The sequence below is a fragment of the Symphalangus syndactylus genome, chromosome 19 (genome assembly GCF_028878055.3).
Source record: "Symphalangus syndactylus isolate Jambi chromosome 19, NHGRI_mSymSyn1-v2.1_pri, whole genome shotgun sequence".
NCBI classification, from domain to species: Eukaryota; Metazoa; Chordata; class Mammalia; order Primates; family Hylobatidae; genus Symphalangus; species Symphalangus syndactylus.
The window spans coordinates 79,128,177-79,200,265 of NC_072434.2; the positions used below are offsets into that span (position 1 = coordinate 79,128,177).

The 72,089-nt window shown below is 44.8% G+C and overlaps 1 long non-coding RNA gene across 8 annotated transcripts; it reads right to left on the reverse strand.

Moving 5' to 3' along the window:
* Window positions 1–393: 393 nt before the first annotated feature.
* LOC129458353 (uncharacterized) lies at window positions 394–27,536 on the reverse strand. Of its 8 annotated transcripts, XR_008649595.2 has the most exons (8): window positions 27,441–27,529; window positions 26,775–26,946; window positions 20,212–20,538; window positions 15,280–15,977; window positions 13,864–13,993; window positions 12,576–12,739; window positions 7,275–7,432; window positions 394–3,873 (listed from the first exon to the last, which is right to left on the reverse strand). It is a non-coding gene; the product is annotated as an uncharacterized lncRNA (long non-coding RNA). The 8 variants fall into 8 exon arrangements; XR_008649589.2 differs by having other exon boundaries at window positions 7,275–7,429; window positions 26,775–27,529; XR_008649588.2 differs by having other exon boundaries at window positions 26,775–27,529.
* Window positions 27,537–72,089: the final 44,553 nt, after the last annotated feature.

Consider the following 72,089-nt stretch of genomic DNA (forward strand, 5'->3'; position numbering starts at 1 on the left):
CATAAATTTTGAATATTAAATTAGACATAATAAGAACAGTTTATGAACTGTAAAGCTTTTGAAAGTGCCCAGATAGTCTCTTCAGGATGACCACAAAATTATTTATCAACCTCTTAATCCATAATTAAATGTGCTATACCTCTATTTTTTGAAAAATTACTTCTTCAATATTTTTTGTTTTTTTATTACTGTGACTATGAAAAGATTACTCAACTCTATTGATTGCCAATACAGAATATTTCAGCTACATGATGATTTAATAAGGGTTTTATAGACTGGGAACTCAATTCTCATCTATTTATGATATTGTGTCCATGAGAAAAATGGATTCCAAGGTCTAAAACATAGACTTTATCTAATGCCTTCTGAAAATACAATTCATTTAATAATATAGACACTTAACTGGATTTTGTTTATTCTCAAATACATGGCATAACCTCAAATCTCAAAAAAGGTCATGGGGTGTCAGACTTCAGTATGATTTTCTGTCATATTTAAGTCAAGTGGGTTTTTTTCTTCCAAATTGCTTACCCCTACAACCATTCTTTTATACTTGTTGAATATAGATTTAATTATTGTCATATGCAGTGAGTCTCTGCTTTTTATCAAGTTTCCCTTTCCTGGAAAGTTTATGACACAGTGAATTGACTCAAAGTAGATTATATTTCACCTTAGGAACAACAATAGAATTGAAGAGTTTTGTTCTTGATTTAACATCAAATAAATTTTAGATATGGCCATAATATGTCACAAAGGCAAAAACACAACAGTTTTAAATCTCTATAATCAATTACAAGAGTAAAATTAATGTCCAAGCCACTTAAAATGGGGTTAAGTCGATTATATGTTTTATAATAAAAAGGGCTCTGTGTCTATGTGTGTGTGTGTGTCTATAAAATATAAATTTTCCTTGTTTTTCCACCTCTTCCTTGATGGTCCATTCTATACACTGGCACCAGATTAATCTTAACAGGTGAGACTCTAAGTTCACAAACCTTCCCTAGCTCACCTTCACTCACAGGGCCAAGTCGGAACCCTTAGCATAAAAGTTCCCCTCACAAGAGCCTCAGCTCCCTCCGCGCTTCTCCAACTCCTTCTAAATCCTAGCCTGCTGCTTAGCAAACTAGTTAACAGCTCCTGGCCCTTCACATGCACCGCCTCTCTTTCCCTGCCTTGATTCCTTGGTTCTCCTATCTGCTCAACCCTTGAGCACCTCTCCACCACAGCAAATCCTGCTCCTCCTTCAAGACTCTGCCCAAGTCCTCTTAGGCCTCGCACACCGTCCCTCTAGGCAAAAGGACTCCCCCTGTCCAACCCTAGAACACAGATTCAGCAGGGCGTCATGGCTTGTGCTACCCAGGCTGGCTGGCTGAATCCATCTGCCACCGTCCTTCGGAAGAAAGGGAGAGAAAACAAATTTACTGAGGACCTCCTATGTGTCAGGTACCCAGCTGAGCATTTTTATAAATGTTTTCTCACTCCTTACCAGGTAGGTATTGGCATTTTCATTCTGACAGCTGAGAACACAGAGGATAAATAACTTGTTGAAGTAACTCAGCTGAGAAGTGATAGGACCGGAATATAAGACTGGAAAGGACACGGGAAGGATATAAAACTAAAAATCAGGAGATCTCCAATTTAATTAACCTTTCTGAATCTCATTTTTTTTTTTCTCATTAATGGAAATGGCTAACAACACCTACCTCACGGAAATGTGCAAATGAACTGAGGACATTATTTTGAAAGGCTTTATCAGCTGTGGAGGTTTCTTTTCTTTTGGTGCCTAGCACACTCCAATGCTTAATAAATATTTGTTACTAGATTGATTTCTACATCTTCTCTTAAAAGCTGCACTATCTGTTAGTCTCCCATGCCACGTCAAAGTAGATTAAGAGCACGTCTCCCTGCTCTTAGCTGGTTACGATAATATTCATGTACCCAACTTTGAAAAAGAAATCATGCCATGATTTGCTGAGAACCATTTCCCGGTCCAGCATGATGAGAGAGTCAACACTTACTGCACACATTTACAAATATTACTTAATGTGCTCAGGAGAGAGAATTCCTCCCAGTATTTTTGTAACCTGTGTTCGGTGGTGCTAATGAATTCTAATGTGTAACATCAGTTTGCTTCTCCCCCTTGAAAGACAGCAACTGTCAATAATCATCACCGTGTCTCCCACTTGCAGAGCTCACTTAAACGGTCTAAAAACCCTTGATAGGGAGTGATATCAGCCTTTTCCCTCTGGACCAAGCTACCTAAGGAAAGCAGTATTGGTCTCATGCTAAGTCATTTGTTTTTGCTAAGAGTTCTATTGTTCCTTCACACAATAGTGATAACTGAGTTTTGGCTTCTAACTTCTCTTTCCATGCCTTCTGAGTATTTGCACACTATATTTGGCATATTTCACGGTCTGTGCTTCTGTTCTTTATTTCGATTTTCAGTTTCCTCCCTCGCTCCTCCTTTTCATGATTACCCAGCTGAGCTTCGTGCAAACATGTCTTCTCTATTTATTCTCATCACAATATCATTTTGACCCTCAGCTTTCCTATTTCATCTTTCAGAAATTTCCCCAAACAGTCCTCCCTTGCCCTGGGGTAATTAGAGCGCCTATCTCTGAACCTCTAGAGTTACAACTTGCCCTGATCTACAGTTTCTTTCTTGCTTGTAAATTTCCTTTCCTCTAAGTAGTAAAATTAGTAACTCTTTGCATTTCTTAATTGTAGTTTCAACAGCTTGGATTCTTTTTGTAGGAAACTTGCTTACTCTTTGGAGCTCCTTTTCCACCACAACTAGGCCGTACAAAACCAAAGTTATTTTTAAGATGGAGTGGTCCTCAAAAATAGGCACCAACCAGTGCTTTTGTACATAAAGTCAATAACTTCTAGATATAGATTTTCTTTCTCTACCATACGCCCCTGCTCTATACAATTACCCAGTGATCAAAACAGAAACCTTAGCCAAACAAACGCATCCTATGGTGTGCAATGCTTTTCCTTTCTTATCCAATACACAAGGCTCTTTCACTCTGCCTAGTTCAACTCTTCATAAATATTAATCGGTCCCATTGATTCATCTTTCCATTTTACAGCCATTAATAGACACCTCTCTGGATGGACATCAGATAGTTTATCCACTTTAACCAGGCTGATCGATTCTCTTTTCTGAAGAACGCTTGCTTTAGAGAAGTCAGGGAAACCAATTTCTCTTCCTGCTTTCTTTTACCAGTCTTCTGAAGAAGAGCCAAAGGCGAGAGGCACTGTAACCCATGAGGCTTTTTTTTTCCTTCCTTTCTGTCCTCACTCACAGCACCTCTTTCTTTGCCCCAAAGCGCTCCCGCCACATCTGTGCCCCAACACCACTTGTTACTTAGCATCCATGCCGGCTGGCTGCCATGGCCACACTTACAGGTGGTGTGGGTGGGCACTGTTCTGGGTCCACGCATCCTCCCCAAGAGCCCTGTTGAGTGGAGATGTGACAGGGCCAGGGGTTACTTAAAGATTGTTCACGGGCTGCTAACAGGCTGGGGGAACAGTGGGTCCGAGTCAGAGCTGCTCTTGCCGTGGGTGATGGCTGGTCTTCTTTGGTTAAGCTGACCCAGCACTGCTCAGCCAAGTCTCTCAGGGTCAAGTGTTCATTCTTCCAGGAAGTGGCCCAAACAAAAATTCCTGGAAGGCCACCTTCCTTTGTCAACTTTATTAACAGATAAGTCTCTAGTACGAAAGAGTCCTGGGGCCACCTGAGGCATAGGGACAGTTTCTGTGCTGCTTGAGAATAATCCCTTTGGGAGATCGTTTGCTTAGTGGCCAGAGCCTTGTATGAGCCTGAGAGGTAATTAGGTTATAGGTGCCGAGCAGATCCACTTGTACCAGCTGTTCTGGAAGAGAAAGCAGATGTGTGAATGGAAGAAAGAGATGCATTCGAGGTTACAGAACGAAGGTCAGCAGGAAAGATGAGAATTCAGGATTCTCACCGATAGTTAGAGGTTTGTTTGTTTTTAATTCCCAGAAGAATCATGAATAATGGATAGTAATAATAATAGTTGACCCATGTACACTCTTTTATATACTAGACACTGTTCTAGTGGTTTAAATGTATTCACTTATTTGATCTTCATATCACCCATAAAAGTCCCCATTTAATAGATGAGGGAAAAGGACATGCACAAGTTCAGTAAGGTGGCCAGGGTCACACAGGGAGAAGGATACAGGACCAGGACTCAAACCCTGGCAGTCGGGACCCATAGCCGTAACTGTGTGTGTGTGCACACATGTGTGTGAGAGAAAGAGAGAGACAGTGGGGTATGTTTCAAAGACAGACATGGAGGTGGTGACGAGCATATGGTTCCTGTGAGTCCCCTCCAAAGACTATTTCCAGACTAAATAATGGCTCCAAAAGCTAACATTTACTGAGCGCCTATTAAATCTTCACGAATTCTTACCATAATTTAGCAAGAATTTTCAGTTTTGAGGTGAGAAAACAGAGATTCAGAGAAGCGAAGTGAATTGGCCAAGATTACCCAGATAGTAAGGCAGATGGCGGACCAAGACTTGAGTCCAGAGGCCAAGCTCTTTGTGGCCCACCTTGTCTGGAGAGGGCCTCCTCACCTTGTCAAGTGCATGAGTCAATCAGACTATGAAGTAGCTCACAGAACTCTTTCATAAATTTGTTTGCATTTTCATTACACATATTATCCAAAAGAATCTTGTATCCTGTCATCTGGCTGATACATTTCTGATCTCACTCTATGGATCACTGGAAGAACAGAATGGACTCCTCCTTGCTGATCATTTTTATGTGGAATATCAAACCAATATTGTGGATTCACTGACATGCATATACTTCAGAACTAAAGAGATAGCACACTAATAGTCCCTGAATGCTTGCCCCAAGGAAGGAGCTGCCCCAAAATACAAGCCAAGTAGACACTATACGGGTCTTTCCACTCCACAATTTAACTTAGGATCTGATTGTTTTTGCATTTTCCCTTTTGAAGAATTTTGTAACTAGCCAGAAGGTAAGAATGTCACCTGCGTCCTAATCTGGACATGAACTAGGATCTAAACTTAACGGGCAAACTCACGCATGGCTTCGGGCAGCATCATTTTGCATGGGGTTTTGTCTGAAGGGGGATGAAGATGCAGGTAGCTGAGGGGGACACTGACATGGGGCGGCCAGTGTGAAGTCTGTTAGATACTGGTCTATAGCCCAGCATGGTCCCCAGGCCAGAGGATCTGCAGGCAAGACTGTAGGTGCTGATTTATGAGGGGCTCTGGGAGAAGGCGCCAGGAGCAGTTCTGCTTTGGAGGAGTTGCACAGGGTGGAAGAGAGGTCTATTACCCCAAATCAGGGAGGACCTAGATGTTCTCACTGAGGAGTGGGGGCCAACTGTAGCCATCAGCTGGGTGGGGACCGGGCAGCTGAGCAGAACAAAGGAAGAACTGTTTGTGAGTACCTGTGAGACACCCTTCAGGGTCTACAGGAAATCTTGGAGAGGGGTCCCTCCTGTACTGGGAGCGCTGCAGAGATCAGAGCCTGTGAAATCTGGATCGTTGCTATTAGTGTGACTCATTAGTATCCATAGATCCCCAGCCCTGGGGAAATATGGTTTATAACAGCAATACCCATAAGAGTGGGGAGTGGGGTGGTCCGCGAATACAGGTGTGATGGGCTCTCTACTACCAGGCAGCCTGTGAAAAGGAGGTAGGGTCGTATTTGTGCTTGGGGTATAAGCATGTGATAAGTGAATAGATAAATAGTTCTCTTAAAAAGATCTCTCAGGTAGAGCCTTGAGTTTCAGGGTCACAGATATGATCCAAGTTGCAGGATCTCTGAGTATGGAATTCTGAGACTCTTGGACTTAGAAACAAAAGCACATAAACAGAAAGCTCTGGAAGCAGTGGAAGAACCTGGAAAAGCCCATCTGTCCAGAGGCTGTCAACAGTGGGCACAGCGAAGGGCACGTTCACCTTGGCAGGTGCACAGCATGGACTGAGCCCAGGGAGTTTCCGGAGGTGGGGGGTGCCTGGATATCCAGGCATGTTCACAGGCAACCACATACAGACCCATTTCGAGGGCAGGTGGGGCTCAGTCTCCAGGATTTGCAACTTACCTGACACTATCCCCCAATTCCAAGCAGGTGTTTGAGCCAGACCCCCATGCAAGCAGGGACAGGACCCCCGCTGTGCCTTCACTAGTTTTGGGAGACCACCAGCCGTGCTGGGTGCAGTCCACATATCTGCTGAGTCTTTCATCTTCATATTGTGTCTCGGTACTTTTAATTAAAGGATCCCAGAAAGCCGACTCCTAAAGGAGACTGGTGTTGAGCCAGGCCCTTATATAACACAACTACTTGCTATAAACAAGAGCACCAGAGAAAAGTTTCCAACTGGATTGAAAGTGTTCCCCCTTTTGTCTGCAGTTTGGACAACTTCAAGGCTGTAAAGATGAGACTATCCCACATGTATTATTGTCCTTACATATTCCTCCCTTCTTGTTCTGTCCCTTCTAACTCAACCTTCAACTCCCTATCGTGGAAGGAAATATAGTTGTTGTGTGTGTGCATGTGTGTGTGTGCCTGCGTGCATGCATGTATGTGTGAATGTGTGCATGTGCGTGTGTGTTTCTCAGCGTAATCCGCTTTAGCAGGCTGCTAGATCTGACCAGTAACAGCAGCTGTGGCAGCTGCAGCAGCGGCTGATTGCTCTGGAAGGGCATGGATAAGCCTGTTTGATGGGACCAAGAAGGCAGGCATTTAAAACCTTCATGTCTTTCTACTGCTCTTTCCAAGCCCTCATTAGCTTCACTAGAGGGAAAACTTATCTTGTAGGATTCAGTCGCTGTCTTGCTCTGGGCACACAGCACAATCAGGAGGGATTTCCATTCAAAATAAAGGAGGTGGAGTTGGATTTTTAAAAAGAGAGAAAGAGAGGAGAGCATACTCTCTCATCTGCTGAAACTCACTGAGCCAGGTGACCTCCTGAAAAGGTAGGAAGACATTGGTTTTGTTTCCTACTCCCTCTTGGCCCTCTGACTCTGAGACCCACAGGCGGTCCCAGTCAGTAAACGGGGTTTCTGGTCCTGTATGAGTGCGCTTTGTTTTCTGAGGGAGTCTGAATACTACCCATCTAACCTTCTATACCATCTTTTTCCCTGACGTGGAAAGATTACAGTTCCCAGATAGATGGCTGGAAATTGCTTCGGGGAGAGGGTAGAGTGGCGACTGGTGGGAATAAAGGATTCTGGACGGGAAGCCCGAGAGGAAGCCACTGACCGCAGTGCATGCTGGGGGTTGTAGTTCTCTTGTACTCGACGGGTCAACAGCTCAGAGAAGCAGGCAGAGGAACCAGCTCAGTAAAACCCGAGCTATGTGAGATGAATGCTTGCTGGATCCCTGGATTTAGGCTAAAGTGGGCCAGCCGAGCCTGCCTGCTGAAGACACAAAAAAGGTATTCAGTCTCCTTATCCACATTTATATTTTGCCACTTGATCTGTTAAGAAATGAGTTAAATGTTTTAAAGTTTCCCATCCCTTTTTTTTTTTCCTGTCAATTAATCCCTTACACTTTGAACAAGTTTTCCTGTATATATGACCCGGCTACATTATTCAGGGCTTAATATGTATGATGGAAGATCATATCCTTTGTCAACAAAATATTACCTTCTGTACCCATGAATTCTTCCAGTTTTGAATTTTAATTGGACTGACAATTATTTCGTGATTTTTTTTTTTTTTTTTTTTTTGCTGTGTTTTCTGGGTCAGTCTTTTAATTTTTGTGAGTTAGTATGCCTCTTGTAGATAGCATAAAGTTGAATTTTCTAGGAAAACATAAATTAACTCAATAAGTAGATTCCCTGATAAATCAATAAGTATAGAAGATATTAAATAAGTTGTCAAAGGCTGCATTCAATAAAGTCAAGCGGCTCAGATGGGTGTGTAGTTTGTTTATGGGTGAGTTTTTTCAAACCTTCAACAAAAAATTAATTCCCATTCTAAACAAATTATTGCAGAACACAGCAATATACGTAAATCTTTCCAAATCTACTTATAAATTCCAAATTAACTTATAAACATGTAATCTTGTTGTTAACAAGCCTGATGAACCTAGGACAAAGGAGGCAACTGACACCAATATAGCTTACAAGTATAGAGAAAAAGCTTTAAAATGTTTTAGCAAATCAAATCCAGCAATATATTAGAAGAAGAATATATCATACCAAGGATATTTGATTCCTGAAACGCAAGGATGGATCAATGTGAGAAAACTAATAATACGATTTATCACACAGAAAGGTTTGAGAAAACAAAAATGATCATCGCAATAAATACTAAAAAGGCATTTGGTAAAATTCAGCATTCATTCCCAATAAGACCTATTAATTAACAAATACCCACCATCATAGTTAACAATGAAATAATAAAGATGTTCTCATTAAAATCAGGAAACAGTTGAGGATGTTAATTACCACAAATATTGGTAAACATTTTCCTAGAAATTCCCGTTATAAGACATACAGAAAAACAGTAAAAACATCAAAAAAGATAAAATTATTACTTGTAAGTTATATGATTAGTCTGTCCAAAGAAACTTGAGTATAACCTAATCACTTTATATGCATCCTATGAAGTAAGTATTGTATCGCCCCCATTGTACAAATGAGGACACCAAGGCCCAATATCATACACCTAGTAATAGAAGTGGCATTTGAATCTGGGTAATCTGACTCCAAAACCCTTTCTCCTAACCACCTGTGTTACACTGTCTTTCCTTGTTTCACTCTATAAAGTTTAGCTATCATTATTATAGCAATGTAAGAAATACTATACACCGCTAATAACCAACTAACAATACATTTAAAAGAATATTTAAATTTAAAATAACAAAACAATATAAAATTCATACAAATAAACCTAACAAGAAAAGTGCACCTGAAGAAAAGTTAAAAATTTAATGAGGGGCATAAAAGAATATTTGAACAAATAAAAAGATGTATAATTTCCTGGATAGGAGGACAAATAATGGGAAGATGTAAACTTTTTTGAGATAATTTACACATTTAATGCAATTCCAATTCAAAATCTGAAGAGATTTTATTTTTTTGGAATTCAGTGAAATGATACATATATTTTATTTGCAAGAAAAAATGAGAACAACCAAAATTGTTTGGAAAAGCAGAATAAGGAAAAATGACTCACATTGAAAAAAATCAAAATGCTTTATAGAGCTATAATAATTTAAATTGTACAATTCTATACCTAGCCATATCAATGAAATAAAATATAAAGTCCAGAAATAGATACAAATATATATAGTATACAATAGAGACATTACCTCAAAAAAAAGGAAGGGAAGATAAGTCATTTAATAAAAAGTATTCTAAAAATAAATGCAAAGAAGGTATCACAAAATAAACAAATGATAGATTTGCCTCTGCACATGTTTTAAATATACATCAAAAAATATCAACAAGTTAAGAAAAAAGATAAACTGGGAAAATACTTCTACAACATATTCCAAAGATATCCTTAAAATATAAAGAATTGGCCGGGCGCGGTGGCTCACGCCTGTAATCCCAGCACTTTGGGAGGCCAAGGCGGGCGGATCACAAGGTCAGGAGATGGAGACCATCCTGGGGAACACAGTGAAACCCCGTCTCTACTAAAAATACAAAAAAATTAGCCAGGCGTGGTGGCGAGCGCCTGTAGTCCCAGCTACACAGGAGGCTGAGGCAGAAGAATGGCGTGAACCTGGGAGGCAAAGCTTGCAGTGAGCTGAGATCATGCCACTGCACTCCAGCCTGGGCAAGAGCAAGACTCTGTCTAAAAAAAAATATATATATATATATATTTTTTATATATATATATATTTTATATATATATATATTTTATATATATATATTATATATATATTTTATATATATATATTATATATATATTTTATATATATATATTATATATATATTAAATATATATATATTTCATATATATATAAAATTGTTAAAATTAACAAGAATAATTAGGAAGAACAAGAAGAAGAAGCAGAAGCAGCAGTAGCAGCAATTAAAAGGTAAAAATTAATGTGGTCAATAAACACATGGAACTGTGATCACTTTACCAGTAATCAAAGACAAGCTGATCAAAATATTTTATAGGTAAAATGACAACTATATACATATATTTTAACCACTGGGTATTTTATCAGCAAGAACCAGCTTAAAAATATGCTGGAAAATTTACTCTCAATAGCAACTAAAACCATAAATTACCGTTACAATACTATAAAAATACATTCTTTAAATTTTCTAACACATGCACAGATTTGATTAAATGAAGATCTATATCACGATTCTGAATGGGAATGTTGAACATTGTAAAGATGTAAATTCTACAAATTATTGCAAGAAATGCGTCTTAACATTGTGGATGCATCTTACAAGCATAAGGCCAGCAAAAGAATCCAGTAACTAAAGTTTCCACTTTTTGCAAGTTGCCATTTATATAAAGTTTAAGAGCAAGCAAAATGAATCTATGGCGATTGGCGCCATGAGATTGTGACCTCTGGAGCAGAATCAATGTCCAAGATAGGGACACAGGGTAGATGCTGGGTGGGGTCACCTTCGTTGCTTCCCTTGGGTGGTGGATACCTGGGTGTGCTCAGTAAATCCAAGGAGATGTTTGCTCATGATTTGGGCACTTTTCTGTATAAATGTTACATTTCAATAAAAGCTTACTTTAAAAAAAGGAAAAAGCATAAACCTAGGTTCTTACGCCATACTTTATAATTATAAAACTTCCAGCGAAAGGTAAGTGTTAAACATAAACATTAAGTAATAAAATATGAGAGTATGTGCTCTGTGAGAGCAAGCTCTTTTTTAAAACGGTTTTGCTCACTGTTTTATTCCCAGCCCGTGGAATAAAACCTGGTTCCAACAGTGCTTAATATTTATCGAGTGAATGAATTAGAAGAAAATGCCAGTGAAAAGTTAACTGGCATTGGGTTGAGAAAGGGCATTCTAAATATAAACATAATGGGAAATAAAGCATATATTAAAACACTGGCATACTTAGCTGCCAAACATTTAAAACTTCTGTAAGTAAAATACATAAAGAGCATAAACAAAATTAAGGTCAAAAAACAAACTGGCAAAATATTTTTAATAAATATGACACTAAAAATTAATATTTTAACAGGTTAAGCACTTAACGGTTAATAAGGAAAACACTAACCTTCCTGGGGAAAATGGGTAAAAGCAAATGGACAATTTGCAAAAGAAATACAAATGGCCAACAAACACATGAAAAGATGTTTGAGATGATTATAACCAAAGAAATGCAAATTAAAACAGCAAAATGCAAAGTTTTTGGTTTGCCTATCACAGTTTTCCTTCACTTACTCAACAAATACATTTTTGAGTGGTTATTACATCAGGCATGCCTGGGGATTCCATAGAAAAAGAAATCAGCTATGCCCCCACCCCTCAGGGAGCTTACATTCTGGAGAGGAACATAACAGACAATAAACAAATTATTGGATACATATTTAGTGCGTCAGGTGGTGATAATTACTATGGGGTTGGAAGGGGGAGTGTAAGTTCATGGACTGTAACAAATATACCACTCTGGAGTGTGGGATGTTGACAGTGGGGGAGGCTGTGCGTGTGTGGGGGCATATGGGAATTCTATACTTTCCCCTCAGTTTTACCATAAACCTAAAACTGTTCTAAAAACAGTCTATTAAGGAAAGAAGCAAGAAAGAAAAAGGAAGAGAGCGAGAGAGAGAGAAAAGAAAGAGAAAGAAAGAGAGGGAGAGGAAGGAAAGATGGAAGGAGAAAGAAAGAGAAGAAAGGAAAAAGGAAAGGAAGGAAAACGGGAGGGAAGGAAGGAGAAAAAAAGAAGGAAAGATAGGAAGAAAGAAAAAACGAAGGAAAGAGGAAGACAAAAGAGAGAAAAGAAAGGGAAGGAGGGAGAGAAGGAAGGAAGAAGAAAAAGGAAAGACAGAAAGAAGGAAAGAAACGAAAGACAGAAAAAAAAGAAAGGAAACAGGCAAGCAGAGTAAGGGAGATAGGGATGGGGGGCTGGCGGCTGGGAGATAGGGATGCGGGGCTGGCGGCTGGGAGATAGGGATGCGGGGCTGGTGATTGGGAGATAGGGATGCGGGGCTGGTGGTGGTGGTTGCTACTTTTTATGGAGGGTTTTTGAAGGCGTCTCTCATAAGATGGCATTTGAGCAGAGACCTGAGGAAGTGAAAGATGGACGGCTGAAGATTCCAGGTAGAGGAACAAGCAAAGACCCTGAGCAGCATCAGGTTTGATGTCTTCAAGGAATATCCAGGATGGGATGAGGCTGCAGGCGAGTGAGCAAGGTGTAGACAGGTAGAAGGTGAGGTTGGAGGAGTGGATGGACAGGGAGGAATCGTCCCACAGGGCCTTGTACGCACTGCAAAAACTTTAGTCTTCTGCTCTAAGAAATAAAGTCCGTTAATTAAAAACAAACGAACAGAAACAACTTTGGCTTTTACTGTGAATGAGAATCCACTTAAGGGTTTTGAGCAGAGGTGAGACATGATCTAACTTACATTGCAAGATGGTCTCTCTGGCCGCTGTGTTGGGAACAGACTGTAGGGGCAAGCGTGGGCACTTGGAGGGCAGGGAGGGGGCCACCACTGTAGTCATCCAGGCAGAGAGGTGGTGACAAAGACGAGGTGTCAATCGTGGAGGTGCTAAGAAGTGGTCAGTTCATCTATATATACAAAGGAGATCCAAATAGATTTATAGAGCATGGCAGGGAAGAATCAAGAGTGACTCCAAGGTCTGGGGCAGGGGCATAGGGTAGAACCAATGGATTGTTGGGGATCATCCTACTGGAGACAAAGAATGGTTGGAGTACTCGGGAGTGAGTTAAAAAGAGAAGAGGTAGTGGCTGGAGAATGGGAGGCTTGACGTTGAGATTATGGAGGAGATGCAACTACTGGGAATGATAACACCAAGGGTGGAACCCTGTGAGTAGGTAGCTGTGTGGGGTGGAGTCAGTGGTGGGGTGGAGAGCAACAGCATTGGAGAACAGGGCAAGGAACTGGGAGTCCAGAGAGGGAACAAGTGAAGACTCTATGTGGGTATTGATGTCACCAAGAATTATGACATGAGTTGTGTTAAAGACAGGGAACATGAGCCACACACTGAAATCCTTAATAAATGAAGAGAGGTGTCACAGGGAGAAGTAGATGATTGAAGCCAGGAGGGGTAGCCCATGTTCTGCAACAGGAGTTTCAAAGTTAGGGGCATTTAGAGAGGGTGGAGGGAGAATGGTTTGGAAGCATCGATGGGGAAGAGGAAGCATACATCCACCATTCCAGATCAAGTCATTCAAGATATGTGAAGAAAAATGAGCTATGATGTTAAAACGCTGCAGGGAACATGGTGTCATCAGGGGAGAGCCAAGTTCTAATTAGAGCAAGAAGTTGACAGGAGCGACCAAGTAGGAGGTTGAGGATATAGGGGATTTAGCTGATGACTGACTGGAAGTCTTCAAAAGTGGGGAGGAGTAGACGGTGCATCCAGGTCGGATGAGTTGTGTGGGAATGTGTCTGGGTGAGGTGAGATAACCTGGGAATTTGTGGTGAAGGGTGAGATGGGAGTGGTTCTGTGGGTCAATAAGGCAGATTGCAGTGATGGATCGTTGGCCAGAGGTTTGGGGTGCTGGGAAGGGGGAGTTATCAGGGTCTTTCCAGAAGCACTCAGATCTCTGCCATTTCTCCTTGCTCCTGCTCATGGACGTGTGGAAGAAACACATGGAGAAACACACAGAGCACTGCCCTGCATCAACCCTGTGGGAGAGGGGTGGACGCCGGGGACAGGCGACCTTACCTGGAGCCTACAGAGCTCTGGGGCTCCCCTTCTCCAGCGGAGGAGGCAAGGGTTAAACCAAGAAACTCGAGCAACGCTGGGAAGGGTTCAGGAAATCCAGCCCTCCCATCCACAACTTGTGGGAGTGTAACTTGGGAGTTTGTTTTTGGAAAATAAAATTAAAATATTTAATGAGAACCTTAAAATTGTGCTGATCCTTTGTTTCCATAATTTCTCTCCTAGGAAAGTATGGTAAAGACATAATCAAAGATTCAGACAAAGATGTAACTACAGGATGCACACCATGGTTTTGTTAATACACCAAAATGAAAAAAATTAAATAATGATGGACTCGCCCAATAAATTGTGACCATCTATACTTTGGAATAACATGAAGATTGTTAAAAACTATGTTTACAAGAATGACAATAACAGAGAAACACTTGCTATATAATTTTCACAAAAACAAGGTGTAGAAATACTATATATAATAAAATTCAAATTCTTAAGAGAAATTAAAATGTATAGAAAACATTGGAAAAGGATATACTTAATAATCTTTATTTCAGCATGGTAGAATTGTGGGTGATTTTTGTTCTCTTTATATTTTTTAATACTTTGTACTTTTTTAATGACAAATGTATATACTACCATTTAATGATAAAAATATATTTTTTAAATACTGGATAAGAATTATTCAAATAAATGCCTTATTTAAAAGTTAAATTGCAGACCAAGTGCAGTGGCTCACGCCTGTAATCCCGACACTCTGAGAGGCCAAGGTAGGAGGATTGTTTGAAGCCAGGAGTTTGAGACCACCTTGGGCAACAGAGCGAGACCCTGTCTTAGCTGGACATGGTAGTATGAGCTTCCGGTCCTGGCTACTCAGGAGGTTGAGGCAGGGGGACTGACTGAGCCCAGGAGGTCAAGGCTGCAGTGAGCTATGATTGTGCCACTTGCACCCCAGCCTGGGCAACAGAACAAGACTGTCTCTACAAATACATAAGTAAATAAATAAAATACAATAAAAATTAAATTGCAAATGAAAAGTTACACTCTATCTCATGATATTGTATACTAGAAATTATAATTTTCCTCCAATTTATTACTTTGATTATTCCACAAAATCAAGACTAAACTGGAATTTAAATCAGAAAGGCTAAGAAGCAAAGAATAACGATGGTGAACTTCAAGATAAATATCCCACACTATTTTCAAGGCAGAGGCTAGTGTTCCCTTCTGCATCTGTTTTGGGAAGAGTGCCCAAAGCCTTCGGAGGAGACAATCTTTTGTGCTGTGTCCCTACTCCCCCTCATTCTTACCCTGAATAGCATTCTTTCCAAAAAAGAATAAAGAATACTCAAGGAAAAGTATTAAAATGCTTGGCAAAACTACACAGACAGACACAGAGGCCAATTAAGTATAAATATTTCATACCAGAACTGTCTTTTTGACCCAGCCACTAATATCTACCCAGCCACAGATCTAAATGTTTGTATGAAAACGACAGAGCAGAGGAGGGCTGGTCAGCCAGCTGCAGAGGGGCGCCCCTTTGGAGCATTCACATCTGCCTGAAGAATATGTGTAGTACATTTTCCTAGAAGCATGGAGGGGCATGCGGGTTTGACCGTCTTCCTAAAACCTGGAGAAGGTCACTGTTTTCCTTCAGGGATTATGCTGTCTCACCACTTTTCGTTTTTGTTTTTTGGTTTCCCTTGATCTAAAACAAAAGTGTCTACTTTCTTCTTTGGATTTTGAAGCTGTGGGTGCCTTTCTTCTCAGTTAATTTTTTTGTTTGTTTTCATCTTTCGAGACTTAGCTAGTTTAGGTTTTGAAAATGAACACACTGACAGCCATTGTGAGAAGATAGCCCGGCCTTTTGGAGGACAAATGCTGTGGGGTGGCGTAACCTTGAGGCTCAAGTCCTGGCACTGGCATTTAGTGTGTGAGTCATGCTGTATTGCTTCACCTCCTGGGCTTCAGTCTCTCCATCTGTGAATGTAGAATGACAATACCTGCTGTGCCGTAAGGTCACTGTGAAGATTAAATGAGATAATGCTTTGTAACCTGTTGGCCTCTGTGCAGTTTAAGATGATGTTTTTCATTGCTTGGCCAAGTGCTGTACACTCACTGCTCTGTAGGCAAAATTGAAACAAAAAGCTTTGTAATGCTCCCGCCCATTGAAAACATTACTATGTTATGTTAGCCTCTATATTCACAAATTATTATGACAACACATGGAAGGTAGGATACACATTTTGAATTATGTTGTTTCTAAGAGTGAGGATAAGGATTGCTTTCATTCATTTATACTTTTTGGGCACCAATAATATGTATTTGTAAGATGATATTTGATAAAGAGATGGCTACTTTATAGATTGTATCTTGTGTATTAAGAAACAATTAAATCTATTTTAAACGCACAGCTAAAAACCTCCATTTCCCAAAATAGTGTGGATTAGATTACCTAAAATCTTTCCTACTACAAAACAGCTAAAATGTTAAAAACCTGTAATATTCTTTTAAATTCATTATTTGAATTCCAAGAAAGTAAGAAATATCCCTAGGGTAAAAAATGAAGATGGATCTGAACGCCAAAATGTAAGCACAAGCCAATGTTGCAACAGCCTGGGTGGGGAAAGGGGAGTGAGAAAGTATGAGGTTGCCAATCTTATTAGGCAAGAGGATCTGCCTCTCTCAACCTCGCTCTATCTCTCTTTTTAAAAAATTAAATTAAAAAATTTCAAGCACTCACATAGAATACTATATGACACCTCCAAATACCTGTCACCTAGATTCATTACCAAAATCTTGCAACATTTTATCTGTTTTGTTTGTATTTTTATCTTTGCTGAAGTTTTTACACTGAATCCTAGACATCATGCTATTTCACTCCACATATTCTTATAGGCATATCTATTTGAACAGCACAGGAAAAGAGGTATGAGTATAAAATCAAAGAATTCAAACAGAGACCTTATAATGTTAAACTTGAATTGGAAATATTACCATGAACTCTCTCTTAAGAGAGAGTTTTATCTCTTAAGAGAAAAGGCCTGGCAAAAATGAAAACTCAGTAACAAGAGGTCTTTGATGACTTCCTTTTTTCTGACACTGAAAGATGCCCCGGGATCATCTTGGACATTTCTTGCCCCAAATCTGTAATTATTCATTTTTCCAAGGAGGCCTGGTCTTCTTAGTAAGAAATGACACTTAATGACCAACCCAAGACTGACACAGATCCTAGAATATGCAAACAAGGACCTTGAAGTAATTATCATAACTGTATTCAATATGTTCAAAAAGTTAAGAAAGGCATGGAACATATTTTTCTAAAATTAGACTTCTAGAGATGAAAACTACAATGTGTGAGATGAAGAATACACTGAATGGGATGAGGGGATTAACAGTAGCTTTGACATTTTTTAAAAAGATTAATGAACTTGAAGACATAAGCAATAAAAAACATTCAAAATAAAAAAGATAGAAGAAATAATTTTAAAACATGAAAAAAGCATCAGTGAGCTGTGGCACAACTTCAAGTTTTTAATATAATAGGTGATCCTAAAGGAGGGGGGACATAGAAAAATATCTGATGAATAATGGTCAAAACTTCCCCCCAATTTGATGAAAACTGTAAAACTACAATCCAAAAAGTTCAATGAATCTCAAGCACAAAAATTATGAAGAAAACTACACCAAGATACATCATAATAAAAATACTCAAAGCCAGTGATAAGAGAACATTTTCAAAGCAGTACATTTATCTGTAGAGGACACATGTAAAGGTGATAGCAGACTTCTCACAGGAAACAATGTAAGTGAAAAGACAATGGGGCAACATCTAAAAGAAAGCACTACAGCACTGAGTGAAAGAAAAACTCTGTAAACCTAGTATTCTATACCTAGTAAAATATCTTTCAAAAATAAGGTAGAAATAAAAACTACTTTCAAACATATGAAAGCTGAAAGAATTAATCACCAGCAGACATGCACTATTAAACATTTAAGGAAGAAATACCAATTTTACAAAACTCTTAGAAAATTGAAGAGGAAGAAATGTTTTTCAACTTTTCTTATCTTTTTTTTTTTTTGAGACAGTGTCACTCTGTCATCCAGGCTGGAGTCCAGCAGCAAGATCTCGGCTCACTGCAACCTCTGCCTCCCAGGTTTAAATGATTCTCCTGCCTCAGACTCCCCAGTAGCTGGGATTACGGGCATGTGCCACCACACCCGGCTAATTTTTGTATTTTTATTAGAGACAGGGTTTCACCATGTTGGTCAGGCTGATCTCAAACTCCTGACCTCAAGTGATCTGCCCGCGTTGACCTCCCAAAGTGCTGGGATTACAAGTGTGAGCCAAAGTGCCGGTCCTTTTGTTTTTCAACTTCTTACGAGACAAGCATTACTGATACCAAAACCAGCAAAAGATGAAAAAGAAAATCTACATATTAATATCCTTCATGAGCAAAGATGCAAAATTTCTAACCAAATTTTAGCAAATCAAATCTAACAGTAGGTAAAAAAGATAATACATGAGTTTCATGTGGAGTTTATTCCAGGAAAAGAGGGTTGGTTTCATATTGGAAAATTTATGTCATTTATCATATTAATTAAAAATGAAAACCATATTATCATCTTGATACAAACGGGAAAAAATACAATAAAATCAAACATCTGTTCCTGATTATTCCAACATCTCAACAAACTATAAATAGAGGAAAATGTTCCCAATCTGACAAAAATCATCTAAGAAAAATCTGCAACTAACATCATACTTAACAGGAACAAGTCAGGAATGTTTGCTCTTACCATTTCTATTAAACATTTTACTAGAAATCCTTGCCAGTGCAACCAGGGGAGAAGAAGAAATAAAAGGAATCCAGATTTTAAGGGAAGAAATAAAACTGTCTTTATTCTTCATGACATGATTATCTATGTGGAAAATAGGATGGATTCTACAAAAAGGCTACTGCAATGATATAAGATCAATATACAATAATCAATTGTACTTCCATACACTATCAACAAACAGAAATTTAAGTTTCAGAAAATACCACTTACAGTTGCATCAACAATATGAAGTCCTTGTCTGACAAAAGATGTGCAAGCTCTAAACACTGAAAACTATAAAACATCGTGAGAGAATTTTTTAAAGACCTGAATAATGGAGAGTTGTATTATGCTCATGGGTCACAAGATTCAGTATTGTGACGTCAGTTTTCCTCAAATTGATCTATAGATTCAATATCCTTCCAATCAAAACCTGAGGGGGTTCTTTTGTGGAAATTGACAGGTTCATTCTAGGCTCTATACGGAAATGCAAAGAACCTAGAATAGCCAAAACAACTTTGAGTGAGAAAAACAAAATGGTAAGACTAATGCTACCTAATTTCAAGACTTATTATAAAGCTACAATAATCAACACAGTGTATTTGTGACATAAAGATAGATGAACGGTCCTGAAATAGACACACACATACTTAGACTACTGATTGTCAACTAAGATTGATCCACTTTAAGTTAATTTTTCATATATTTTAAAAATTGCAAACATTTTTTGCAAGGCAATTTGGTAGTGAAAGGATAGTGTTTTCAACAAATGGTGCTGGAACAATTGGATATATATATATATATGCAAATAAAAGGAGATTTGATTCCTATTTTATGCTATATAAAAAATTAAAGTGGATCATATACCTAAATGTAAAACCTAAAACTATAAATGTTCTAGAAGAAAATATAGGAAAAGAAATCTCTGTAACTTTGGTTTAGGCAAAGATTTCTTAGATACAGCACCAAAAACACAATTTATAAAAGAAAAATAAATTGATAAACAACTTCCTCAAAATTAGAAATTCTCTGCTCTTCATAAGAGACTGTTAAGGAAGTAAAAAGGTAAGCCTCAGATTGGAAGAAAATATTTGCAAAGCATATACTGGATAAAGAACTCTCAAAACTCAATAATTTTTAAAAACCCACACAATGTAAAAATAGACAAAAGATTGGGACACTTTTCCAAAGAAGACATACAGATGGGAAATAAGCACATGAAAAAATGTCTAGTAACATTGGTTATTAGGGAAATACAAATTACATTGGCCCTCCTTTATCTAGGGGGGAATATGTTCTGAGACCTCCAATGGATGCCTGCAACAGCAGCTAGTACCAAACCCTATGTATACTGTGATTTCCCTATACATACACACCTATGATAAAGTTTAATTTATAAATTAGGCACAGTAAGAGATTACCAACAACCAATAATAAAATATTATTATAATAAAAATAATTACAACAATATACTATAATAAAAGTTACGTGAATGTGGTCTTTCTTTCTCAACATATCTTTTTGTACTGTACTCACCTATTTTTTGGCCCATGGTTGACTGTGGGTAACTGAAACTGCAGAAAGTGAATCAGCATGCTGGGCGCAGTGGCTCACGCCTGTAATCCCAGCACTTTGGGAGGCCAAGGCGGGCGGATCACCTGAGGTTAGGAGTTCAAGACCAGCCTGCCTAATGGCCTGTCTACTAAAAATACAAAAATTGGCAGGGTGTGGTGGCACGTGTCTGTAAGCCCAGCTACTTAGGAGGCTGAGGCAGAAGAATTGCTTGAACCCAGGAGGACAGGTTGCGGTGAGCCGGGATCACGCCATTGCACTCCAGACTGGGCGACAAGAACGAGACTCCGTCTCAAAGCAAACAAACAACAAAAAAGTGAAACAGCAGAGAAAGGGAGACTACTGTAAAACCACGATTAAGTACATGTACACAGTGTCACAGTTCTTTTTGTGCTGCCATAACAAAATACAGAAGACTGGGTAATTTATCAAAGAACAGAAATGTATTTCTCATAGTTTCTGGAGGGTGCAAGGTCCAAGATCAAGATGCTGGCAGGTTCCTTTGTCTATTGAGGACTGCCCTCTGCTTCCCAGATGGCGCCCAGTTGTGGCGTCCTCTGGAGGAGAGGAACACTGTGTCCTCACATGGTGAAAGGTGAAAGGGCAAGGGAGCCAAAAGCTGCACAAAATCTCTTAATCCTATTCACGAGTGAGGAGCCCTCAGGACCTAACCACCTCTTAAAGGTCCTATCTCTTGATACTATCACATTGGCCATTAAGTATCAACACCTGAATTTTGGAGGGGACACATTCAAACCATAATATACTCCTATTAAAATGGATAAAAATATAAGGTCTGACCATACTAAATATTGGAGAGAATGGGGAAGAATTGAAATTCTCATGCTCAGGAGAAATGTGCAATAGCATTTCTATGGAAAACACATTTGCAGTTTTTTTGAAAAGCTAAGTATATACCCTACTATCTGATGTAGCCTTTCCACTAGTAGGTATTTATCCGATAGAAATTAAATCTATGTCTGCACAAAGATTTATATAAAAATGTTCTTAGCAGCTTTATTTGTAGTAACCCCAAACTGGAAACGACCCAAATGTTCATCAATGGCTAAACAATTGTGACATAGTCATACAATAGCATACCGCTTGACAATTAAAAGTATTGATACAGACAACATGTTGAATCTCAAAATAATTATGCTGAGTAAAAGCAGTCAGACACAAAGAGTACATAGTAAATAATGCCATTTGTATAAATTGCTCGAAAATTCCAACCTCCCCAGAGGTCGCCTGGGGATATAGTATGCAGGAGGAGCAGGAGGTTACAAAAGGCACAAGGACATTTTAGACTACAATAGATATGTTTGCTACATCGATTATGCTTTTGTGACTGTATAGTATGCCCAAACTTTACGAAGTGTGCCATTTAAACATATGCAGTTTATTGAATATAAGCTGTTTAAAAGATCCTAAAGAGAGAGAGAAAAGAGAATAATGTGGCAATTAATTCAACCTCATCAAATATATAAAAATTTATGGGCCAGGCGCAGTGGCTCATGCCTGTAATCCTAGCACTTTGGGAGGCTGAGGTGGGCAGGTCACGAGGTCAAGAGATAAAGACCATCCTGGCCAATATGGTGAAACCCCATCTCTACTAAAAATACAAAAATTAGCTGGGCGTGGTGGTGTGCACCTGTAGTCCCAGCTACTTGGGAAGCTGAGGCAGGAGAATTGCTCTAACCCAGGAGGCGGAGGTTGCAGTGAGCAGAGATCACACCACTGCACTCCAGCCTGGATGACAGAGCAAGACTCTGTCTCAAAAAACAAAAAAGTATATAATGATGAGAAAAACATATTGGTCTCCACTAGAAATAATTATTGGTAACTTTTATCACTATTCTGAAAATTGATAAGGAAGAAGGAATATCAAGTCTTCATAGTGATTTTGTTTGTTTTGAAAGTTACATTTTGAAGAATCCCAGCTAATGTATATAGAAGGAACCAAAGAATTAGAAAATCATTTTGCAAACCTTGATAAATCCAGGCAGTGATTATCCAAAGATACTGAAACCACTAGGTAAAAAGTAGATGGTGACTTCTTTTATAATGATGGAATAACGTCAGACACCACCTGGACCCCCGACCAATCTCAGAATTACTAAAAGTGAGACAACCACACACGATGTGCCTCCCTCCTAAATGTGGTGCAGTAGGAAGTAGACAGAATGACCTATGAAGTATTCTTTCAAAAAAACTGAACCTAAATCTGTATTTCATCATTTGATTTAGGGACATAGAGGAATCAGTTAAGCAACTAAATCTTAGGACACTCGTCTGAACTCACAAGACACTGATGCTACTATATTAATTTATATTGCTTAGACCTGCCCAGATGTCTTTAAATAAATGGAATATTCACGTATTTTCTTTTGGGGAAACCTTCTTTGTGCCTTTTCTGGCAACTGCGTATCTATAAAAGTCTCAGGCTTCAGAATGTTATTCAGTGAGTATTAAACCAGGGAACAGAGAGTGGGTGTTCATGAGAGTATTTGACCTTGGATGCAACAGAGGTTTGTGAATTAATTTTACTTCACTCCAGGGAACTCCATTTGAACGTTGGACTATCCAGAAGAGCCGTGCCCTTAAATTATGTTTCGTATTTGTATATACCCTTAAAATATGTGTATGTCTATGTATTCTTAACTTACATAAATGTTAGAGATTTATTTAGTATATGTATTTTTATTGACAACAAGTAAAACAGTGTATTGAAGGCCTATCAAGCACTTTTGTAGCTACTAGAGACATGATCATCTTGTGCATGTGTTTTGAATTTATATAAATGACACTCTGCTATATATCTCAATCCATGTCTTACTGTCATCAGCCAACAGTATCTTACTCAGATCTCTCCATGCTGAGTGTACATCTGTTTTATTATTCTGACTACTGCATACTATTCATCAAACGCTCATGTCAACCCTCCTTGTGGTAGAAAGTTATATTGCCTCCAACTTATCACTACCACCAATAATACTGCAGTAAACATATCCTTGGGCCTAGTCTGTTATAATCAGAGTTTGTCCAAGTTATATGCCCAGGTGTGGGATTGCTAAATACTGCCAGATTGCTCTCTGGAGTGTCTACACTCATTTAGACTTCTAGAAACGTTTCATGGAAGGCTATTTCCTCAATCCTCAACAACAACTGACATTATTCAATTTAGTATTTTTCCCCCAATCTGACAGACACAAGATGCTGTCTCATGGTTGTCTTAATTGCTATTTCTTTGGTGATAAGTATTACCTTATATTTGGATTGCATCTTCATAGCCACTGCCCACTTTTCTGTTCTATCACCTATATTTTTTTCTTTTTTTTTTATTTTTTGAGACAGAGTCTCACTCTGTTACCCAGGCTGAAGTGCAGTGGTGTGATCTCAGCTCACTGCAGCCTCCATCTCCCAGGTTCAAGCGATTCTCCTGCCTCAGCCTCCCACGTAGCTGGGGTTACAGGCACCCACCACACCTGGCTAATTTTTGTATTTTTAGTAGAGACGGGGTCTCACCATGTTGGCCAGGCTGGTCTCAAACTCCTGACCTCAAATGATCCACCTGCCTCAGTCTCCCCAAGTGCTGGGATTACAGGCATGAGCCGCCATGCCCAGCTTATTTTTTTCTTTTAAATATATCAGGTCTCCCCTAAGTTAATACAATCAATGCAATTCCAGTTCGAAGCCTAGCAAGAGTCTGCTTTGTATGTTGGAGATGTTCCATGCATCACAATTCCCCACCTCAGAGGGGAAGCTCCTGGAGCTCAGGGCTGCTATTGCTCTTGAAGCTCCCACAGCACTCTCCCCAGAGCCTCACTCAGAGCAGGCCTCAGTGAATGGTTATTGATGGGATCTGTGTGAGTCAAGAGGCGGCAGGAAGAGGATGCTGCTGGTCAGCTGGTCCCTTTGAAAATGCAGAATCCAGGCACTGTGGCAGGGCTGGATGGCCAAGAATAGGGACCTGTAACACCTGAGGCATTGTTGATGGGAACACTTTAGAAAACGTTCTTTCCTGAGGCACCAGGACAAATGCCCTTTGAAATCCTATTTCTAAAAATAAAAATGAAAGGAACAGAAACAACAACAAAAAAACCTATACATTTTTTAGCTAGAAATATTCCGCCTAAGAGCTTCTTTTTTCCATAGTTCTGAGAGCTCATGCCAAGTGCAGTCCTGAAGCTTCCATGAACTGTAGCCAGTGACTGCCTTAGACAATCTTACATTGAGTCCTGTTCTAGATGCCAGGGATGATAATATCATTCCCTGGAAACAGCAGGCCGCATGGAGAGCATTGGGAAGAGGCTGTCCTTGCTCAGCACCTGTCACCCAGATTGCGTGCTAACTTTTCTGGAGCTCCATCTTTATTCTACATGTTGATTAGATGCACACAGCATAATAATTGCAGAAGGCTTCAAAGTTTCTGTAGCTAAGTGCTGCTCAGAGACAGTGACTCTGTCAGTACTGAATGAAGACACTGGATCTTGCTTAGCTACCATGCCATGCTGAATGTCTTGGACCTGGTTCCTTTTAGCAGAAGGCTGATTAAACCCACATAGCGCTGCGATCATAGGAATGACTGTAAATGGCATTTATCTGCTTGAGGGTATGTCTTGTTTTCTCAGATAGACTGCAAGCTGCCTGAGGACATAAACCACAGATTGTTCCTCCATTTTTCTAGAAGAGAGCTATGCTCATAATTCAGCACTTAATAATTATTTTTTACAATTACTAATGAGTGCATTAATTAGAATGAATAATCAAGGCTTGATGTTCAATGATCCCAGAATACATCAGTATGCCTGCTAGGCCAAGCGCCTGTATATAATACCAGAATTTAGGTATATAATGTATATAATACCTACCTAAACTCTGGTTTAGGTATTATAAACTCATTGAACATCAAGCCTTGATTATTCATTCTAATTAATTCACTCACTAACAATTGTATATTAGTAATTATACACATTATACTGATGTATTTTGGGATGATTGAACCAATAAGGAGCAATAAGATTTTGTTGATATAAAGAGAAAGGCAAGTGGAGGAAGAGAAAAGGAGTTAAAACTGCAAAGGTATGAATGACCCCAAATTAGTATGGACTGGTTGGGTGCACGTCCTGCTCGGTTACTCAGGACTCTTGGTTGTCCTTAGTATTGAAGGATTTGGTCAACGTTTCTGCCAAGCCCAATTTCTCTTTCTAGGTCAACTTGCTCTAGGTACAGCCCTGGATAATCAGGCCCTGAAGGCTAGGGTTTATTAGTCTGGGGATGGATAAGAGATCCAACCAGCTAGCCAGGTGCGGTGGCTCACGCCTGTAATCCCAGCAGTTTGGGAGGCCGAGGCAGGCAGATCACGAGGTCAAGAGATCGAGACCATCCTGGCCACATGGTGAAACCCCATCTCTACTAAAAATACAAAAATTAGCTGTGCATGGTGGCATGTGCCTGTAGTCCCAGCTATTTGGGAGGCTGAGACAGGAGAATCACTTGAACCTGGGAGGCAGAGGTTGCAGTGAGCCAAGATCGCGCCACTGCACTCCAACCTGGTGACAGAGTGAGACTCTGTCTCAAAAAAAAAAAAAAAAAGAGATCCAACCAGCCAATTTATCAACTAGCTAACAATCACAGTCCTCTCCTGGGTTTTTGAGTGAAGAGACACAAGGAGAGGGAATAAGCAGCCCTGAGGATAAGAGCTGAGTCACATGAATAGTAGCACGCTAGTAGAAAGATTGGTGAACTCTTGTGGCTTTAACTCCTGTTCCCCCTCACTCCTGATGTTCAGCTTTTCTTGAGTTTCTGCAAAACCACTTTAAATCTTAAAAATGCATACCTTTACATGTTTCCCTTATTCTTTTAAAAATTCCAGGCTACTTTGAACAAGCTTCTGATCTTTGCCACCAAATGAGCTCTATGTCTAAAGCACTCCTCTCAATGACAATTTCATAGCTTGGGCTTTGATGGGTAACCTGCAGCCCCACTGGCCACTCCAGCAGATGGTGACCCTGTGGGTGGTAGAGAGGCTTGAAGGATCTAGTGCATCTCAGCTGAAAGTGGCCTGTCTCAAACAGACGTGAGAAGGCCCAGCGTTGAAGGGATTCAGGATCAGGGCAACCTGCTGTCCTCCAGTGGTGCAGCCGCTTGGCCTCTGCTGATTTCACTGACCCAAGTGATCATACACAGTGGTCTCTGCCCCTGTGATAGCAATCAATCCAGCCAACCAGATGCACCCGCAGCAGGGCCGTAGCTTTCCAAACTAGAATAGACTTCAGAACTCCCTTAGTTCATGGATCAGCTCTACAGTTTCTCTTACAAATGATCATCTCATCCCTTCTTAAATGTGACAGGGCAGCCAATATCAAGATATCCTCACAGAAAGAATATGGCCCCTAATTTTAATCCAAAGTCTTCCTCCCTCTAAATTCTACCCTTTGATGCTAGTCCTGGACCCTTCAGATATACACAAACATAAAACTCATTAAAGAATTTAGTCAGTCTACACGTTTGGACAAAAGACTCACATCTCCTTTAAAGCTTCCTTTTTCCAGGTGAAATATGCCTAGACCCTCCAGTCATTCCTTCTGCAGCATGATTTTGAATCTCTTCATCATCACAGTCACTTTTTATCAGGCTGGGCTCTGAGTTGACTGGGTTTTTCTTCAAACGTGTCAGCTATGTGCCCTTGGATGGCATCTGATCAGGGGGAGTAGAGCAGGCCTCTCACCTCCTTTTCCCCTACGACTGCATTCGCCTCTGGGGCAATTCCTCTCTTTTAACTGCAGTTGTGTTTGAGCCCACCTTTCCAGTCAGTGGCAGAAGGCTGGCCTGGAGTGACAGCCAGGTTCTGACCTGCCTGTGCCATCCTGGGGCACCAGAGTGGCCAGTAGTGCCTTAGCCACCATTAGAGAGAGTCAGCCCTTGTCAGCTCCACAAGGGATGATCCCACTCTTACCACAGGCATGGGCCAGAGCCGGGCCCTGATCTCAGCTGAACCAAGGAGACCCCTGCCCTGGTCAGTTAGCTGTGAGGGGCCTCACTGGAAGGCCATTGAGACATGGAAGCTGACCTTGCCTTTTGGGATGGTCATGAGAGAGCAGCGAAGCCTCGTGTTAGTCTGTTTTCACACTGCTCTAAAGAAATACCCGAGACTGGGTAATTTATAAAAGAAAGAGGTTTCATTGACTCACAGTTCAGCATGGCTGGGAAGGCCTCAGGAAACTGACAATCATGGCAGAAGGTGAAGGGGAAGCAGACACCTTCTTCACAGGGCAGCAGGACAGAGTGAGTCGCAAAAGGGGAAGAGCCCTTTATAAAACCATCAGATCTCGTGAGAACTCACTCACTATCACAAGAACAGCACACTTCCCCCATGATCCAATCACCTCCCAGCAGTTTCCGCCCTTGACACGTGGGGATTGTGGGATTACAATTCGAGTTGAGATTTGGGTGGGGAAACAGAGCCAAACCATATCACCTCATATCTACTGCAGATATGAGGAAGGCTCCCGGAAGCAAAGAAAAGAATCTGCAAGGCCCCACAGAGATAGAAACAGAGAAATTAACCAACGACTTTTCACTTCCCAGAAGTCCCCACTAACCCTCTTTCAACTGGTCTCCATGAGGTTTCTCTGAAGTAAATCCCCTTTTAAATTTAAGATTCTTTGTATGAATGTTGGTTCTGAACAAATAGTCCCTTGACTAAGCCCCTAAGCAAGTCTTTGAACCTTAGTTTTCCTTCCGGATACATTGAATTGGAGAGTGGGCTCCTCTCACTCTGCGATTCTATGTCACATCATCCCATTCTACACTTCTGTACTTGGGAGGGCTTTAAGAATAAAAGCCTAAGGGTATAACTTTATACAGAACCCCTGGTAAATTTCATCTTGTGTTTTGGTTAATCTTCCAAAACATCTCACATTTTCGAATATGTTTGGGCTTTGATTAGCAAAAACTAAATGAAACAACAATTGAGAGTAGTGGCTTCACACATCTTCTCAGAAACCTATCAAAGGGTTGTCTCTCACATCAGATGAATTGTCCAGGAATTCTATTTATAGATGGCTTAGCAATTCATTCATTCCTCAGTTTCACCAGAGGTTAGTTATAGACTGAGGGGGTGCTTTTCTAACTTCAGCAGAAATACACGTGAGTGGTAGGTACAAAGGTTTTGGTTTACTGTGATCTGTGAAGACAGTTGGCCTGAGAACCAGAAACTCACATCTTGAAGGACCATGGAAGTGGACTCTGGTATGAACCTGTTACGAAAGGTCAGATACACCACACAAAGAACTGGTGAAACTCAGATTAGTCAATTTGCCATTTGTTAGCAACACAGGCATAAAGAGTTGGTGGGAAAGGATGTAGGAATTTTGGCTAAAAGAAGCTTTTGGCTTATCTTCAGATTCCAATTATGCAAGGCTATCCCCGTTCCTCATTACCACAGATAAATTAAACATCAGCTTAGAGTTCAGCTTGGCAACTTGGAGAAAATAAAGAATATATCTTTGAGGCAAAATGTGGGCTGTATCTATTTGTAGTTCATATGTGCTCCAAAAAGACAGGCAAGCAGAAAGCAAGACTGCCTCTCCCAACTACAGCATTAAATAGAAAAGGCAATGGGAATGTGGGGTATTTCTTGGACACACCATGCTCTGTGGGAAACAGACACTTCTGAAGATACTGTTCAGAGGCTTAAGGAAAAGACAAAAAGCAGAAAAAGAAGGAGGAGGCACATGCATTCAGGTCACCTGCAGTTACCATCCACAGACAGCTTTTTGCAGTTGGTTCATCCTGGGTAACTGTCATCTCATGTGAATGAACTATTGACGTCCATGTCCTTGTGTGTGGTCTTTGACATTAACCAGAACGACTTCAAATCCCATGTCTGGAATATAGACACCTCTCAGCCCGTTAAGCCCCACACTCCTCCGCCCCATTCTATTAGCTTTCATTTGACTTCATTTTCTTCCTTTCCCAGTCACTCTATTCTTTTGCTTCAACTGCTCAGCAAGTCCCATCCCTGGCTGAATCCATCAGTCGGCCTCAGTTTCTTCATTCAGAAACATAGCTCTATAAGTAGAGCTACCCCATGGGGTTGGCATGATGCTGAAATGAGATATGCATGTTAAGGGCATGGCTCCGGGCCTGCAAGCGGCACCCACTCAGTAAATGGCAGTTCTCTACACCCTATGATCGCTCCCTCTCTACCGTATCTTCCCTCTGCTTACAAACAGGTTCTTTCTCCTACGTTTGAAAAATCCTTTAAAGCTACAGAACATCCCTCCTTCTCTTCATCACCAAACATCATGAAAGACTCACGTGCTCACTGCCTCCTCTTCCTCAGTGTCCACATTCCCACCACCACTGTGGTCTAATTTCAGCCCCTCATTCCCCTTCTCCACCCCCATCCTGCCTTGCCTCCTGACTCTAGTCTCTCAAATGCAAACCCTCAGTGTGATCCCCTATGCTTTCCTTATTTTCTCTCCCTATACCCAGTAGGTCACTAGATTTGGTCAATCCTGTCCCAGAAATATCACCTGGCTTTGCATTTCCACCGTCTTAAAGTCAGTTCCTGCCTCCCACGCCGTCTCGGATCAGGACCATCATGACTTGTCTCCCTGCTCAGTCTTGGCCTCTCAGATCCATCTTCACACCCAACTCTGCTTAAAACTCTCGGGGGTTCTTCATCATCTCCAGGACAATGTCTGAACCCCTAAGCATGGCACATGGGGTCCCGCCTGTGGCCTCACACTTCCTCTGCTGGGGTCCATGCACACATGAGTGCGACACATGACTTCCACACCAGGCCCCGCTCCCCTGCCACCCTCCCTCTAGCTAGTCCTCCCCCACTGTAGTAGGCTGCAGATGGTGGGGATCTTAACCAGGGTGACAGCCTCAGCACTTGGCATGGAGTCAGGCTCATAACAGGTGACCAAATACCACATGCTGTGCAATTAATAAAATGAAGGAAGAGGCCAGATGCAGTGGCTCAAGCCTGTAATCCCAGCACTTTTGGAGGCTGAGGTGGGTGAATCAGTTGAGGCCAGGAGTTCAAGACCAGCCTGTCCAAAATGGTGAAACCCTGTCTTTACTAAAAATATAAAAAAAATTAGCCAGGTGTGGTGGTGCACACTTGTGATCCCAGCTACTCGGGAGGTTGAGACAGAAAAATCGCTTGAACCCAGGGGGCAGAGGTTGCAGTGAGCCAGGATCGCTCCTCTACACTCCAGCCTACATGACAGAGTGAGTGAGACTCTGTCTCAAAAAAAAAAAAAAAAAAGAAAGAAAGAAATGGGCCGGGTGTGGTGGCTCACTGCTGTAATCCTAGCACTTTGGGAGGCCAAGGTGGGCAGATTGCCTGGGCTCAGGAGTTTGAGACCAGCCTGGTCAACATGGTGAAACCCCGTTTCTACTAAAATGCAAAAAAATATTAGCTGGGCATGGTGGCATGCACCTGTAGTCCCAGCTACTTGGGAGGCTGAGACAGGAGAATTGCTTGAACCAGGGAAGTGGAGGTTGCAGTGAGCCAAGATTGCGCCAGTGCACTGCACTCCAGCCTGGGTGACAGAGCGAGACTCTGTCTCAAAAAAAAAAAAAAAGAAGTAAGAAATGCTTTGAGAACCTCTGAACCCAGAGGAGGCCCCATGCCTATCCCCACACTGATACTTCAGTATAGACATGAAGGCTAGAGAAAGTCCAGAGGCTGCAAACAAGTTCTAAGTTTGGTTCAGCTAGTGCTTCTCCGCTCGCTGAATTGACAGGCTTCATGGAGAGGAAGACTTTGCCCTGCATAGAGGTGAGCCACCAGTGTGCACTTATTGCCATGTCTGTTTAGGGCAGGGCCATACAGAGATAAGAATGTCAAAATAAGCCTTGAGAGTCTAGCTGAGCAAGAACTAGGACAGGTTGGAAGAGGGAGGCACAGGATAGAGAAATAGCCCATTCGGCTTTGCAGACACTCCCCTGGTGGGCTGAGCCCTGTGGCCCTAGTGGGTGGAGATTTCCCAAGACAAATTCCACTCAGGGACTTTGGAAATCCAGAGGCCTGACCTGAAGGCAAGCTGGCAAAGCAGTGCATCGCCAAACAGCAGACGTTGTGGTTTACAGCAAAGACCAAAGGGAAGCTTAGGATTTGGAGACCTTCATGGCAAGAGTAATGAAAATAAAATCTGCTCTGCTCAGAGCAGTTCGGAGAGAAACAGGCCCAGCCACATGGAACCAGAACAGATGGGCTGTACAGGAGGGATGTTCATCAGCACTGCTGTGGGGGAGGGAACATGCACAGGCTTGCATGGCCCCGTCAGGGATTCTAGGTGACACTATCAACATGTGACAGCTGACACGGAGGTGGCATCAGCAGAGGTTAATGGATGACTCAGAGGCATTATTTATTACTGTTATTTTTGCCCTCCCTCACAGTGGTTTATAGAAAGCGCTTTGTCAAGATTTCCAGACCCAGCCATGTACAAATGACATAAGGCAGATTCTCAGGGGAGCCCCTCTCTGACTCAGGGCTGTGAGCTAGCAGGCAGCAGGGAAGCACAAAGCATTGGCTGAGCAGCACCAAATCCAAATGGCAAATGATACTCTGGCCCCCACCACAGCAAGCAGGCAGCCTAAAGCCCAAGGGACTGGAGAGGATGGGTCAGGATGGGTCCCGTACCCATCTGCTGCAAAGGAGCAAGCATTCTTCAAGGTGACTAAACCTGGTTTCATTTAAAAATATCAGCAAGTCAGGTGCCCTATGAATGGCAGTGCATATAAATTACACTTGGAAACATTTGCCAAAGGACTGATCAATCCCATGATTTATTCAGGGTGATCTAAATCAACAAAGATGGTAGAAATTCCAGGCCGTTGCACAGAAAGTTTAACATGGGTGGTACAACTAGGATCTTCCTCTTACTAAAATGAACTACTCTAACGAGAGTGATACTGCAGCAGTTTTTTCTTTGGATCTATCTATTTACCCACCTATCTATTTATTTATCATCTATCTATTGCTGGAGACAGGGTTGGATTGGGCAAGAAGAAAAGGCATTTGCCTAGATGTGCATCAGTAGATAATAACAGAAGCTTTCTAGAACCTCAGAATCTTTCCCTTTATTCATGTATTTGCACGTTCTGTTGTTTCTTTCTTTCTGCTTTTTTTTTTTTTTTTGTGTGTGTGTGTGTGTGAGAGAGAGAGAGAGAGACAGAATCTCACTCTGTCACCCAGGCTGGAGTGCACTGGTGTGATCTTGGCTCACTGCAACCTCCGCCTTCCAGGTTCAAGTGATTCTCCTGCCTCAGCCTCCTGAATAGCTGAAATTACAGGCGCCCGCCACCATGCCCAGCTAATTTTAATATTTTTTAGTAGACACAGGGGTTTGCCATGTTGGTCAGGCTGGTCTCGAACTCCTGACCTCAGGTGATCCACCTACCTCGGCCTCCCAACGTGCTGGGATTATAGGCGTGAGCTACCACATCTGGCCTCTTTCTGCTTACTTTTGAGGCACAGATCCTTCGTTTGGATTTGGAAACCCAAAGGGGTGAGTGATCACATTATGACTTGGATTTTTAGTTCCCTGAGTCTGAACTTGCCTACTAATATACTATCATATGCCCAAATTATTTTTATGCAAAGTTCATCAAGCTTCTCCAGGAACCAAGGAAACCAGAAGATGGGTTTTGTTATCACTTACAAGCTGACCCTGGAGAAGATCACTGAGCCACTGGGGAGTTGCTTGAGCTGTAAGTACCTCTGTGGCAAGCTCCAGAAGTCAATGATATTCTGAGATGGGCTAAGCATCTTGAGAGGAACAAACCCATGCTGAAGAGGGGTGGGGCTCAGGACGTGCTTTCCCTTGGGCACCATGTTGTTAGACCACTTGTAGTGTGGTTGGCCATGTTTCTTTACACCTGCACAGCCTCATGATAAATAGTCACTGCTAGCAGCTACTCTGCAACATCTGGGGCAGCTGGAAAAGTGATGAGGTAAGGGTGAGTGGCTAAAAGGAAGAAGGGGCCAGAGAGTGTCCAGGCTGCCAAAACCAATCTGAGACAATCATAAGCATGGCCCAGCTTCTTCTTATGAACTGAGTTTTCCTTCATTATGAGCCAAACCCAAGTCGTACCCTTTGCGGAACCTACCTATCTATTTGGGGCATGAACTGCATGCACAGCTGTGCTTGTGATAAACGGGTTAGATCTGGAAGATCTCGGAAGAAAACATAATCGGGGCTGATGCAGTCCAGTGGTTTCTCAGCCAAGGGGGTTGGATAGAGGCAAGGCCAGGAGAAGAGGGAACAAAACTTGAGCTCATCGTACCAAAGGGACACAGCCTTAAGGACAGCAGTATTCCAATCACATGATAGCATTACAGGAAACAGTAAATGGAGAAGCCAATGAGAAGACCTAGGATACTTCTTTGGAAAAACCTAACAAGGCCCTTGAGCTTCAGCCAGGATTATACAAGGCCCGTTCGCACTTGGCTGAAGACTTGACTCTGGGGAGAACTTATGATCAAACACTCCCTGGATATATGCTCATAGGAATGATGAACATTTCTGATTCTGGAGCTACTCGGGCCAAGCAGAGATCCAAGATCCCTTTGGCCTAAGTAAGCAGAACAGGGGTCCTCCCAACCTCCTGGCCCTCATGTGCAGGAAGGTTGTTGTCAGCTCATGACTTCAAGTTGGCTGCACCAAGCTTCTCATGACAGTCTGGACAGCTCGTCTTGGTGTTACAGGCAGTAGTCACCGCAGCTGGGTTATGAGAGGGTAACAGAGTCAGGGAAGAATTCAGGGCACTGGGAGGAATTAAAAGATAGGCTTCATCAGAGTCACCAGCGCTTTCCTGTTTTTAGGATATGTAATTACAATGTCGATCTTCAGTTAAAGATCCAGCTTCCAGTACTGACTCAATCCACGATAGCCCTTCCCTCCGGCTGCATTTCTATAGTACATGCATTGCCTTGAATCATTCCTGAATATTTCCTGTATATACCACACTCTTTCCATTTTATTGTATTTTATTTTATTGACAGAGTCTTGCTGTGCCCCCAGGATTGAGTGCAGTGGCATGATCATAGCTCACGGCAGCCTCAAACTCCTGGACTCCATGATCTTCCCATCTCAGCCTCTTTAGTAGCTAGAACTACAGGTGCACATCACTACACCTGGCTAACTTTTTTTTCTTATTTTTAGTAGAGGTGGGGTCTCCCTATGTTGCCCAGGCTGGTCTCGGACTCTCGGCTTCTAGAAATTCATCTGCCTTAGCCTCCCGAAATGTTGGGATTACAGGCATAAGCTCACTGTGCCTGGCCTCTTTTTATTTTAATAATCCTATTATCTCTCTTGCTATGTGCCTGTAATGGAATTTTAAGAGAAGTAAATAATAGTTCTTGTCATAAAGGAGTTTATAGTCCAGTGAAAGAAATGGGTGCATATATAATAGCATCACTAAGGAAGAGCAGAGATGGAGGCTCGGGGGCTAGATTGGCCAGTGGGGTTCACAGGCGTAGGAAATGGACTAGGATGTTTTTCACCAGAGACTATGGGTGTGGTTTTATATCAAAAGCCAGAAGTATAAGACAGATAAGCCATTATTGTGGAAAATCATATAGAAATCTAAAACCAACGAAGCTGAAGTGGCCAGAAAGTGGAAATAAAGTGGTGGGGAACAAAGGATAGGAGACCTGGAGCTGGGAAGAGTGAAGAGGGGGCTGGAGCTCCTGCCTAAAAGAGCTGGTGTTCACAGCTTTTGGGGCCACCAGGAAAAAGTATGTGGGTCAGCTGGACTTGAGGGATCAGGGATAGAGTGACAAGAGATCAGGGATAGAGTGACAAGAGGAAAGAGATTTAAGGGATGCTTAGGAAGCAATTGGATAGCAGGCATGAAAGAGAAGGAGGCACTCAAGATAATCCGGAGGTTCTAGCTTGAAGGCTGCCCGGAAGATCATGATGATCACAGAAACTGTTACAGAAGCAAGCTTGAGGGGGAAGAGGATGAGTCCATTTGGGTCATGTTTATTAAAGGTTTTCAAGGGACAGCCAAGTAGACTCACTGTTTGGTAGGTAGTCGGAAATACAGTTTCTGTACCTCTAAGGTTTAAGTCAAGACTGGAGATCTGCCTCTGGGAGTTGTCAGCCAGGGGAAGCAAAGGATGTTTGCTCAGAGAAAGTGAAGAACTGGTCCCAAGACTGAAACTCAGTGATCATCACATCCCAAGAGCAGGCATGAGCACAGGAGCCATCCCGGTGCTGGCAGAAGCTGAGCTGGAGCAATGGGGGAACACTGAACCGTAGCAATGTGGAGGATGGGAAAGTGGGGACAGTGAATGCAGGCTTATAAAATGAAGATTGGTGCCAAAGGGAAGGGGTGAAGTGGAGCAGTAGTTTGAGAGGAAGGCAGAGTTGCTGACATGTTTTTGAGAATCAGGGTCTCGTCATGTTTGTAGGACGTGGAAAAGGGGCGCCAGAGGAGGAGACAGGATTGAGGGCTGAGGATAGAGCTGTGCTCACAGAGGGCTGGAGGTCTCAGAGGAGGGGTAGGGAGGAGTCAGGTGGCAAGGTAGCCTCTAAAGAGCTTCCACCCTTCTTTCTCTAAGGTGAAAGATGGATAGAAACTGGGTAAAGTGATGGAGCTGCCAGGCAACAAAACACAACCCTGCTCCTGGGAGTGTTTGTGTGTGTGTGTGTGTGTGTGTGCGTGTATATATATGTGCACATATGTATACATACGTATGTGTATGTAGTGCAAACCATGCTATCTTGCACTTAGGGGTCAGTCTCTCTACGTGTTTTGACCATGGCCATTTCCTCTCCCTTAGACAGCAATCTCATTGAAGGCAAGAACTGTGGCTTCAGCTTCTTTTGCCGTCCCAATGGCACAAAGTGAAAGAATTGAGTGAGTTGTGGATGCACCTGACTCTGATCATCATTGATTGCCTTCTGTCTCTCAGATGACCTAGGTAAGTCTTTAAGAAGCATGGAGTATCAGGACTCATCATCTTTTGAGAGCTGGGCTCTGCCTTTGAAAGTTATTTGTATCATCCTGGCACATCTTGCAAGCATTAATTTAATTTGTTGGGAGAAAAACCCAACAAAGAGTTGAAACCTAACAATAGTCAGTTGGTGGAAAGAGAGGATATTTAAAAGGAGCAAAGACAGTTTTCTTTCCTCTAAGTAGTTATCTTCTTTAGAGTCAGATTGAGCTGGAAGGTCCCAAGATAGCAATTTGATACATTTGCTGTTTTAGCTTCCTTCTAGGTCTCTTTATCAGACACAAAAGGGCACCAAATACACTCCCCATAAACATGGGATAAAGCAAGCTTGAGAGACATCACTAACCAAGCAAAGGGCAGCATGGTGTGGGCTTCATTACCAGGTGCAGTAGGCTTTTGCCTGTAATCCCAGTTAGATGTTTGACATGGACCTAGTAGGACATTTCCTCTGTGTCACCCCCTGTCCTCAGCTCTGCTCTTCCTGGACACTCACAGCGTTCTAAGTTCACCCTCTCCATAAGCACTTGATTATAGTTCATTTAGCACTTTCATGGTGCTTCCTATGGCATAGTACAGTTATTGATGCTCACACATATCTTAGCTCCTTCTCAAATCAAACCCTAAGTTCCTGGAGAGTGAGGTCCGTGACTGGCTCATCTTTATATTCCCATTATACTGAACAGATTAGACATTGAATAAATATTTGTTCTTGAATTAATACATGATTCACTGTTTCATGTATTATTAGACTTCTTTGAACCACAGCTTTCTTGTCTATCAGATAAGGAAGCTGAACTAGATTCTACAAGGTCCTCCTCACTGAAACTTGCAAGTATTTTATGATTCTCCTTCCTGTGCTGACTTCATGTACACTAGAGGCTCATTCATAAGTGTGAAGCAATGTCTTTAGCCCTCTGCTAGGAAATATGCATTTGAAATTTAAAATCTAGATGGGGAGACAGGAATAACTCACATGAAAATAGCCCAAAATATGAAAAGTTATGTATACTGCAGTCTGAATTGTGTGATAGACCCTAGAAATGACAGCACAAGAAGAAAACTTATGCCAGATGTATAAGTTTGGGTGGTAAACGTTCAGGAAGCCTCTGTTATCACTCAGAACACCCTGGAAAGAACATCATTTTAAATGGTGTCTAATACAATTTAGCTAATTGCTATTGAGGGAAAAGAAGAGGGAGGAATCAGAGACCTAACTTCTTCCTCAACAGTGAGTAGAAACAGGACTGTTGTGTTTTGTTGGGGGAATGGAAAAGGGTTGACCTGGAGAGAGTCGGGGAATGCAGTTGGGTGTCTTGGAGGTCGTGAATAGCCTGAATTGCAAGAAAATACTGGGCCCTTGTGGGGACACAAAAAGGGCCAGGCATGGGGGAGAAAAGGAGAGTGAGAGGGTACTACTGAGGGCAAACTTCTGCCTGGCTCTGCTAAGGAGAAGCCTTATGGACAAGGCTGGAAAGAGAATGAGAAGTACTGATTTGCAATGTGGAGCAATGAAGCGGGCTAGTGCCTTGTCCATGTAAGATGTGTAAGCACTCTTTTTTTTTTTTTTTTTTTGAGACCCAATGTCACTCTGTTGCCCAGGCTGGAGTGCAGTGGCGCGATCTCAGCTCACTGCAAGCTCCGCCTCCCAGGTTCACGCCATTCTCCTGCCTCAGCCTCCCAAGTAGCTGGGACTAGAGGCGCCCACCACCATGCCCGGCTAATTTTTTATTTTTATTTTTTTGTATTTTTAGTGGAGACAGGGTTTCACCATGTTAGCCAGGATGGTCCCAATCTTCTGACCTCGGGATCCGCCTGCCTCAGCCTCCCAAAGTGCTGGGATTACAGGCGTGAGCCACCGTGCCAGGCCAAGATGTGTAAGCACTTTCTGTGCCACAGGTCAATGAAATGAGCAGATGGATATAGAAGGGGTGGGGAGTCCATTTCCCTCTACCAGCAGAATCAAAGGCTTCTATCCTCTCCTTCCTACATATGCTTCCCAAGAGTGGACTTGAGTAAGCCCCAAGGAAAGCATTTTAGGGTAGGGTGATTATGTGCCCCATGGCTTCCCGGCCCTGGGAATCTGAGTGAGTGTTCACTTCTATGTCAGTTTAATCACATCCAAACCCCTTCTGGAGGTTTAAAAGGGAGATTCAACTGTGGTAACCCCAAGAGGAAGTCCCAAGAGAGCCTATGAGAGGGCAAGAGACTTCTTTATTAGCAGGAGGATCTTCTCTTGGGGGCTTTTTCTCTTCATTATCAGGAAGCACTAGTTTCATTTTTCCCAAACCTGAGAGATTTAAAATAGGAATGCATGAGGCCACTTTCCAGGTTTTGCAGAGCTCAAACCTCAATACTTGTCAACACTGGTAATGTGAACAGTGGTGCCAGGGACTCAGTTGTTAGCATCATGAGACCTCCTCAGGCCCCTGAGCTAAGCCCACTACCTCAGACCCCCGATCTACAATCTGGGTTCTTGGGAGCATTTCTTCCTGGGGTTTGTGTGTTTTAATAGCCCATTGGAAGGGCCCTTTTCATTCCTCGCAATCTCCCCTTGCTGGCAATCATTCCCCAATAACAGCATAGGAAGGAAGAGCAAAAACCGTGAGGCCATGAGCTCCTTACCAGGGCCCAGGATGCAGGTTTGCAGGAGGCTCAAAACCCTGTTCCAACCCCATAGGGTGGCTCTTGCCCTAGGAAAGGAAAAGACTCAGGGACAGAGGGAAACCCCAGAGGTAAACCAGTAACTTTCCCTTCAGCTCAGTCTGCTCTGTCCTGCTCTGCCCACGGCCAGTGATCATTTCCTTAAGTCACTTGCAACATTAAGGAAGTGCCCTTGAATCTTGGCCTAGGGCTTGCATTGGGTTCGGTCCCACTTTAGAGGTTCGGTTTGAAGTGCTCAAGTATTGAAAGCTTCCTCTTTGCAATTCATTCCAATCATAAGTCAAGTTCTCTTCAATTCTGCAAATATTTGGATTTGGGGCCAGGCCAAAACCTATATATCAAAATCACAAAGGCTAATAGTTTCAATGGACTTACAGTGCAATGAAGGAAACATGCTCATTAAAATGGCAATACCTAATAATTAATACTTCATTAATTTATTCAACAAATATTCTGCTGCAACACAGGTGGTCCCTGTCTCACAAAGCTCACACTCTAGCTAGGAAGTGGTCATAACTGAAGTCAACAAAGAAAGACAGAGAACAATGACTAAATGCCATGGTCTGAATTTTTGTGTCCCCCCAAAATTCATATGCTGAAATCCTCACCCCCAAGGTGATGTGTATTAGTCCGTTTTCACACTGCTGATAAAGACATACTTGAGACTGGGCAACTTACAAAAGAAAGAGGTTTAATGGACTCACAGTTCCACATGGCTGGGGAGGCCTCATATTCATGGTGGAAGGTGAAAGACACTTCTCACATGGCGGTGGACAAGAGAAGAGAACTTGTGCAGGGAAACTCCCCTTTATAAAACCATCAGATCTCATAAGACTTATTCACTATCATGAGAACAGCACTGGAAAGACCCACCCCCATGATTCAATTACCTCCCACTGGGTCCCTCCCATGACATATGGGAATTGTGGGGGCTATAATTCAGGATGAGATTTCGGTGGGGACACAGCAAAAACCATATGGTCATGGTATTAGAAGGTGGGGCTTTGGGAGGAGGTGATTAGGTCATGAAGGTGGAGCCTTCATGAATGGGATTAGCACCCTTATAAAAGGGACCCAGAGAACTCCCTCACCCCTTCTATCATGTGAGACTGAAGTGAGAAGGCACCATCTATGAACCAGGAAGTGGGTCTTCACCAGATGTCAAATTAGCCAGTACCTTTACCTTGGACTTCCCAGCCTGCAGAACAGTGAGAAATACATTTCTGTTGTTTACAAGCTGCCCCCTCTATGTGTTTTGTTATAGCAGCGTATATGGACTTAGACTAGCCTTGTGATAATGAGACAATGGTGAGAACCTCTTTTGGAGAGGAAGGTGTGGAAGGCCTGTCTGAGGAGACGACATTTAAGCAGAGACCTGGAAGATACACAGTGAGAATTCCAGGGAAAGAGAGTGGGGAATCATTTGTGCAAAGGATCTGAGGCAAGAGGAAAGACCTGAGGCAGTTCCAGGAAGTGCCAGGAGGCCGATGGTGCTAGAAGGAAAAGGACATGGTGAGAGTGAGGTCAGAGATGGGCCGGTGGGGCAGGCATGTGGCCACTGAAGAATGTGGACGGGCGTGGTGGCTCACGCTTGTAATCCCAGCACTTTGAGAGGCCGAGGTGGGCGGATCACGAGGTCAGGAGATCAAGACCGCGGTGAAACCCCGTCTCTACTGAAAATACAAAAAATTAGCCGGGCGTGGTGGCGGGCGCCTGTAGTCCCAGCTACTCGGAGAGGCCGAGGCAGGAGAATGGCGTGAATCCGGGAGGCAGAGCTTGCAGTGAGCTGAGATCGCGCCACTGCACTCCAGCCTGGGTGATAGAGCGAGACTCAGTCTCAAAAAAAAAAAAAAGAATGTGCACTCATTCTAAACTCGTTCTGACGTGAACTGGTGACGTGCCTGGAGCTAAGATGGCTCTGGCCCCGTGTGGAGAATGGGTTGAAGGAACACAGACACAGCAGCAGAACCGGTGAGTTTTGCCTCAGGGAAATTCACATTCAAGGGAACAATCATCTCAGTCTGAAGGGTACCTGGGAGTTTGACAGGTGGAGAGACCTCTTTCAGGCAGAGGGAACAAAATAAGCCACAGTAAGGACGCTTGGACCTGCATAGTAGAAGGAAGATGACGGGTGACTGAAAGGAAGAGCAGTCAAAGATGAGGCAGGGAAGCAAGCCGGCTGCGTGTCAGGAGCAGGCTCAGGGACTTGGGCTTGGCCGGTGGGCAGTCAAGGTGCACAGAGCTGTTCCTGGGTAGCGCCTCTCATGGTGCTGCTGACTCCACCGGGGTGACCGCTGTGCCCGGGGCTGCTGGTCAGGATGCAGAAGCCCTTTAGAGTGAAGGTCACCTCAGGCAACAGGCAAAACAGACGGGGCTGAAGTGGGCCTTTCGCCACTTGAGCCCTCAAGTGTCCCAGTGCCCTGTGCAGTTGCTAGGAGACACCCATGCAAGCAGGGGCTCAGGAGGGGGTGCAGGAGGCACCAGCCTCAGGCCTCCCTCAGGCTCCAGTACTTCCTTCTCTTCAAAGCCTCTTTGCCAGCCTCAGGCCTCCAGGGCCTTTTCTGAGCAACTGTTGCTCAGAGAGAATTCAGTTTTGCTCTTATTACCAGCCACCCGGCATGCGGCTCTTGCTAGTCACCACTGTCCTCAGATACTGGGCTCAGGCTGGGCCTACACTGGGACGTGGAGCCTGCTCTGCCCAGCCCCACCCCAGCCATCTGTTGGCCTCAGATGATTTGTTCGATGGTGACAGTCAGCCCCAGGGAGTCTTGTCCAGGGCCAGGGGAAATGCAGGGCACCACAGGTTCTGCTCCAGGACAGGCCTGTGCTGAGGGTCTGGGCAGAGGTAGAAGCAACCGCTTTCTAGAAGGCATAAGCACTCAGCTCAGTATGACCCATAAAGCTGGGATGAGGAACAGCCTCCCATATCTAAGCGAGACACAGCACTGCTCCAGGCCAGTGTCTCAAGGAAGGATGGCCATTGGGCCCCTCCAAGAGGCAGTTTTGAGGAGCCCTGGGGGGGGATCCTCTCTCTTCACATGCAATAGCATTCATTTGGAGGGCACCAGAACCAGATACAGGAGAAGTGGTGGAGATTTCATGAACAAGTGGCGTCAACAAGGGGCTGCAGGAGAGAGGTGTGTGAACACATATGAACCACCTGCTGGAAGCTCCCAGAATCATATGGGCGGGGCAGTGGGGGAGGAGAGGACTCGGTGGGATGCCATAGGTCCTGGGTCAGTCAACGGGAGCAAGGGTGCTACAGCTATTACCATAACTGTGAGACCTTGGAGGAGCTAAGTAAAATGTGCTCCTCTGGAGTTCAGGGACCCCTCACCTTGTACCAACGGCAACATCACCTCCAAGATGTCCCAGAATAGCTCCAATTCCAATATCACATGCATGAGTGTTCCTATATGTATGTTCATTTGTTAGACACCATTTTTCATTCATTGGATTAAAAATTGTTTACTATACCCCCTTCTATTTTATTTATTAATTTTGCTAACTTATATAGCACAATGTCTTGCACAGAAAAGACATTGAATACATATCTGCTAAGTGATTGACTAATGGAATCATAGAAATACCTTTCAGATGAATGATGGAAGATTTGTTTTTTAAGAGCAACTTGGCACGTTGCATTTGGTTCATAGTCACCTAGCAGCCTCAGCTCAGCTGCAGAGTGAGTGAGAGAGCTGTGTTTGACAAAGGGTGAGATGCCGTCGCATAGCTTGAAATCCAGTCCACACAGAGCCAGTCTTTGGAGTACGTCCCCGAAGCCAGGCCATAGCACAGCCAATACATTGGGCACACACAAAGCACAGGCCCAGCTTCATAGATTTTTCTCTTTCAATTTCCAAGGCTGATTTAAAGACTGACTCTAATGAATCAGGGTCATGGTGAAAGACTAGGGAAAGAATGAAGTCGAGATAATCCATTTTTAGCAGTCAATGTCAAAGTTTTATCCCTTTGGCTGGGTCTGGTTTAATCAATAGTTAAGAATTTGGTTAACTGCTAATGAGTAATTTATATGTTTTTGTAAGAAATGTATGAAAGAAATAGAAATGGAAAGAGTGGCTCTGGAAGGTTAAAGACAATAAACTTCCTGATGAGGCTGAAGAATCTTCCCTCGGACCCCGGTTCAGTTAATGGCGTCTCCCTCCACTCAGTTATTGAATTGGAATCTGTGAGTCATCCTGGACCATCCTCCTCCTCCTTCACCCCCCAATCTAGTTGTTCATCAAATTCTACTGATTTTCACACGTATTTACCTAATCTCTCTCCTTCTCTCTGTAATACTGAGGAAATGGCAGTACCCCCTTCAAAAGGTGGTGATGAGAGTGAAATGCTAAGGCAATAAAGTGTCAAGCACAGTGAACAGCACAACCAATAAATGTTAGTCACTATTCTTTTTTTTTTTTTTTTTTTGAGATGAAGTCTCACTCTGTCTCCCAGGCTGGAGTGCAATGATGCAATCATAGCTCACTACAGCCTCAAACTCCTGGGCTACAGGAGTTCTCCCATCTCAGCCTCCCAAGTAGCTAGGACTATAGACATGAACTACCACACCTGGCTAATTTTTTATTTTCTTTAGAGGTGGTATCGCACTATGTTGCCCAGGCTGGTCACAAACTCTTGGCCTTAAGCGGTCCTCCTGCCTAGGCCTGACCCCAAAGTGCTGGGATTACAGATGTGAGCCACCACACCTGGCCTAAGAAAGAATCTAATCTACTATTAGGAGCTCAAAACAGTCACGATTTATGTTAGAAATATAAGAAAAGGCAAACATTTCTTAACCTTTGATGTTGTAAACAGATACAGTACCTATACCTTGCTGTTGTGATCAAAATTAAAATCTACTAGACTGGGCGTGGTGGCTCATGCCTGTACCAGCATGAGCCACTTTTGGAGGCTGAGGCAGGTGGATCACAAGGTCAAGAGATCAACACCAGCCTGGCCAACATGGTGAAACCCCATCTCTACTAAAAATACAAAAATCAGCTGGGTGTGGTGGCACGTGCCTGTACTCCCAGCTATTTGGGAGGCTGAGGCAGGAGAATCGCTTGAACCCGGAGGGACACAGGTTACAGTGAGCTGAGATCGCACCACTGCACTCCAGCCTGGGCAGCTGAGTGAGACTCCGTCTCAAAAAAAAAAAAAAAAAAAAAAAAAAATCCACTAAAAAATCATTAAATTTTGAGTCATTTGTTAGTCTATATGCATTTTCTGATTCAATGGTTCTTAAAGTATGATGACAACTACTACTACTACTGCTATAAGATGGTCTGAAAGAATTTTGTTTTTTCTTATTAAATATAGGTCCCCATCCTTGAACCAGGTGAGAACTTCTAGCTTAGTGGGTAAAGTCCAATTAATGCGGTGCAGAATTCCATCCATGGAAGGGCTCCTGCTGTCTCCAGCCTCATCTCCAGGCACCCCCTGCACCCTTGAGAAGACGACGCTTCTGTGTCCACCAATTCATTCCTTCCACTCATATTTGTTATGCACCTGATGGTGTCTAGCTCAGGTCTCAGCTCCTGGAAAGGGACAAGGAAGCCCCAGAGTCTGCTTTTTTGACACTTACCTTCTAGTCTGCCTGAAATATCATGCTGCATCATGCCTGCACATTGTCCTTCTGCAGAAATGTCGTCTCCCCATCTCTATCTGCCAAAGACCCACGCGTAATGCAAACAATTCAGGTTTCACCCTTTGCAGTGAACTTTGTACAGCTCTCCCAGGTAAGTGGGCTCCCTGTACTGGTTCCTTGCCCATGCCTCTCTCGTGTCACTCCCCAGCTGGTAGGGCAATGGTCCTTGATCTGTCAGAACTCTTGGTTGAAGTGTAGGTATCACCTACACAGAGTGAGGCACAGAACTCTCTCTTCCCCCAGCAATTGATCCAGCAATTCTCAATCCAGGCTGCACACTAAAGTCATCTGGAGAGCTGTTTAAAAAGCACCACTGCCAGGTTTCCTCCCCAGAGAATCCAGTTTAATGGGTCTGGGGTGGGGCCCAAGCATAGGTATTATTTACAGGTTCCCTAAGTGAGGCTACTGGACAGCAGGAGTTGAGAATATCTCATACAGAGGTACAAAAATAAAGGCTGGATGATGCAGCCTTTCAGGAAGCTCCTGCACATCTCACCGGCATATTGAGGGCATGAATTAGGTCATGGGGACAAGGCGGAATCTCACAGGCACCTCCCTGATGAAAGTGGCGCGAAGCACTGCCTGTCTTTTGCCTGGGTCTAGCTTAGCAAGGGCGATGGCAAAAAGGGGTTTGGGAGTTAACAGACTGGTTCATTCCAAGGGTCAAGAGTTGGTGGTTGGTAGCAGTGAGTGGGTCTATGTTAACCTCCTTGCTGGAAGGAGGGCCGGTAATGTTGTCCCCATATTTGCCATCTGAGCGGACACTTCTAGAATCTTCCAAGACGTGCCAATCCTTGGCCCTTGGAATTAATAGTCTCCTGACCCCCAAACCCCTTCTTGCCATTGCCCTTGCTAAGCTAGACCCAGGCAAAAGACAGACTCCAGAGCAACAGTGCAAGGTGGTACTCCATGCTCCATCTCAGAGCAGAGCAATCCTAGGACCCCATTTCAGAATCCCCTCAATGATGTGTATGGCAGAAGGGCCTGATTCGTGTCATGAGGGGTAACAACACCACTACCAACATCCTACTTCTCACCCCACAGCCCCTGCAAGGGTGCAGTGTGGCTACACGGGGTGTCTCTGCTGTGATTCCTCCCTTTACAAGGAATGAGTCAGGTCCTCTGAAGAAAAGGTGTAAAAAGAAAAAAGAGTGTGTTGTCAATGCTTCAAAGCCTCAGCCAGCATCATCTGATCTAGGAAAGGTGTGATGGGGTAGGATAATCGATCGCTGCTTAATTTCCACTGGTTTCTGCAGGGTGCAGGCCAGGAAATTAGACATTGGGCCTTCCCAGCAGGTCAAGAAACCCATGTCAGATACAGCAAAATCAGCCTCTGTGGCCAGGGGACAGGCGTGTGGTGTCTACAAGAAACAAAGAACACAAGGGTTTCCAAGACATACTCTGAAATCTCTGCTCTTTAGAACAGACTCTAAGCTACTACGGAAAAACCACAAGGAAGTTTTCCATCTGCTTTTTTCCCCTAATATCTTCTCCCTACCTCAAAAAACAAATAAACAAAAAAAAAAACCCAAAAACTTTGAAAATCCATGAAGCATTAGCTATTTTTAGAAATTTTAACTTTTCTATTATCTAACCTACATATTTCCTGAGCATTTTAAGTGCATTTTAATTTTGTGTACTATTTAATGGTAAATCACAGTATATATCCTCAACATAATACTTCATATCCTTACAGTCCAATTATTCAGTCAGCCTTCACTTCTTCAGATTAAACAATATAACTTCAATTTGCATATGTTCTCCAGGTTATTGCAAAATAAACCTGTTTCAGTGTATTTGAAGTATAGAACAGTGATCGTTTTAAATCACAGTCAATTGCCCAGCTTTTCATTTGAATAAAATTCAGGTACCATTTAGTTCACAAAGATAATTTTACTTCAAGATTTACAGTTGTGCCGCTCATCTAAAGCACTCTTCCTCACCCTCTCCCCAGCACTATTTCTTTCTCACTAGCCCTCAAACCCACAAGGCCTCATTCAAAAATGATGAATCAAGAAGAAAATATAATGTAAATAGCGGCTGTATTAGAAAAATGCACTGGGAATCTTTGAAAACCAGGGAGAATATATTAATATTCTATATTTCTTTTATCATACAAAAAAAAAAAGGCAGGCTATGCCTTAGAGCAAGGCTGCAACAGTGTGTCCCATGTAGGAAAGATATTTGCAAGGCCATCTGGCCTAAATGCTCACCATTAACCAAAGCAGGAGCTTTGGGAAGCTCCTGGGAAGTCCAGCCATGTGGGGCCACCGAAACATAATGGAAAATGCCCAGCACACACTACACGCTTCTTCATTACATTGGCTCAATACTGAGCATGACCGCACAGGACAGCCTTCTTGCATGACACTAAGGTTTTGTAGGTGACCTGCCACCTGTTAGATTTCCACTTCCTTTGTTCTCCTACAGTGAGGTGTTTGTCCTGAGTTGATGGGAGGACAGATTTTGGTGGGAAGATGATGATCTGAGTTTAAAGGGGCTCTGAGACAGCCACATGCAGCTGTCTAGTAGGTTATGGGAATACCCATCCAACGCTCTGGAAAGAGGTCCTTGCTGGAGATGGAAATCTAGGGTCCTTCACATTGGCATGGTTGTTGGAACCACGGCTGGGTCAGAGTTGTTGAGGAGCACACACCTCTGAAGGGGGAAGAACAAGGAACCTTGGGAGCACCAATAATTGCTGGATACACGAGCTCTGCGACAGGAAGGCAAGCATAAGGCTGTCATGCCATAAAAACTAAGGCAAGAGAGAGTTTCCATGCGAGGGAGAGGTCACACGAACTGAATACAGTCCAAAGGACTGTAAGCAGTGGAGGATACTATTTAGGAGGTCTAAATATAGCTCTAGTAATCTGAGAAAGGATAAGTTACAATGAAACAATTACGGGTAAGGGAGAAGCTAGCTAGATTTCACTGGACTAAAAAGGAGTAAGAAAGGAGTGGCCTGGCGTGGTGGCTCTCGCCTGTAATCCCAGCACTTTGGGAGGCCGAGGCAGGTGGGTCATGAGGTCAATAGATCGAGACCATCCTGCTCAACATAGTGAAACCCCGTTTCTACTAAAAATACAATAACTAGCTGGGCGTGGTAGCGCACACCTGTAATCCCAGCTACTCGGGAGGCTGAGGCAGGAGAATCGCTTGAACCCTGGAGACGGAGGTTGCAGTGAGCCACGGTCGTGCCATTATTGCACTCCAGCCTGGTGACAGCTAGAGACTCTGTCTCAAAAAAAAAAAAAAAAAAAAGAAAGAAAGAAAGAAAGGAGTAAATGGCAACAGCAAGATAGGTACATAGAATGGAAAGAGTAGGGAGGGCCATGTGGACACTTAGCTCTTCTGTCTACAGGTTGCACAACTTCAATCATCCGACAGGCCTGTGAGCACCTTCGGTGTGACAGTCTGTTCAGCACTGGGGCTATAAAGATAAACAAGACAAAGTCCATGTGCTCAAAGAGCTCTCCGTCTGTGATCCCAGAGAGACATCTGGACAGAGACGTCAAAATACAAAACAATAAATTCTGGACAGGGCAGTGTTTAGCACGAATTGTGATCTGGAGGACAAAGACACAGTCCTTGCTCTCACGGAGCTCACCATCGAGGGATGCCCACAGGCAGCTGTAATAGAGCGGAAGTGATACATCTTTAACAGAGGGTGCTTTACTTGGGACACCCAGAAAAAAATGAAATTTTAACTGCAGATTCAGGAAGTTCTCCATGAAAAGGCGGCAGTTGATTCAAAACTCGAACAATGCGCTGTCAGGGCTCGTGGGCTGGCTGAGACTGTCACTTCAGGCAGAGGATGTAGCGTTCTGAGGGGAAGAAGGAAAGTTTTAAAAAGAAACTTCTGGAGACACTGTCTTGATGCAAGGAGTAAACATAAAGTACAAATCTGGAACACAGCGTCAGACTTACTAGGAAAGTTACTTGGATCAGGGCCTCTGAAATCACCCAGACCCAAGCTCCGTAACTGCTCTGGTAGAAAGCTGGGCTCTGTGCTATGGAGACAGTACTGACATTTCATCTTCCCAAGGCACGTCCCCTGGCTCCGTGATGTGGCCGTACAACAAGCCTGCCTTTTGTTACTGTGTGTGCACACATGTAAGTGCTCTCGACAAATCTGTCTGTATTCCTGCCTCTCCTCCAGTCCTTCTTGGGCAACGACATTGCCCTCAGCCTCAAGGAAAAAAAACAGACACCGCCGGCTGGAGATTACTGAGTAAACCTACAATGTCCTCATACTTAAGGCCCCGTCTGTGGTTCCACCATGAAGGTCACATATCCTCTCTCCTAAAAAGACCCTCATGTCTCCATTTAAGTATTTGTTTGTGAAAATGTTGTATTGTATTGAAATTATTGTATAAAGATAAGGCCTTGGTACAAAATCTAGGAATGTGAGGTTTAAACACAGTTGGATAAATTTTTTTAAATCACATTGCAACTTTTAATTAAGTCGAGGGAGCTTAATTTAAACAAATAAATGATTAGTGTTGACTACCAGAGTATAAACAAGACTGTAGTTTTAAAATGTAATCAACGTTCTCCCCATTTTCAGATATTATCCTGGTCTGAATTCCTCGTCCTGTCCTCTCTATGCAACAAGAGGCACAGTGAGCTGTGGTCTGGGCTGTTTTTGCAGCCCCTCTTTGGCGACAACAGGGTAGAACCCACAGCCATCAAATCAGCCTCTAGGTTGGCCCAAAACATCACAGTGGGCCTGGACATGATGGAGTATTTCCAGGCACATAGAAACTTGGCCTTTATTCTTCCGGGTTGTAAATCTGGCACCTCTCAGGATCAGTAAATAAGCTTTTTTAAAAGCCCAAACAAACCATAAGGAAATCCTGCATTCTGAAACAAAAGGTATGAAAGCTAAGTCAAGACCCACGCTGCCATTGTGTCGCTTGCCAGGATGTGAGCTGCTGCCTTGGGAGAAAGATAACATGAAAGAGGCCATAATTGCAGGGCTGAGACTCCAGGTCCCATGAAAACAGGATAAAAAATAGCAAGCAAGAAGTGTTCCCTGAGCTTTCAGCTGGGCCAGGGTGGGGAAAAAAATCAAAAGAGCAACCCTCTCCTGAACTTGTTGAAGAAATGGAGACACACGGGGAGGAGAATGAGAAAGAACATCAAGGACAAGTTAACGTGTTTAGGAAAAATACGGGGGCAGGAGAGAAAAAAAAAAGGAGGAATGATTTAATGCCAGCCAAAGTAACTAAGGGGAAGAAGGTGTGTTTTTATAAACATGTTTGCTTTTGTGTGTGTGTGTGTGTGTGTGTGCCGGTGGAAGAGTGTGGAAAAAGAGAAACCAGGTCCATTAATGAAGGAGAAGGGTGTTGCAAGGGAAATGACTAAATTAGCTGAGCTTTTAAACTGTATTTAAAAAATTAGCTTAAATGAGATAAATAAAGATAAGAGGTAAGAATGATTGGGAGGATGCAGTCAATAAACTATTGATAAGGAGGGTTAAAGGAGTATTTAGAGAAATTGAAGATATGCAAATGAGAGGTCAAAATAACAGTAGCCCAGTGTAGTTAGTGGAACTAGCTGAAGAATTTGGAACACCACGGCGGGACTTCATAACCACTCAGTCTACAGAGAGCACTAAGAACACACATCCTAACATTGTATAGCACCTTATACTAACATCGTGCATGATAAATGCATTCATTGTTCTCACATTCGCACATTCATCTGAGTCTGGTCTTTACCTCCACTATCAGCAGCAATGTGATAGGACTGACCAAAGCGAAAGATGTTTAAAACTCCTTTTGGTATGAAACAGAAGCAAAATCACCTCTCAGTAATAAAGAAGGACATTGAGGCATTGAGAAGTCAAAGGAATTGCTGAAGATGAAACACCAAGTCAGTGACTAAGTTCTGACCCATTTTTAAGAATTCAGACATATTCCCCCAAAAAGAAAGAACGTATTTAATGCAGGCTTTCAGATAGGGAGTCCCACTAGCGCTGGGAACCATTTCAGAAGTAGACCTTGCCTGCATTCATAACGTGACTATTGCTGTAGTTAATTCTCCCCATTTGCCTACTCCAAGTTACACTTAGCCAATGGCACAGCTTAAAATTGGAACACCAAACCACTCTTTCAACCCTTACCCCAAGCAAATGTCAGAAGGCCTCCAGCTATTCTTTGTGAATTGCAAAATGGCCAGTGTCTGCCCCTTTACCCTTCCAGAGCCATGGAGTCTAGGTCTATGCCCAAGAGAGATGCATGAAATGTTTTACTGGTTTCTGCAAATAAGCCAGACCAAGGGAGAAACAGACCTTCAGCAAGTGATAACCAAATGCAAGTTTTGAGAATGTGGAGGAAGAGGAGGTAAGGTTAGTGAACACCCCTATACATCTTTTCAGTGTCTCTTGCTGAATTACCCAGCCCTGAGCTAATACCTTGCTGAATCACCCAGTCCTGATGCAGGTTTATGCTGTGTCCTGAATTGGTCTCTGGTGTCCCTTTCAGCTTCTGCCCCTGCAAACTGGGCAGTGCATCCAAGGTCTCCTGCTAACATCTGTCACTCATCGGAGCCACCTGATCTGAAGCGTTGTCAGGGTCAGTATTTTTGTTCTGCCTGCTCTGTTTTGCTAATGGATCAATGGCAGTCAGTAAAGAACAAACCGTGCCAGAAAAGAATGTCCTCTTCTTCTCAGCTGACTCGGCTCAGGACAGGAAGACGGGGGGCATCTGGCATTTGGGGAAGCCCTTGATTGTCCCTTAGGAAATGACTGAAAATGGATTTGTGTTGGCCTGGTTCTAAGAAGGTCACCCAGGTTGAATTTGAAAAGCAGAGGCACTGTGTCCACAAAAGAAAGTGATAAGCAGCAAGTCATTTCTCAGAGCTAATGTGCCCGAGTGTGTACCACCGGGATCCGTTTTATATCTCTCCACAGATCGGTGTGTTTTTCACGACAACCATTCCCATAGCAACCAGGTGTCCAGGCACTAAATGGATCTCAAGGATATGAAATCTCAGTCTGGTGAGGGAAGCCCACTCTGACTGCAGTTTCCTTGGAGTCATTTCACAATGAGGGCTGGTGTGCAGGTCCGGGGGAATGGGGCTTCTTCCTGAGGGCCCAGCTGGACACAAGAGACAGCCCTGGTGAGAGGGGAGCCTTTTCTTTTTCACGTTTGCTAATCATCCAGAAGAAAGGGTAAGACACTGGTAAATCAAATTCAAATGAAACTAAATGGGAAGATGTTGCGAATGCCAGTTGGATGGAGGAAACTACGTGGACAGCCACGGAAGCAATGACCACGTGAGACCTGCCCTGGAAAGGCCAGAATTGGAACCTCTGGGAGCCAATATTCCAAAGCAAGAAGCTAGAAGAGATTTACCAAGCAGAATTATTTGAGGAGATTGGGGAGAGGGAGAGATGACGATTAAGCTGAAAAAAAAAGGGACATTACAGGGTGTGCAGAGCTGAGGGCCGTGCAGGGAAGGGGCAGAGTAGTTCTAGCTGGACAAAAGCTTAGGTATTGGTCAGGGAAACGAGGTGCTCCCATGAATTGTCCAGGTGAGCCCAGACAGTGCACCCAGGGAAGAATGTTGAGGGCATGGAGGGTCATAGGAAGGAGTGAGGGAGAGCCCATACAACAGCATCCTCGTAAGGCAGCTCATGCTCGCCCAGAGGCAGCTACCTGTCATCGGGCTCTCCCTAAGGTCAGCCTTGCTAATGCTGAGCCCCTGCCTTCCACAGTTACCCTGTCCTGGGTCTTTGGTGATGGTCCTCCTCACCTCAACAGAGACGGACAAGGGCTCCTTTTGCTTTGAAGTGATGCCCACGTGCTTACTGCACAAGGGGGGCGAGGAAGAGCCAGGAAGGGAGGAACCGCCACGCCAGTGGGGGCAATGTGACAACACGGAACAAAGGGACATGCCATTGGAATCCTAGGAAGAAGTTTCTTAAGTGACATCTAAATAGGCTGCAAATGGCCTTTTCGAGGGAACTCCCATCCCTGCGATAATCTAAACCAGAATCAGACGAGATGGGGTGGACCGCATCTCGGGAGGAGCACATGGGTGTGAGGGAGGAGGGACGTGGCAACCTCATGCTCCCTTCTCTCTGTAATCACTCTGTCAACCCACGATTCTGGGAGGGGAGTTTGAAATGTGTGGTTTGTCTATTGCATGAAGATATTTGGATCCCCCAAATCTAGGTGTGTCTGGAAGAAAGCTGCCCTCTCCCAAAGGAAAGCTGGGGGTTAAATCCATAACTGTCAGTGTGTCTGGCAACAAAATAAAAGGAAACCACATTCTCCATGAATGAAGGGAGAAGCAGGAAGAAGGTAGTTTTTTGTTTTTAAAAAAATGAGTAAGATCCTCCAATATGTTTGAGATTATTGAGCAAATTATTTGAAAAGGGCCCTGGGTCACTAACCAAGAGATCATGGATGTAGAAACCACATTCTTCCAACTTCCCTTCCCAACCTGACCCCAGAGATAGCAGGTTGGGTACCCTGGGGGTCTTTGTTTAGTTAACCATTAACAATTCATAAAAGTACAGATCCCTGCACGGTAAGTCCAGTCCTCGGAATGTTATTAGAAAATCCTATTTCTAGTCTGTTATGAAACAGAGGTTTTGATGTGCTGCCAGGTTTATGGGGAACTCTGGAAACAACACTTGCTTCTCTGAGAAGCTGAGGCTGGGTGGGTGTTACATAAAGCTTTCCTAGCAACTTAGCTTTATCACAGAATGGGAGGCTGCAGTGGAAAAAATCAGACGAGTTAATGCAAAAACCTGAGCCAACCCACTATCCCCATTTGCTCTAAGGCCAGCCAGCAAATCTGTGGGAGTGATTTTAACCCACGGGGGAGCGGCAGGCCCAGGGCTCCGGTTGACTGCAGATTCAGCCCAGGAATGCTCGGGCAGCTCAGAGCTGAAAGGCACCTTCAGACAGACCTCACGGAAGGCAAAACAGCTCTTCTTGACTCTGAACCAATTGCTGATTGAAATTCACACAAACACATCTTCCCTTTCCTTCTTTGGGTCATTCCCAGTTTCTCCGGGCACTGCAGGAACAAAGGGGAGTAAGGTCACTTCGTCGAATCCCTGCCAAGGGAAATGCGTCTAATGCATGACGGTGTCTCTGAAGTCAATGGATAAGAATCTCATTTCTAAACTCTTGGATCCAAAAGTATGCCTCTTAGGATGGAATCCTTCTGTGGTGTTGGTTGACAGCTTTTTGGGGTTTCTGAAAAGCATGTGTCCAGTCCATTGTTTTTAATCTCCCAGGGCTCGGGTGGGGGAGGAAGGAGCTGGAAGAAGAAACCGTGCAAAAATCCATTTGGAAGCTGCAAATCAAAGCTAATAGGCTCTCCTGATCTGCTCACACACAGTGCCCAACCGGCGTTGTAGAGAGGAGGAAGAAAAGATTCCCCAGCCGTGAGGACAAGTGCAAGGCGAAGGGCTGGAATTGGGAGGGGAGCTCGTGTCAAGAGGGAGCTGGAACTCAAGTGGGGAGAGGAAAGGCAGTGGGAGAGAAGACAGCTCCTTTGTGGGCAGCCTCTGCGACATCTGCCCCAGGGGCCTAACGCCTCCCTCTGCGATGTCTCTACACCCAGGCTCTGTTGCTGCTTCCTCAAACATTATTCTCATTTGGGAAGGGAAAGAGTGGTTTTATAAGACCGGTGTCCACGTGAAGGCAGCCATCCAGTTGGTGGAGAACCTTTCCCCACATAAATTAGATTACTCCAAGTCTAGATGGTTCCTAGCCCCTAGTCCTCGCTGAAGACGGTACAAGGTGGGTGGCAAGGCAGAGGGCTGGAGGGAGAAGAGTAAAAAGCTCCTTGTTTGCGTTAAAACAAACAAACCCCAAGATATGCCACTTGGTTCAGAAGGTGAATTCCTACTTCAGGTAGTCCTTAAGAGTCACCAGAAATCCAGGAGCGAAATTGCACTGAGATTCTATTAACTGTGAAAAAAATAACGAAAAAAAACGGGCAACACAAAAAGAAGACAACCGGCCTGCCCAAAGAGGGCCGCGGAGTCCAGCCAGAGTCCCTTGTACCAGTAGATCATACTGTGTCCATTTAATAATAATAAGGGGCACCCTCCGTGGAGGCTTCACCCAAGGAGTCCTGTCCCACCCGCAGGCTCGGGCGCCCGCCTGCAGACCTCGGATGCTGGCCAGCGTCTTGTCGTGTAAAGCTATCCACAGCCAGCATGGCCTTAATGAGCCCATTTCAATTGAAATGAGATCAATACTACTCATTTTTCTCTTGCTGGCTCCCGAGTGATTCATGAATCTGAAAACTAGTTCATGAATCAGAGCAGGGTGGGGTGGGGGGGCTGGGGAGGAGGCAGGCAGGGGAACATTTGTGCAGTCGGCAAACCTCGATTCCTTTAATGAACCCAGCCATGAGTTGCATAACGCTGGCCTGCCTGCTAGTTTAAAACAGTCTTTTCGGAAGCAGCTTTCAGCTTGACTTATTCACCTATTTTCCTCCTGGAAAGGGGAAGAATGACACTGGGTACTGATTGTGTGTCTGTCTGTCTCAGGGAATATTTTTTGCTCTTTGTGTGTGGAGCCGAGAACGTGTGTCCATGTGTGTGTGCATACATGTATGATGGTCTTTGTGTGCACATCCCACATATGTGTGTGTGTGTTTGTGTGTGTGTGTGTGTGTATGAGTGAGCAATGTGTGACCCGCCTCGGGCCCTTTAAACCTGAACAGGAGCCAAGTTCATTTCTCAGCGGAGCTTCATAAGGAAGCACGAGCTGGGGCAGTTGGAAACCACATCCCTGTGAGTGCTGATTACAGCCTACTAAGGAAAATGAGATTTTTATCTCACAGGAATTCAGTTATAAAAATAAAATACAGCGTCTGGCTTGATTCAGCTAAATGTACAAGCACTAGGGTGTTTTTAATTTAACAGAGAAGCTGGACAAGAAGAATGACCTAAAACATTGCATTTAAAGAAAGTCAGAGGCGAGGGGGAGGCTACAGGAAGTGAGTGGGAGTAGAGATGTGTGTGTGTGTGTGTGAGAGAGAGAGAGAAACGGAGGGAGAGGGAGGGAGGAAGGGAGGAGGGAGGTGGAGAGAGAGAGAGAAAAACCACCCTGCTGGCAAATGAATGCAGCAGGGATGATGTCATTGGAACAGTTGGAGGAGAGAGGAGAAAAACAACTCGGAGCTGTGCTAATCCTGTTTGCTGCCCTGAAGGGAATGGAAGGCGGCCAAGGCAGGGAGTTCTGGGAAACCATATAAGGGTGCCAAACAAGCATTGCCGCCAACATTAGGAACTGACAGCTTTGTTCTTTGTAACTTGGCTGCCCGCCAGAGGCCTCATTTCAGCTCTGCGGCATGATTACCCTGGACGGCCGCCAGCCCCGCGCTGAGAGCTCCTTTTCTTCTCTCCGAGCTTTTTTTTTTTTTTTCCTCTTTCCCTCTGCCAAACATGCAGCAGTTACCATGGCAGTGGAAAGTAAAGTTTTAAAAAAACACAACAAAGTAGAGAGGCACGCCTTTATCCAGATGTGCCACATGAGCAGATAGAAAAGGCAGTTCACCTATTCATCGGGGCCTTTGACTGCAGAAGAAAACACTGGGGCACTGGCTGTCAAGTTCGGGAGGGAGGTGACTCCAGGATAAACAGAGCAGCGAGCAGCCCTGGCTGCAGACAGAGAGGGGCTGGCTCCCAGGCCTTATTTTCCTTTCCTCTCTCTCTCCCTTCCTGGGGCATTGTGGAGTGCGTAATGTGAAACGGAAAATGTCATGATTTCCACTGGGAATGTGTCCACGGTTTTGAGAAAGCTCCAGAAACTCAGGTCCATAAAGCACTGAGGGGAGGAGGAAGGGAGGGAGGAGAAGTGGGCGGTCACAGTGCCCTCTGGTCACCAAGGTGAACCCAGCGAGCAGGAGCCAGTACGTGGCCGTGGCCCAAGCCTCTGCCTGCTGCTGGAGCGTGGCCAGGCCGTCATCCTAGGGTTTCAGGCTGTTCGGGGGTCCTGGGTCCCATGGAGCCCCGGGACCTGAGGGACAGGGATGTACCCTTTTCCCCCTTGTAGGTGCAGCCAGTAGTTTGGCTTCACAGGGGGACTCTGAAGAGTCCAGTTCCCTATTTTTAATCAGGTTCGTTTTTCACCTGCTTAGAAAGTGGAACATCTCCTGAAAGGTGACAAGTCGTGATCAAAGGCAAGTCTCCAGGCAGAGAGTTGGCAGGTTTCCGAAGCAAAGGTTACTTAGAAGTGGAGGCTCCACTGCCAGCTTCCCCCCGCTACAAAATCTGACACTCCCCACCCTCAGGGTTCAGCAAGATTCTCGGAAAGGCCTTTTCTGATTCTAGGAGGTGCTGCAGCAGGAGCTGACTCGGCCATTTCCTGGCCTCTTTAGTTGGAAAATGACAGAAAGGCGGAAGCAGGGACTGCTACTGTGAGGCCCGTGGCAGCCTCCCTGAAAACAAATTGGCAAATTGTCACCTTCAGATGGACCACAGCTGGCCCTCTGAAGAGCCCTCCTTGGCCTTTCCAGAGTGTACGTGATTGTGTCCCATGTCCAGGGAGAGGACAGAGCCACCAGGAGGGTCAAGGTCTTGGAGGGAAACATGGGTGAGTAGGAGATGGACCCCAGAAATCCCTCTTCATGCTCCTCCCTGCTGTTATCACAGGCCTTGGCTGCCTTTCTCGGGAGGCATTCCCAGCTCAGAGTTGGGTATGCACTAAGTTAAAGCAAAGAGGGCCCTATTGGGGTGGGGGCGAGGGGACTTGGTTGACCTCCTTTGGGGATGTTGCGAAGCAGACCCATTCCCGCCCTTGCTGGCTGGAATGCCCAGTCCTTCCCTGCCTCCCTGCGCCCCACACACCCTGGCTGACACCTGTGCTGAGGACATGGCCGAGGAGAGCTGGAAGGAGCAGAGGAGGGGAGAATCGTGTACCAGTTCCCATACAAACAGGACCCACAGGCTTGGGGTCCCCAGAGGATGGCAGAGCCAGGGCAGACTGGGAGCTGCAGGCCAGACAGGGGCACTTTTGCCTCAGGGTGGGGAGACAGTACAAATAAAAACTTGTTGCTGGGCAAAACTGATCCAAAGATGAACTTCAGTTTCTTAAGAAGAGGCTCAGGTTTGGAAGTAGAACTTGATGTGGCGGTTGTCCCCTTTCCTTAACCTGCGACTCAAAACCAAGGGCAAGTGGATCTCTCACATCAGACACAGGAGCAGCCTCCTAGAGTCTGCTAGAGCAGCTACCCAGAGTGAGAGAGGGCTACTGACTTTGGAACTGATGCTCAGGTCAGGGCCTGGTCGAGCCACATCCCCGTCCTTCATTCCCAGTCCCTGGTGACCTTCTAGAAGCAACACTGAGTTCGGCGGCTTGGTGTCCACTGGGGCACAGCATGTCTGAGCCTAACCCGACAGCCTCCCATTGGCTCAGCTTGTCTTCCCAGGTACTGCCTGGAAAACCAGCCTCTGGCGGGGATGTCTGGGCCTGCCCTTCCTATCTCGACCTGGGTGGAAATCCGACTCCCTGGGCCTTGTTTTCAGAGTTCCAGTGTTCTCTCTCATAGCCTGTAAGTGGAGAAGGGCAAGCTGAAGAAGGAACAGGCTGTTTTCTCAGGGGGAAGCCGGGCAGCTCGTGTATGCCTCCCGGCATCGCTGCGTGGTGGGTTCATCCGGCCCTGAGGATATGAATTTGGTTCCTCCAGGAGCTCCCCCAGCCTCAAGATCCATGAATTCGATGGAGTATGCATGAAACTGCAGAAAACCCATTCCCCTCCCTTACATAGGAATGTTGTTTTCCTTTGAGGCTTGTCAGGCAGACTGAAGAGGAGGATCCTAGGAGACTTTTCTTTCCTGAGAAACCCAAAGAAAGCAACAGCAGATCTGTAGGTTGTGGGGGATGGGGGCAGGGGAAATGTATTTTCAGTAACAGAGACCTAAAGCAGAAACTATTTGCAAACAGGTGACCTGCTCAAGTTCTCCTGTGATCTTTCATTTCTAGTGCTGGTTTTTCCCCTTCATTAAAAAACCCAATTTAATTTCTTGCTTCACCTACATGGTAAAAATAATTACATACAGACATTAAGCCTGCACTAAAAATCAATGTACAGAGAGATTCCACCTTTGCTGTTAGTCATCACAGGGCTTGTTGGCTACAAATAGAAAGCATTTAAAATACTTCTCTTTGTAGAAAGACAAGTGAAACTAGTCACTAGCCCTGTCGCTGGAGAGCAGCCTTTGTATGTTAGCGAAAGTCAAGGGTCAGAAAGGAAGATGAGGCTCTAACAGGGATTTCATGGCGTCCGGGGCCCTGTTTTATTGGTGAAAGATACAAGGGCTGATCATCATCATAGAACGCTAACTTCAGATGCGGGACCTCCACGCCACTGCTGCTGCCTTAATGGACATAAGCATTCTTCTTTATTTCCTGGAGCTCAAGCCTGAACCACAGTGGGTATAAGGAGAACGCTGTAAGGCATGGCTGTTCCCAGGCCCCCGCCCTCCCATCTGCACAGCCATCTCATCGCAGTCTCCTGAAGACAGTGTCCTTGGGCTCCCAGGGCTGCTGGGGCTCAGGACAGGCTGTTGGCATGAAGAGGGTCTTTACAGCTCCACCCAGAGGGGTTTGGAGAGTTTGACGATTGCTGCAGGAGATGGGAAGCTCTTGCCACATGAGGGCCCAAATAAGTATTTAGGAGCCTGCAAAATCAGCTGGGCCCTAATCTACTCTCCAGCTGTTTCTAAGAGAGGTGATTTGAAAAACTGTCACTGAGGAAATTGGTTGTGAGGATTTTTAAGAGACTTGGGAGTCTGGCTAATGTTTGAATGTTTGTGATATGACATGCTGTATCTTGCATCTTCGTGGTACAAGGTAGATCAGCAGCTGCACACATCAGTGGGTCTTTGGCTCGTCCTATTTAAATGTATTCCAGCTGGGTGCGGTGGCTCACACCTGTAATCCCAGCACTTTGGGAGGCCAAGAGGGGCGGATCATGAGGTCAGGAGATTGAGACCGGCCTGGCCAACACAGTGAAACCCCGTCTCTACTAAAAATACAAAAATTAGCTGGGCATGGTGGCGTGTGCCTGTAATCCCAGCTACTCGGGAGGCTGAGGCAGGATAATCACTTGAACCAGGGAGTTGGAGGTTGCAGTGAGCCGAGATCGCACCACTGTCCTGGTGACAGAGCGAGACTCTGTCTCAAAAAAAAAAAAAAAAAAAAATGTATTCCATCTGGACATCTCTAGGATTAGTCAACAGGTTCATTGTTTTTATCTCTACAGCTTGTTTCCCATTCCAACAAGGCCTCCCACTGCAAGACAGAGAGGAAGAGCTCTGCCACCCATGTGTGTAAGGCCATGTGGATACCTCGTGACACCCTGGAAGGCCACAGGGCTGTGGCCGCCATTCAACTTAGGTTGACGTGGCCAAGACCACAGAGCTAGTGAGTGGCAATGTTGAGCCTAGACCCTAAGTCTCTAGATTCCTCCTGCAGGGCCCTGGGTGTTGTGGGGGCATCTCTGAGGTGGGTCAGAGTGAACCTGCAGGGGCCACTTAAAACCCTCGCAGGCCCTGGCTCCTTCTCCAAAGAAGCCCAAGCCAGAATAGCAGTAGAAATATCTCCTGTGCCCGCAAGCCAGGCACTGATTCTCCTGTTGCTTCCTGGTCCTTCTGTATATATTGCCAAGAGCAGCAGTGTTCTTTCCTGCTACAGGGTGAGTCCTGGTACATAAATCTGTGCTGATGTCACCCAGTGACTTCACCTGCCTGTTCGTGATGATCCTGGGACAAGACCCTCACCTGCCTGCACGGGGGCGCTGTGAGGTCTAGAGACCCAAATGAAGTCCTCACTAAATGGACCTCCCTGAGGTGTCAGGGCCACTGGTGTGGTGCCAGGGCCTGTCTATTCTTCCTGCTAGCCAAAGGCTGGCTTCTCAAGCCGCTGGATGAATGGGGAACCTGGAGACGTTGAACAAGTCACATACGTCTCTGATTGCCTCGATTTCCCCATTTTGGCCGATGGCATCTCTAAAGCATTTGATGATTCCACCATTAAGTGTGAGAGCTACAGGAGATAAAAATTTTAAATTACTAATCACCCATGGTAATGCATGGTAATGCATGCTGAACAAACAGCGAGGAGGGCAGACGCCACTGGCATTCCAAAACAGGAAGCACTCAGGGACTCTACCAGAGCATGGCTGCCCTCTCCACATCTGCACTACTGGACTGAGGGCTTAGTTGATCCATCTCTTCCACACATTTGCAGAGATATGCTCGAGCATGACTTAAGTGACTTATCGCTCACGTGTTGCCTCCGTATGTCAAGCTTTTCACCCAGTGAGCTCTTTGAGAACAGGGGCAGCATTTTAGGACATCTCCCCCAGTGTCTTTGTAGAACCTGGCAAGACACACGGCCTAGTTGGAAGTGCCAAACATCTATTCTTCGTCAGCAGAATGGATGAGCCCCTGAAAGGCATGTAGTCAAGCTGCGCAGTCTGAACTCAGGGAAGTCCTCGCAGCGGGCTCCCATTTCCTGCCTTTGGAGAAGCAAGCTGAGCCTTAAAGATGGCTGAAAATGTGAACAGTCTCAGGGCCACGCAGACCCACCTGAGCGGTTGCTCTCTGATGTCTCACTAAGCCATCCACCATCCCAGCGAGGAAAGGGCCTGCAAGCAGACCAGAAAATGCCCCATTCGGTCATGCTGCTTAGTCATGGCTCAAACCTGGAGCGTTTAATTCTGCTCAGTGTGACTTTATTGCAATGGCACACACATTTACATCACTTTATGTGTGATAACAGTAGAGAGGTTAGTTAGGTTTTTCTGTTTTTTGTTTTTTTAAGATAATGAGAAAAGTCTGTAATATTCAGCCAAAATGTGTCCTTGTGGCTGGTGTAGATTTTTGGCGAAATGACACTGTACATAATCAGAAGAAGGCAAACATGCATATTATCTCCATCTCCTTATAACTGCACGAGATAACATAAAACTGCGGGAAGTATCAAGCATAAGAATAAAAGCCGTCTATTGAAGCCTGCATGGCATCCCCTGCGTGCCCCAGGAACACCCTTCAGTGGATTAGGATGAGCACGCTGGAAAATACACACCCTGCCGCTGCATCTGGCTAATGCCAGGCCCCAGCTCCTGTTCCTTAAGCCACAGATCACCTGAGTGTCTGTGTCGTGTCTGCTGGAGTTTGATTTAGGCAGGTGACATGGCTCCAAAGAAAGTCACAGTCTGGTTTCTGCTGTGGAGATTTGTGTCCACTTCATGCATGCTTATTGCCCATTAACTCTATGTGAAGCCACGGCAAAGGGGAAGTGATGTTAGAGAGGTCACAATCTAGTTAGTGGGGTCAAGACAAGAGATGGAGACAGCAGGCCTTGACACTCTGGAATCATTCTGATTTGTAAATATGACACTTGATGAAGGGGAAGAGTGCCTAGTCTCCAGGGGGGGATTTCGTGCTGAGACCCGCCAGGTATACAGTGACCCCAGAGACATTTATTGCAACACCTGCACATCAGCTTGCAGCAACTGTGTTCTGCCTGGCCCAGGACGGATTCTGCTCCACCTAAGAGTCAGCCTCTCCAAGGCAGCAGTGGGGTTGGGAAGAGGGGAGGAGGGACCTCCATGGTGCACCAGCTCCTACAGAGCCAGCTCAAGCTACATTTCAGGCCATCTTGGAGGCTACTTCTGGACAATTGTGGATTAGCTAGGTGACAGTCCAGGAACCTGGATCCCATCCTGGCCAGGGAGTTGTGGCTTCTGAGATAAGGACTTTGTCCATTGGAGATAAACTGAAGTGTTTCTGCCTCTGCTCCCTCCAGGGGTGGCTTATGGCACAGGCTCACCAAACTGCAGGCCCCAGAGCTCCCTGCAACCTCAGGGAGCTCAGGGGCTTCCCAGAATGGGCAGGGGAAGCCACAGATTCGCTTCTCCTGCAGATGCACAGACCCTGGGGTGGACGGTCTAAAGCTCAGGATCTCATAATGCAGAGAAGACGGAATAGTGCAGGAACCAGGCCCTGTCTGGAGGAAGGAACCAATAACAACAACAACGACAAAACTACTGACAACGTGCGTGCTTTACAATTTTCAAAGCGCTCTCATCTCAGTCAAGGAAGGATGCATTCTCTCCACAGGCTGACGTTCAAAACCCAACCACCAGAAACATGAAGATAAAACAAAAGGAACCACCAGAAACAAACAAGACACCTGTCCATCCGCCAGGTTTGCAAATCAGATCAAGTTCTGACAATTGGTAAAGAGGAAGATGAGAAGATCCTGCCAGATACATTCTCTGGTACCTTCATTGATCTCATTCTTTCACCATCAAAGGGGAATGCAGTAATGCCAGCAGGAGCAGAAAAAAAAAAAAAAACCTAAAAAGAGCAAGAGCAACTAGTCAAAGCTAGTACAGTGTTTCCCTGGTACTGAGTCATACTTTTACAATGACCCAGGCCCGCGGCCTCAACTGATGACAAATAATGAGAATCCAACAATCATTCTTTCTCGCATATTCACCTGTGAATAAATGCAAGAACTGGCGTATTTGTATATGCTGTGTTTATATCTACGTGATTCATTAGATTCATTAAAATCCAACTGGTAATTAGGAAAAACACTCACAAAGTTAGAAAAAAACAGCAACGTAGACAGTAAGTTTGAATTTTAAATGGAGAAGCATTCTGTTGGTGCTTCCTGAGGTGGCGAAGGGTATATGTGTGTGAGGGCGTTGGAACAGGAAGTTGCTGGGATGTGGACCTGAGCCACCGGCACACACAGCCGTGCACAGGAGGCTGATGGCTGCGGCCCGGTCTCTCACATGCCAGCCTCCCCACCCTGGCTAGTCCCTACTGCCGTGCTCCCAAATCTTTCTGGTTCTGACCCCCTCAGGCTTTCTCTGGCATCTCCGGGTCTCCTGGTGGAAAGCAGACTTCTTTGGTTGTGCACTCAGATCCTTCCCAGGACCTGGCCAATGCGGTGCTGTTTCTGCTCCAGGCCACCAAGGATAACCTCCCTGCAGAATCTAACTCTCCCTTGTGCCCACATGGTTCATCTCTGCCTCAAACCAGGAGTCACTGGCTCTCTGGAGAGGTGTTAATCAGCACCCACCCTCTACCTGGCCCTCCTCCAGGCATGGAGACAGCCATGAATACGGACAAAGTACCTGCTCCCAAGGAGCTCACGGTCTAGTGGGTAGAATCCAAGAACCAAATGAATAACCAACTAGGAAATAGTGCATGGTGGTAACTGCTCTGCAGAGAATCAGAAGAGAACAGGAGAGGCTGGGCATGGTGGCTCACGCCTGTAATGCCAGAGCTTTGGGGGACCGAGGAGAGAGGACCAGTTGAGGCCAGGAGTTCGAGACCAGCCTGGGCAATATAGTGAGACCCCATGTCTACAAAAAAGTTTAAAACATGAGCAGAGCGTGGTGGCATGCACTTGTAGTCCCAGCTACTCAGGAGGCCGAGGCAGGAGAATCGCTTGAATCCAGGAGTTCGAGACTGCAGAAGCTATGATGGCACCACTGCACTCCAGCCTGGGTGACAGAGTGAGACCCTGTCTCTAACGAAAAAGACAGGACAGGAGAGAGCATCTGGGCAGTCAGCCGAGGTCTCTCTGCAGAGGTGACCTTCAAGCTTAAGAGAAGCCAGCTCTGTGAGACCTGGGGAGTGGCATTCCAAGAGGAGGGAGCAGCTGGTCCAAGGCCACAGGGCTGGAATGAGCCTGGCTTGTGTGAGGAGCCAGAAGGTGGGCGAGGGCGGAGAGTGGGGAGCGAAGCAGACAAAGACGGGAGAAGGCAGAGCCAGAGCCTAGAGGACCCCACGCGTGTGGGAAGGACTTTCAGTGGCTTTTCAGAGCAGGATGGGTGACGGCTAGAGGGCTCTAAGAAGAGCCGTGATGGGTTTGGTGATGAATTTTTAGAGATCCTTTGACTGTTATGTGGAGAAGGTGTTCTCAGCAGAGTCCAGGGCAGGCAGGGAGATGGTGAGGAGGCACATTCTTGGTCCTGGGGAGGGCGAGGGTTCCGACAGTGGTCTTTGCTGACCATCACTGCCACAAGGGATGCTGGTCACCTGCCTCAGCAATACCCCTGGTGTGCAGTTCACCAGGGAGCCTCATCAGTGGACCCAGGCAGTGCCTCCCCTCATGCCATCCCGAAGGACACTTCTACCACAGAGCCTGACCACATCCAAGTGGAGGCAGAGACGCTGGACTGGAAAGAACACAGGCCCTGAATTTGGGCAGACCTGGGTTCAAGTCCTGTCTTAGCCACTTTCTAACTCGGACGTTCTGGTTAAGTGGCTGAACGCCCCTGAGCCTTAGTTTCCTCATGTGTCAAATGTGGCAAGAATTGCATCACAGAGTTGTGCTTGAAACTCATGTTAAATCACCCACCACAGAGCCCGGTACATAGCAGGTCATCAAAATGGTCTTCAGGAGTTGGGCGCAGTGGACCCACCGGAGTACAGGATGACATGCCTATAATCCCAGCACTTTGGGAGGCTCGCCTGAGGCCAGGAGTTCGAGGTTATGGTGAGCTATGATTGCACCACTACACTCCAGCCTGGGTGACCAAGCCCGTTAGTAGTGGAGGCAGTGGCTGTAGTCGTAGTAGTTGTAATAATATAATACCCACTCATTCATCAAAGGTTTATTGAGTGCCTCTTATGTGCCAAGTTACTGTTCTAGTTACTTGGAATATATCAGCGAATAAAATGAAGTCACTGCCCTATGGAGCTTATATTCTAGGAAGGAAGACAGACAAATGTTTTTTTAATTGCTTTTTTTAAAATGTTATATATTTTTTTGAGACAGAGTCTCGCTCTGTCACTCAGGCTGGAGTGCAGTGGCGTGATTTCAGCTCACTGCAACCTCCGCCTCCCAGGTTCAAGTGATTCTCCTGCCTCAGCCTCCCAAGTAGCTGGGATTACAGGCGCACACCACCATGCCCGGCTAATTTTTTGTATTTTTAGTAGAGACGCGCTTTCACCGTGTTGGCCAGGCTGATCTCGAGCTCCTGACCTCAGGTGATCCGCCTGCCTCAGCCTCCCAAAGTGCTAGGATTATAGGTGTGAGCCGCTGCGCCCAGCCAAAAGTTTATTAGATTTTTAAGAATTAAATGAGTTTGTTAGAAGGTGACAAGTGCTTTTTAAATGAAATGGAGTAGAGCGGATGGAGAGAGGTGGGGTGGGGAAGGGCACAGCTCTAAGCCATGTGAAGGGTGGGCTTCTTGGTAAAGGTGACGGCTGAGCAGAGACTTCTGGAGGTGAGGGAGTGAGCCACATGGATCGCCAGGAAGAAGGGGAGGCAATAGAGGAGCCAGGCTCTTTCTGCATGGACTTCTGGGAGGCGGGGGTGAGAGACTAGAATGATGGTTAGAATAGTAATAACAAGAAATACTATCACTCACTGGGCAGCCACCGTAGCTATGCTGGGCACTGGGTAGGTACTTTGCGTCCTCTAATCTCACTATTATAAGATGTGGGGATTGTGCTCATATTACGAATGAGGACAGCGAGCTCAGACAGCTCGAGAAATACGTCAAGATCACACAGCTAGCGGCACTCGGAGAGAGTCCCTCCCAGCCTTGCTTCTGCAAAGCCTGAATCCTCCCGCTTCGAGCAGCTCCATCACGGTTGCCTGTGCAGCTTGGGAGTGTGGGAATACGTCAGAGGCGTTTTGCTCCCCTTTCCAAAAGCAAAGCAAGAGAAGGAAGCTTGTCGCTGGCCTGGCCTGTGTGTTCATCCAAGTTGCTGCAATCTTTTCTTGTTTTTAAATTCCCTTCTGCCTTCCATACCAAGGCTCAAAGCAATGGATGACTGACCAGGCAAGCTCCTTGTTTCCATGTTTGTGTGTTAATGGGCTTTGCGTCTTTTGCGAGCAAATCTGTCTTGTCTGTTTCCCTCAGATTCTCAGCTCCTCAGGGGAAGAACTGAACCGTACGTGCCTTATTTCTGGCTCCACAGCTCCGAGCTCTGAGCTCTGTACCCAGGGAGCACTCGATGGATGGTATGGACTGGCTGACTCAGGCCCCGTCTGCCCACATGAGCCATTTTGAGCAGCTTTGACTAAAATGCGGACAGAATCAGTGAGAGCCAAATAAGCAGTCTGGTCGATTCTCTTCCCTCCCACCCTATTCCGAATGCCTCCTGGAAACTGCTGGTCCTCCTCACCCACGGTTCTCTCCTTCACCAGGGGCCCAGAGGCTGCAAAGCGCCCATCTCCTCTCCAGTGCCATTTGCATCCGCAGAGAGCGCCCCACCGTGAACTTGTTAGAGGGATCCTGATTCACCCAAGGCAGTCTCAGATTTGGAACTGTCATTTTTCTATTCCTGCCATCTTCACCCCACAAATAGTACTGAACACCTGCTCTGTGCCAGGTAGAAAGTAGAAATGCAACCTGGCTTTCTACATCTCTGTCATCCTGAGAAACAATAGGAGAGAAAGGTAATTCTTGAAACTTAAAACAAACAAACAAAAGGAATCTGTGGTTACTCAGGAATTTACTTACTTAGTCTATATACTGAACAAAGTATAGCCTTTATTGGTAAAATTAATTGGACACAAAACAGGTCAGGGCATGTTCACTAGTTGGATCTTCCAAATTCGGAAACCCTACTTTTTAGGAATCTATATTTCAAAGGAAAGAGAAAATGAAATGCACATACACAAATTTGCTCGTAAATACATCAAGCATCTCTGGTACAAATTAATAATATCAGTTGGCTCTTGGAAGGGGGTGAGAATTGGAGACAGACTTTTCAGAATAAATTTGTTGGATATTTTAAATTTTGATGCTATGAATAGATTGCTTACTTAAAAAAAAGAAAGATATACATTTTTTTTTTTTTTTTGAGATGGAGTCTTGCTCTGTCACCCAGGCTGGAATACAATGGCACCATCTCAGCTCACTGCAAGCTCCGCCTCCCAAGTTCAAGCGATTCTCCTGTCTCAGCCTCTTGAGTAGCTGGGACTACAGGCGCCCGCCACCACCCCTGGCTAATTTTTGTATTTTTAGTAGAGACGCGGTTTCACCATATTGGCCAGGCTGGTTTTGAACCCCTGACCTTGTGATCCACCCGCCTCAGCCTCCCAAAGTGCTGGGATTACAGGTGTAAGCCACCACACCTGGCCTGATATACATTTTTTTAAAGCAAGGAGAGGAGAGCAAAAGTATAGAGACGTGAAATAATCCAAGCTCTAGACCAGACCAACAAATGATTCTCCTGAAAGAAAAACATGCAGTTGCAATCATAGCCCCATCCTAGGCATACGTTGATGGCATTTACAAATAACTTTTTCCACAGGGTCAACCCTTTAAGAGAGGTTGGGCACCTTGATTGTGCTTCATTAGGTACAGTCTAGAATGTAAGGGTAGTTCATCTTACAGGAAGGAAAAGTGGTGAAAAAGAGGTGAGTGGGTTGACCTGGACCTGTTGATTGTAAGGCCACAGAATTCAGTGGCAGCAGAGAGGGGTGGGAACAAAGGGGCAGAGCAACCCCTCCTCCAACCGACCTCCCCTAAAGTCACACAGAACAGGCCCCATCCTTGAGCTTGTCTGGTCAGTCATCCATTGCTTTAGCCTTGGTATGGAAGGCAGAAGGGAATTTAAAAACAAGAAAAGGGCCAGGCGCGGTGGCTCACACCTGTAATCCCAGTACTTTGGGAGGCCAAGGTGGGTGGATCACGAGGTCAGGAGTTCGAGACCAGCCTGACCAACATGGTGAAACCCTGTCTCTACTAAAAATACAAAAATTAGCCGGGTGTGGTGGCATGTGCCTGTAGTCCCAGCTACTCAGGCGGCTGAAGCAGGAGAATCGCTTGAACCCAGAAGGCAGAGGTTGCAGTGAGCTGAGATCGTGCCACTGCACTCCAGCCTGGGCAACAGAGGGAGACTCCGTCTCAAAAACAAAACAAAAGATTGCAGCAACATGGATGAAACTGGAGGCCTTTATCTTCAGTGAAAGAACCCAGAAACAGAAAAATACCACATGTTCTCACTTATAAATGGGAGCTAAACAATGTGTCCACGTGGAGGTAGAGGGTGGAATAATAGACACTGGAGGCTCTGTAAGGTGGGAGGGCGGGTGTGGGGTGAGGAGTGAGAAATTCCCTGTTGGGTACAATGTACATTACTCAGGTCATGGCAAGATGAAAAGCCCAGACGTTACCACTACGCAATATACATGCGTAACAGAACTGCACTGGTACCCCCAGTCTATAAACATCAAACTAACCCAAAATAAAATAAAATTAAAAGAAGATTTGGGCTGTTCAAAAAACAAATGAATAAATAAAAATAGGGAAAGAGAAAAGGAGAACTGGATAAGGGGCAAGAGAAGAAAGGCAAAGGCCTCGAAGGAAAGGTGGGCATTCAGCCCCTGGGCTGGGAGCGCTAAATCTAGCCTCACCCATCCCCCATCCCATCTGCCTGACTCCACCTGAAGTCAGGTAGCTTGCAAAAAGCCTGAAGGCTAATTCTTTAGCCTTTTAAGAGGAACCTCTTCTGAAGCAAAGGTCATAGGCGTGGCAGGTGTCCAGTCTTCCTTGGAGGGGTCCCTCCACACATTCCCAGCTGTGGGGCCTCTCTGAGGCAGCTCCTTCCAGCCCTAGGTGAAAGGGTGCAATCTCTGGATACCGGGAAAAAAAGAAAAAAAAAAAAAAACCTCTGGGGGGAAATAGACCCCAGAAAGAAAGTCTTCTCTTCCTTTTTTCCAGGAACTGTCAGCTTCAAGGTGGCATCACTCCTAAGCTGCTTTCCATTTACAGATAAAAAGAGAGAGGAGACAGGAGAGAGGGGAGAGAGGAGAGAGGGGAGAAAGGAGAGAGGGAAACAAGCACAGATGTGAATTACTGGGTAATGCCGAGTGGCTTCCCCACTGAGCACGTTGCCACGGCAACACACTCCCGTGATAGGCTACTTTGGGAGGGGGGTACAAAGAATTGCAGGGAAATGCCGTGAAAAGCAGCAGTGTGAGTTTGGGCCTAGGCTTTCTGTATTTCTGGAAGCATTCTTTGTACAGATGCATTTTTCACCCCTGCCCCTGGATCTACCCCTGTATATTCAGCAGGTGTGGCAGAAGTCTAGAACTCTCACACTTCAAAACAGAAGACATTTTCCTCATCTTCTTTTCCATACTTACACCTGTCCATCATTCAGAGTGCCTCTTAAGCTTGTCTTCCCTAAATAAAGCAAGACAGTGTCAGATATTTCTTCCAAACATAATATTGCTCTATTTAACCTTGCAGCTCTAATATAGACTGACTACATTTCCTGGTCTATCATAGATAGATAGATAGATAGATAGATAGATAGATAGATACACACTTTTTTAGTGATAGGGGGTCTCACTGTTTTGCCCAGGCTGGAGTGCAGTGGTGCAATCACAGTGTAATATAAACCTTCAACTCCTGGACTCAAGCCATCCTCCTGCCTCAGCCTCCCAAGTAGCTGGGACCACAGGCACATGTCACCATGCCTGGCTTATTTTATATTTTATTTTATTTTATTTTATTTTATTTTATTTTATTTGTAGAGATGGGGTCTTGCTTAGTTGCCCAGGCTGATCTCAAACTCCTGGTTTCAAGTGGACTTCCCTCTTCAGCCTCCCAAAGTGCTAGGATTAAGCCACTGCGCCTGGCCACATATATATTTTGATATGAGCCCTCTGAGCATGCCTCTTTTTCTAGTGCCTTCATTCTACAGTGACAACTTCTCCTGAGTGAGACAAGCCAGCTGTGAGAAGGCCGAGCTCTGTCTCTGCCAGGCCAAGAGGCTGGTTGAGTTTATGGTGGGACCGGGCAGGGGGTATGTTGGGTCAGGGGGACCAGAGGAGGAAACCTCTTTGCAGTCCCAGGTCTTACAGACAGAGACCTAAGTGAGAGCTGGTCATCTCATCGGTTAAGTGGATGTCCAATTTCTTCCTGAATGTCTTTAGGGATAGCTACCTCCCTACTTCAGGAGAAGGCCCATTCAATGACTTAACAATTTCCTTCTAAAAAATTCAAAAAGTGCTGGTTATCCCATGGTTGGGATTGTCCTCTCATGCCGCGAGGCCCTTCCACACTCTCTTGAGCACCTAGTATGTCTCACGTGAATTCCACTGACGAGGGTGTATTATGTCCACTATGTAGTTGGGAAACGTGAGGTGCAGGAGGGTCTTGTCCAAAACTACCCACCTAGCAAGGAGCAGAGCCGAGACTCTCAAAGCCATGCCCTTCTGCTGCCCCTTGCTGCTTCCTAGAGTAATGCTGATGATGATGAAGCTGGTTTGAGCCAGCCGGAGGGGAAGGAAAGGCAGAAGGAGCTGGTCCCCGCCTGCCAGCAACCCCCCTACCTACTCTCAACAGCTTCAGCATAAGTAGGGGTTGCTGAGCAGATTATTGGTAAGAAAATTACGTGCCTTCTCTCCATCTCCCTTTCACTATACAGAGGAACAACAGGGATCGGCAAGAGGAAAGCTTGGCAGGTGCCAAAGATCATTTACCCCATCTTTGGTTTATGGTCAGACTTGGGAAGCTGGGCTTAAACAGGCTCTCCATAGAGTAGTGCTGCATTACAGCAGGTATTGTCATATACAACGGCAATAGCAATGCTACTCACTGCCATTTAATGAGTGTTTCTATGTGCCACGCACTGTCTTACCTACTTCATAGTCACGATTTTATGTAACTGGCTCAAAAAGTTTAAGTGATCTGCCCAAGGTCTCATAGCTAGTAAGTGGCAGCTAGTAGGTGGCTTTAACCCTGGTCATCTGATTTCAAACCCATGCTCTTTCAACACCATGCACCAATCCCCTGAGTCATCAGTTCATTTGACAGATACTTATTTGAGCACCTACTAAGTGTCAGGCACTGCTCTAGGTGCTAGGGACCCATTAGTAAATAAAACAGACAAAGATCCTGGACTTTTTGGGAGGTGAGGAGGAACGCTATAGAAAATAAACAAACAGGCCGGGCGCGGTGGCTCACACCTGTAATCCCAACACTCTGGGAGGCCGAGGTGAGTGGATCACGAGGTCAGTCGATCGAGACCATCCTGGCTAACACAGTGAAACCCCGTCTCTACTAAAAAATACAAATCTTAGCCAGGTGTGGTGGCACACACCTGTAGTTCCAGCTACTTGGTAGGCTGAGGCAGGAGAATGGCGTGAACCCGGGAGTTGGAGCTTGCAGTGAGCATAGATCGTGCCATTGCACTCCAGCCTGGGCGACAGAGTGAGACTCTGTCTCAAAAGAAAAAAAAAGGACATAAACAAACAAATTACCAAAAAACAGAGTAAGAGAAGGGAGACCAGGGATGCTAAGGCCAAGCAGATGGGGTCAGTATTGCAGGTAATTTCAACAGAGGTCAAGGTGGGCATTGAGCAGTGAGGTCTGAGCAGGCACTGGGAGGGGAGGAGTGGCCAGAGCCCTATCAGGGAGAAGAATGTTGCAGACAGAAGGAACAAGTAGGGTCGAGGCGTGGTGGCTCACACCTGTAATCCCAGCACTTTGGGAGGCTGAGGCGGGTGGATCACCTGAGGTCAGGAGTTCAAGACCAGCCTGGCCAACATGGCGAAA